The 60,604-nt window shown below is 41.2% G+C and overlaps 4 protein-coding genes across 7 annotated transcripts; 2 read left to right on the top strand and 2 right to left on the bottom strand.

The window, feature by feature from the left end:
- Positions 1 to 12,723: 12,723 nt before the first annotated feature.
- On the bottom strand, positions 12,724 to 17,007 carry LOC115043212 (keratin, type II cytoskeletal 8-like). 2 transcript variants are annotated; one of them, XM_029501477.1, is made up of 9 exons: positions 16,547 to 17,007; positions 14,981 to 15,189; positions 14,823 to 14,883; positions 14,626 to 14,721; positions 14,360 to 14,524; positions 14,127 to 14,252; positions 13,808 to 14,028; positions 13,665 to 13,724; positions 12,724 to 13,578 (listed from the first exon to the last, which is right to left on the bottom strand). In XM_029501477.1, the coding sequence occupies exons 1-9, from the start codon at positions 16,910 to 16,912 to the stop codon at positions 13,419 to 13,421; spliced, it is 1,464 nt and encodes a 487-aa protein (XP_029357337.1). In that variant the 5' UTR covers positions 16,913 to 17,007; the 3' UTR covers positions 12,724 to 13,418. The 2 variants fall into 2 exon arrangements, with proteins under 2 accessions (XP_029357337.1, XP_029357336.1); XM_029501476.1 differs by having other exon boundaries at positions 12,724 to 13,573; positions 13,672 to 13,724; positions 16,547 to 17,006.
- Positions 17,008 to 31,254: 14,247 nt separating this feature from the next.
- On the bottom strand, positions 31,255 to 36,262 carry LOC115043136 (keratin, type II cytoskeletal 8-like). The gene is made up of 9 exons (XM_029501326.1): positions 35,697 to 36,262; positions 33,998 to 34,206; positions 33,502 to 33,562; positions 33,259 to 33,354; positions 32,951 to 33,115; positions 32,695 to 32,820; positions 32,355 to 32,575; positions 32,189 to 32,229; positions 31,255 to 32,023 (listed from the first exon to the last, which is right to left on the bottom strand). Exons 1-9 carry the CDS (start codon positions 36,147 to 36,149, stop codon positions 31,713 to 31,715), a joined length of 1,683 nt encoding a protein of 560 aa, XP_029357186.1. The 5' UTR covers positions 36,150 to 36,262; the 3' UTR covers positions 31,255 to 31,712.
- A 4,992-nt stretch (positions 36,263 to 41,254) lies between these two features.
- On the top strand, positions 41,255 to 45,080 carry LOC115043237 (keratin, type I cytoskeletal 18-like). 2 transcript variants are annotated; one of them, XR_003840727.1, is made up of 7 exons: positions 41,255 to 41,798; positions 43,143 to 43,225; positions 43,504 to 43,660; positions 43,773 to 43,937; positions 44,018 to 44,143; positions 44,335 to 44,621; positions 44,768 to 45,080. XR_003840727.1 is itself a non-coding variant. In XM_029501517.1 (7 exons), the coding sequence occupies exons 1-7, from the start codon at positions 41,346 to 41,348 to the stop codon at positions 44,805 to 44,807; spliced, it is 1,245 nt and encodes a 414-aa protein (XP_029357377.1). In that variant the 5' UTR covers positions 41,255 to 41,345; the 3' UTR covers positions 44,808 to 45,080. The 2 variants fall into 2 exon arrangements, 1 of the variants encoding a protein (XP_029357377.1); XM_029501517.1 differs by having other exon boundaries at positions 44,335 to 44,555.
- Positions 45,081 to 46,679: 1,599 nt separating this feature from the next.
- On the top strand, positions 46,680 to 57,448 carry eif4ba (eukaryotic translation initiation factor 4Ba). 2 transcript variants are annotated; one of them, XM_029501515.1, is made up of 15 exons: positions 46,680 to 46,692; positions 48,470 to 48,610; positions 49,626 to 49,831; positions 50,410 to 50,526; positions 50,730 to 50,784; positions 50,907 to 51,053; positions 52,022 to 52,153; positions 52,241 to 52,402; positions 52,653 to 52,956; positions 53,109 to 53,197; positions 53,306 to 53,567; positions 53,717 to 53,754; positions 55,505 to 55,634; positions 56,097 to 56,169; positions 56,390 to 57,448. In XM_029501515.1, exons 1-15 carry the CDS (start codon positions 46,680 to 46,682, stop codon positions 56,465 to 56,467), a joined length of 1,947 nt encoding a protein of 648 aa, XP_029357375.1. In that variant the 3' UTR covers positions 56,468 to 57,448. The 2 variants fall into 2 exon arrangements, with proteins under 2 accessions (XP_029357375.1, XP_029357376.1); XM_029501516.1 differs by lacking the exon at positions 55,505 to 55,634.
- The last annotated feature ends 3,156 nt before the right edge of the window (positions 57,449 to 60,604 follow it).

The following is a 60,604-nucleotide window of genomic DNA, read 5'->3' as shown; positions in this document are numbered from 1 at the left end:
GTTTTCATCAGAGCATTTCCCTAAGTACAATCTATAAACCAATCACCACAGCAGCCTTCACGATAAGGACATAGTAGGTTTCATTATTTGTGTGCCTGTCATTCAATCATGTCAAACGTGAAAATGCCATGTGTTGCACTGACATTTTTGGCTAAAGTAGCCATGCTGTCAGCCAGTCTGTCAGTTTAGTCCACCACAGTGGTCCAGACATATCTGGAAAGATACAGCCTAAAGGATACATCGAGCACCAGAGCTGTTGCTTTTCTTGAGCACTCTTATGAATGGCATTCTTGAGTTTGCAATCAAACAAAAAATTTCCAGAGAGCTACATGAGAAAGGAAGACTAAGCTGAAGATTTAATTTAATATCAATTTTAATTATGTCATATCAAGTTGCCATCAAAGCAACAATTTCCCTTTGCCCACAGCACAAGGACTCCACTCTGTGTTTCGAAAATGAACTTCTGCCTCCTTCTAACTGCAAAGGCAGTGAATCTGCACCATCCAAACTATATCTAATTGTCAGGCTGGTCAATGCCTAGGTGAAAATCCAATACCAAATCTCATTCACCTCCTTTCTTGTAGATCTTCGGTTCAATCAGCAAATGAAGTAGTCTCAATAAGACGTGATAAGCCTCATACATTTTAACAAGTCCTCTCCGGATACCTTTGTCTCCTCAACTGGCTGGTTCTCACACCCTTCGTCGGTCTAGCCACATCAAACAGTGAACAGCCAGATACCATGGGGTTAATCAGTGTCACTAATAGAGGCAGCATTGCCTGGAGACATAGCCATTACTAGACCATTGGAAGAAGGGATCATGGGAATGGAATAATTTAAATCCGGTATCCTTCACGGTTCAAAGAAGTGGGAACACTAAAAGAATTAAAATTATACACTGAATAACTTTCACTGGAGATGTTGAGATAGTTATTTTAAAATATCTGCCTCATGTGACAGTGATGGGAATTTTATATTGATTGTGGATAAAGGAAATTACTTTTCATACTGTGAAATGTATGTTCTTGTACATATTTCTGTGTGAATGAAATATTTTGGTTTAGTGAATCTAACAGCATGGGTGGAGAAAACACACAGGCCTTTTCTATGCTGTCTTGCAATATATGTGAAAAGAGTTCGGTGCTTAGTGCATTTAGTCTGTTGCCTCTGTTGCCCTCATCACTCCTCGGTGAGCCCGATTCCTCAGATACACTGGTCAGCTTATCTGGAGACTCTTCAATTGTCTATGCTGTACATGTTGTTGTCTACCACGTCTTCCACAGCAGGGCACAGTGGATGTATTTACATGGAACCATTTATTACGCCAATGACAAATATAATAGCTTAATCAGAACAAATCACAACACCTTGTCAATAATCATAATGACTCGAATTGCTTTGTGAGTGTCAGACCATTCCTGGAAGTCTGTTTTTAAATGGGCATACAGAAACTCATCTCCCTTTCAACAGATCCAGTAATAACTGTGGCATCTGTAAAAAGCTTTAGCACAACATCACAGCAGTAAGACCATGACACTGCTCAGCACTACAGCGCATTAGCATGCTGGAACAGGCCTGTACAGGAACTAAGGACACGCATCCTCCAGCAATTAAAATATTGTCTTTTTCAGTTAAAGGTTATTCATAAGACATACTGTATGCCTTGGGCACTCTGTGTGGCCCCTGCTAATAAGCCACAGAGATGAGTTCCCATGAGCTGCAGCACTCAGGCTGCCATTTGTTGAATAGTGAGTGAACTCCCTGGTTGTCATTGAGATGCAAAGTGGAAGGGAGTGGAACCAGTACAGCAGCGGTTCTCTGCGTGCAGCTGTTCTGCTGAATATGCAGCATTAATCCAAATCAGTCGAGGCCAAATCACCCTTTCTCTGGCTCGCTGGGCTGATTCTGGTTGAGAGTGGACACGGATTTGTGACTGGAGTGTGCGCAGCATTATATTGAAGTTTGCTAACATTGGATCTTTGGCTCATCTCAGTCAACATAGACCTCAGGCGTTAAAGAATGGCATTGTTAATATTAATTAAATTGATACTAAATGTGTACATGCTTCATATTTTGTCACCTCAAACACAATCTGAGCTTTGAGTCTATTCAAACACATTAGAATTGTTATCTTATTAATTGGAATTCCTCTAACCTGTCAGATGCAACTTCTCCTGCCAGTGATATTGGCATGTCGGCTAATTAAAATGAATTGACCCATGAAATTGACGTGTCCTTCAGCAGATTGTGGGAAGACATATTATGTGGAGAGGGAGCTGATGAGATTGCTTTACTAGCAAGGTTACACACTGGGGATAAAATCCTTTGTGGTTATTTGTCAATACATGTCAGCATATAGCAAAGGAACCGATAACTACACAACTTGCTTCTTGCTTTTTGTGCGTATGTGTGTGTGTGTGTGTGTGTGTGTGTGTGTGTGTGTGTGTGTGTGTTATAAGTGTTGAAGGCACCTTACACCTAAACAACCACATAGGTCATTTTCAGCCGTCTAATCCTCACCACAGGAGTGTCTCCTAAAATAGGCCCCTACTGGGACTGGACATTAGTTGTCATGGTTACAATAATAAACATGCCAACTGTATTGAGAACACCTACCATCATTGCCATGGTAACTGTAATGAAAGCCATGGCGTGGTTAGGTTTAGAAAAAGATTGTGAAGTGGAATAAAAGTACTTCTTCTAGATTTGACTTGTGTTATTATCATAATGGCACAGTTCTAGTTTTCATCATCACAAATGGTTTGGTCACTCCAGGGAATTAAACCAAAATGATGCCAACCAAAATGATTTGTGGATGGTTTGTTTTGATATGTGGAACAGCTCTGGACATTATAATGAGGCACTAGGTCAGCTATTTTAAGTGTTTTAATGGCTTTTGGAAATCAGAGTGCCATCGTTGGAAGGTTTAATGGAAAAGAAAACCGAGCTGCTCCTACTCAGCTGAGGTTAATTTTGTCATTGAACATCAATTTATGTTTTCAATTTTCTTACACAGTCAAAGTACCAGTGGGCAGATTGTGCAATAATTTTTGCAGCTTTCGTGAAGCAGAGACTTCCATGAAAGGGGCAGTGGACTCCCAGTGGACTGACATTGTCTGTGTGACTGATGTTATGTGGTTGGAACAAATGAAATCTCTATATTTGTAGCTGATCACAAAGCAGCATTCGGTCCCTGTAGGAACAACAGTTCAATGCAGCTCAGCGGATCTGGGCAGACTGTGTGGAGAACAATGTGCTGACAGAAAGGCTGTCCAGCTAAATGACCTTTAAGGCTGTCACATTTTCTCTTATTGTAAATGTTTTATACTACATGAGTGGCTAGCAATAGGGTTGTAATGAGAAGTAAATCGACTTGCTTATGTGATGAGTTTGTTATAGAGTTTGAATGACGCAGCTTGAATTGTGTCCTTATTGTTTGAACATTACACCACATTATCTCTGCAGACAGAGCTGCTAAAGCCCTCTGATGGATACTGCTCTGCAGCCATGACGAAGGAAGGGAAACATATCTGACATTACTGTTTGCTCAGGTTTTATCCTCTTCTTCAAAACTATTAAGTGAAATGTAGAGAGTCAACAAACAAGACAAGCAAAAATTAATTACAATAAAGTTAATTGTGGTATTTTTAAGTGCAGTTTAATTGAGCTTATGCATTTTCCTCTTGGTATACAATAGTAGACTGTGTTTTTTGTGATGACAGTATTTTGTGCATGCGGATTCAGGTTGTTCATATCCACTTGTTTGCACCTTACCTGTCCACTAGGTGTCCTTGGTGATTTTCCAAACTGTCAATCACCTGACTGTCCTTGTGGTCCTTCTGCCTCACAGCTGCTGCTCATGCTGCTTCTGAGCATTATTACTGTGTGAGTGCTACTTTCTCCCTTGCTCATGCCATTCAGCTGCCATTTCACTGTTCATGATGATCTTCCGTCCCCCTGATTTTGTCCATGCCCTGTATTGACCGCCTTTAATCTACCGTGTGTGCATCACAGGATTATTTTTTATGGAAGTAGCGGGAATGTTTTGATTTATTCCATATATTTTTATCACAAGAAAATGGTCCAGCGTGAATAGTCTGGTTTTAAGCTACATATGTCAATCTCCTACTCCTCTGCCGTACCTCCCTCTCTCTTCGCTGTTTTCTCCTAACTGAAGTAATCATTTCTCCCTGATGGGTGCCAACACGCCAGTCTGTCGCAGACTCTTTATAGTCCCTTCCGCTGCTGGCACCTCCCTGCCTGTGACACACTATCATTTTCCCCTCCAGCAGTTTTCAATTTAGATTGTTAAAACCAGCATGTTCTTTATAGACAGCAAGACAGTAAATCTTAAAAGCTGCTGTGAAAGCACAGTCAGTGTTTCCTGTAAAGCTTCTTGTTTTGACCCAGGGTCATAAGCCAGGCTGATCTGATCAAAACTGACATCCTATTAGTGTTGCATAACCTCACTAACACCACCCAATGTGATTTAGTTTCCCCTGGCGAGATATGCCCTCTGCTGTAACATAAGCTTTTTCAAATACATCAATTCAGCGGTAGCCTACATTTTATTTTAGGCACAGTTAAGTGGTTGAAAAAGTTGTAAAGGTTTTCACTGACTCAATACACTCCAAAGCAGAATCTTTTTGGGTTTCAGAAAGGGAATCTAATGGAGATCGGGAGGGAGCAGAGTTTATTTGAGAAGCTTATTCACCAGCTAGTGATGCTGCACATATAATGTAGAGGGCACAAATGTGTCAGCTTCAAATGAAAAAGAAGCCCAGTGAAATTCCCTCTCTGTGTGTCAGTGGGGTTGGCCTGTATGAAGCAATGACCAGAGGAGCTTTTTCCCTTCGGTTGCCACAAAAAAAAAAAAAAAAAAGAAAAGAAAAGAAAGAAAGCAAGAAAAAGGAAAACGCTTGGCAAGAATGAGGGGAAAATGAAAACCTTGAACAATTACACATCCCTCCACTATGGTATCTATTACCTGATAACTTTAGAGCTCATTCATCTCCCTTAAACACCCCATCAGCTGGTGGCGAGCAGGCGAACATGGAGGTTGTGCTGTGATGATCAGACACACGGAGGAACTGGGCATAGTACAATCACCGGGGCGCTCTAATGAACAGTGGGACTGTTTTTATCAGCGCACGCCAGGAGAAATCCTCCATCACCATGACAGAATGCACTCACCAGGGGCTTGATTGTGAAGCAGCGTCTTCCAATTGAGCTTGCAAGTGCACAGGGCAGATCCTTCACGAGCTGTCGTTCAATAGTTTTCTTGTCATTATACCTGGTGGGAGAATTCATTATTTGAATATGGGCCAAGGCTTTGAAATGTATCTTTTCTGACAAATTTTTCAGGAAAAGTATCAGGAGAGTACAACTTTGAGACTGTGTCTGGCTTACATGTTACTAGAAAGACAGATTTTGCAGAATGATCCTACTTGATCCCACTTGGATGGCTTGGGAACAAAAATCAGTGTGTATTTCCTATTCATAAGATTTAAAAATGTTAGTGTTGTCTACTGTCATAGTTATTCTCAAGCCGTCGGTGGCTCCAGAGCTGATTTTTTTGGGGGGGATTTTTACAAAGGCCTTAATCTCGTAATGAGGAGCATGTGACTTGTCCCACTTTGGCCATTTCAATACATTTCAAGACATATGAATTGCGACACAAAAAACTAAATGCTGAATGAAAATAAAAGCGAGAAGAAAAATAAATAAAAAGAAGTCCTCAGTTAACAATGTTGAGTTTACTTTGCTAATGCTTTCAACTCACTCGGATTCTCATGCATGGTCCGTTACCACTGTTGCTCCAGGTGTCGATAGAGTTGATAGATTTTCATGCAATAGATTGGAAAGTCAAAGACCCCAATCAACATCAGCAAGCCCATTGATTTGTCTGATAATGAGTCTAGATAGCCACTTTACACAGAGTCCCAAGGCATATCACATCAATACACACTGCACTTAAAAACTTTTCCTCACACGAGTTTGTGTTCGAGAAATCCATGGTGGTTGTCAAATCTAATGCTGGTAGTAATAGGTTGCAGATGGCCAAACTTTAAAAGTTCTAAAAAAAAGTGCCCAAATTGTGTAGCTTTGAGTTTACGATTTTATTATGTTCAGGTTAACATCGTTAAATATGGGCTGATATTCATTCATTCGTCTTCTACGGCTTATCCCATTCCAGGTGCTGGAGCCAATCCCAGCTCACTCTGGGTGAGGGCGGGGTCACCCTGGACAGGTCAGCAGTCCATCACAGGGCCAACACACAGTGACAGACAGAGACCAACAACCACTCACACAATTTAACCCAAACATGATGTCTTTGGACGGTGGAAGGTGTGGAGTTTCCATGTTCTCACCCACACAGGCACGGGTGAGAACATGGAAACTCCACACAGAAAGGCCCCAGGCCTGGAACCAAATCCACCCCACTGTGAGGCAACAGCCTTAACCACTATGCTATACCACTATATCATTTTCCCTCATTCACTGTTATTTGAAAGCAGTGGTGGTCTTGAGATGACTGGCAAACTAGTGTTGCTAGCTGTAGTGATGCTGTTGGAGGTGCACACTGAAAAGTAATAAAAATTGAAGTTTAAAATGAACAATTATAGTTTTCCCCCAATAAAATCCCTCTTTGATTAAAAAAAACTCTCCAACCTGACAGCATGTAAATTATTATAACAATAAAAAAAAGAAAAAAGAAGACGTGTTTTTACAAGTGCTATAAAAATACACTTGACTTAACTTGACAAATAATGAAGTTAGGTTCACTATTTACTACAAGTAAAAGTTCTATTGGGCCCGTGGGATGACTGATGCTTTGCAGCATCATTAGTTAGGAGATAAGGTCCAGGAAATGGCCAAAATACAGTGTCAGCACAACACAATGTCTTTGACTGATGTCCACTACAGGGGTGGCAACAACAAGGCAGTTTTATCCCTTCCGACATAAGCAAATTAGCCTGGAGACCTTGAGAACACAGTGTGCAGAGGTAGAGTCTCTGTGCATGGTGCAGAGAGTAAAGGGTAAATACTAGACTGTAGCAGCAAGACTCATTTCACACACTGTGCTAGACTCATTTTCTGTGGCTTTAAATCTGCATTACTCAGCTTTTTTTTTTTTTCCTTTTTGCTGTTAACATTGAATCACCTCATCAGCTGATGAAAGAGTTGGAGCCTATGGATATGTTTTGTTTGCCCACACTTCAGTTCTGTGCCTCACCACTGATAGAAAATGAAGAGCTACACTGTCGCATATGGAAAATAAAATCTATCTGTTGTGTCACTTAGATGCTGAAACCTGAAAGGTAGCATACTCTGCTGTGGAAGACACTTTCTACACATTCTCCGCCTTTTTGAAAGTCTGCAGCCAGACTCTACTGATCCAGAGGTATGCCTTGAACTAAACCCAAATGTCAGCATGCCAACATGTTAGTAAAATTGTTCTGTCCGGCAGTTGGCCGTGACATCTGGCAAACCTCAGTGATATTTGGACCACCACCCATCTGCAACATCACACGCACCTATACCCCCAACTCTTCACTCAGCTTGATCAATCATTAACACCCCATCATTATTTAACACTTTGTAGTGTATGGCAGTTGAAAGGGCATGGAAGGCGTAGAGACACAGGTGGGTGCAGGTCTTATCTAGACCCTCCAGCTGTGTCCCAGTTACCCATCACTGCCTCCAGTAACAGGGATTTAGTTCACAGGGTTTAAAATTAGCCCGGGCATCTATCATTTCCCACCGGCTGAATAGGGTGGTGTCGGGACCCTGGCATCGGCAATTTGTCTCCTCCCGTCTGTCTGTCCTGCCTCAAAGCACCATCACTCAAACACGCCGACTTGTCACCAAAGACAGAGTCAGCACCCGCAGAGCAGAAAATATTGCTATAAGACACATAGGCAAACACTCAAACGTGGTAGTGCATGCTCAGTGGTGAATCAACAATGCCAAAGAAGGCTCTCACTCTGCATACAACAATGCTGAATCGGAAGGACAAGCATTGTCAGTTTGTTCAATATGTCTGTTTGGGAGAAACTCAATTACCTACTACATGTTTTAGTATGTTCAAATCCCATTTCATTCCACCAGACCTGGAAGAGGATGGAGAAGCACCTTTAGAACAACATCTAAAACAAAGAGCTTGTTACAAATGTCTGTCCGAATGGCCAAAGCTGCAGGAACACATTAGACATTGCGATAAATCTCACCATGTTTAAGAGTGGAAGTGCCTGAACACTGGAAAAGAGCTACAACACATCAGCTGGAGGGCACATGACTGCAGCACACAGCGCCAGGCAGCCCATCACTCAGCCTCTGTCCACAGTGTGCTTTAATATACTGTGACATTACACACAAACCTCATTTAGCAGCGCCGACACCAATGACGCACCTGAGGTCCAAGATTTGCAAATGATGCCAAAAAGCTATTTCCTTTGACTATTTTGTAAAATTAGGACTTAACTCAATTTTAAATGTGAAAATGTTAGGGTTTCCTTTTGTGGCTATAATAATGTTAGATATATTTGGTTCCTTTGACAAACACACATTTATTTGCTTCTGGATGGAGACGGCTATGCACATTCACAGCTACTCATATTCTTATTCTCTCTGTTATTGTTTATGGAACTCATAATTGACATTTTTGCATCCTTTACACACTCTAAGGTCAAAACAATCAGGCCCTTCCTCATAATTTAGCACTGAGCAAATGCACTGACAGAGCAATGATGCAAATCACTAAAATTTCATAACATTTGCATCATTAGCATTTGCATTTTGAAGGTCGCAACTGTCCATCATTGCTGAATTCATTCATTCCTTCATCTTCTACCACTTATCTGTTTCAGGGTCGTCGGGGCTGCTGGAGCCAATCCCAGCTCACACTGGGTGAGGGCGGGGTCACCCTGGACAGGTCAGCAGTCCATCACAGGGCCAACACACAGAGACAGACAGAGACCAACAACCACTCACACTCAGACCTACAGACAATTTAGAGTCACCAGTTAACCCAAACATGATGTCTTTGGACGGTGGGAGGAAACCGGAGGAAACCCACACAGGCACGGGGAGAACATGCAGACTCCACACAGAAAGGCTCCAGGTTGGGAACCCAACCCACAACCTTATTGTGTGGCATTTAGAAAAATATAACAATTATAAAAGCTTACTGAAGATGGTGGCAGCTTTGCAGAAAAAAATTACCTGACCAAATCTCTGTGCACCCACAACAATGTAACAGCTCAGTCAAACCAACATTTACAACACCAGATTTTAGGCTTAAATCAATTTATTTCAAAAGAACCACAGTGCAACAGTGCACAGTGTTCAGCACAGTGGAGGTGGTGCATTGTGCTCACACTTACATTTCTTTGTGGTGCTGCCTCATGTGTCTTTATCATTTATCAGTGGCTTTTATATTTTTTTTGACCAATTGATAATCAGTTGGAATAAACAGGCTCATTCAGGAAAAGATTTCATTACAATGGTAAGCTTGTATATCATCAAATGATTAATTCAAAAGCATGAAAACTGATGTCCAGCAAGTTTCTATTATCACATAAGAGGTCCATCAACTTTATGGACATCCATGAAGGAATAAGGGATAATGCTATACTAGTTAGTTTTATTGACAACACCCATGTCCATGCAGCTCATTACCATCTGACAAAGACACCAGGTGATTAGACCCTTACACGCTCCACATGCAGCACACTGCTCATCAGTGCTCCCAGTTGGGAGGGCTAATATTCCCCACTATTGATTGAGCAGTTAGAGTTTGTGGAAGGTGCAATGTTCATTGATTGTGGTGCTGGACTCAGGTTAAGGCGAAGGTCAATCTTTTCCATCACTCCAGAGGATTTCTTCCAGTCCTGTGGAAGAGCCCCCCTCAGTCAATAAGACATTATTGTGCCTGTTCACGTAGCAGTTAAGGACAAAGACAACAAAGGTCATTTTATATGGAAAGCTCAGCCTCCTAATGAACTTTGCCCTGCTGTGCAGTGATTGAGATCACATGCTCTGTCTGTTTTCTGAACTGTTTTCCTCGAAGATGACAAAAGCTCTGTAACCTGACTGATCACTCTCTGATTTGTGGTATAAACATAATGTATTTATCATCACCTAAGAATACTCTCCATCTCCAGCCTGAAGCAACGATAGTCAATTTCAGTTCCCAGATGTGAAAAGCACAGAATTGAAACCAGTTAAATAGTCAATTTTTGATTTCTATAGTTAACCCTTAGTTGTTTTTTTTTTTTAATTGTAACATTAAGTTATTATGATGAGCTCAAAGTTGTTATTATTGTGTTCATGTTATTTTACCTCTACTTTTATGTTGATTACGTGTCCTGGGGTTATGCGCTCAATAACAATTTGTCTGAACACTAACATGACAAATTACTATCTCTGAATAAAGGAGAGAGAAATTAGCAATTAAAATGCTTTTTGTGAGCTTTACTATTATTATATAGCCAAAGTTAACATTCACAGCTGTTTACTTACCAGTGTTCACTCTTATTTGTACCAGTTCTTTTCCTCCACTGAAGCCAGCAGCCGCTAACATCTCAATCCAGTCTGATACTAAATCACTGTAACCTTCAATCTAACGTGAACACGCAGCACTCCTCTGAGGGCACATAATAACGTCTTGACTCATAAACACAGTGATGGCCGTGGGGTTTTGTCGAGCAACAATCTGCACAACCTTACAAATAGCCCCTTTAAATGTAATAAGAGCGCAACAGATTACCAAAAAAGTAATGTAAACAATAGTGAGCAGTAGCTTTTATGACAAATGGAAATGAAATACTGTATCATGACATGCTGTTGTTGTTCTCTGAGCAAGGTCAATATTATACTACTGCTGAGGAATGGCCCCTGTTGCTAACCAGCTTTAATGGTTTATCTGCTGTGTACTTGACCTGTATAGCAAAGCATTGTTTATGGTGGGCTAATACAGTAAAATGTGATATGTGTGATTGTCTCCCTATGGCATTGTAGATACTTTCCACAGATCATTTCCTTCCTCTCCGCTTTGTCTTTCATATTGCGCTCTAAATCACAGTCTGCAGGTTTATGTCCTTCTGCAGTGTTCTGCGATTACAGGACAGCAGACACCCAACTGCCGGTATTGTAGCCAGGCTTTCTTGTTGTTTTTCTTCTTCCTTCATTTAAAAAAAAAAAAAAGAAAAGAAAAGAAATTTGATGATCCGCACGAGATTGCTTAACAGAAACAGAAAAATCCAGTCTGTTAACACAAGTCTAAACTCAGGTTTTAAATGTCTGTCATTTCTTTGTCCCTTTCAAAGGCTCTGGCTCTATTCAAAAGGGGAACTTGACCTGCTCTCTGAGATATATACTTAATTGTACGCTGGTGCTGGCAGAGAAAGGGTTAAGCGCAGCACAATAAGACCAGTGATCCTCTAAAAGGACAAAATGCTTATGGGCCATTCTGTATCAGCTCCTCTGAGGTAATGGCCTGTGCTTTTCTATTCTTCTGCTCCCTCGACTCTGTGCTGTCAAGCGCAACATTACAGATGTAACCTTAGCCAATTACAGATACATGTTCATTACTGCCTTTTATTCTGCATTAGGGTTGTTTAAATTACTCACATCATCAGGAACACTGACAGCTAATGATAGCTACACCGGTGCAAAGCAGGGAACAGCAGTATCACTCGGGATATGAAGAGCACAAGTGATACATGCGATGATATGTTCATTTGAGCTGAGACTGCTTGTTTGTTTGCAGGGTAAACACAAGATTTGTCACAGCAGCAGAATAGCTTTTTTCATGTCTTTCTCAGGGAAAAAAGAAGCATCACCTGTAATTGTTTTTTGCTGCAGGTGTAACTGGTTCAGTGGAGGAAAAAAAGAAGAAAAAAGTGAGCTCCAGTTTTAACATTTGACAGTTATAATGAGTATGAGTCAGCCTCACCAATAATTCCTTTGGGACCAAATTCAAATAAAAGAGCTGCGTGATCAGCGCCAGCACTTATGCCTCTCAGGGGAAGTTACTGAAACTAAATTCCTGGTCAACCTGCCAATACTGTCGAGACCGTAAGAGCTTCAGGCGCATTTAAAATGCACCATTGTCTGATGTTTTTTTTACTCCACAGTATGACTGGCAGTGTGTGTGGGTGGTGGTGCTAAAGCTGCACGTCTTCCACGTTTTGTTTGCTCTCCTCTGAGTTGTATTCAACACGCACAATTGGCAAGAACATTTGGAGAGATTGCTTCTCACTGTCACAGTGGTGTGATAAATGTTTTCTGACGAGGTAGGTCCAAGGAGGCACGTCAGTTTGGTTGCATTAAATAAGACAACCAAGACTGGGGAGCATCAGCTACCACAGAAGACTCCTATCAGTGGACACAGGCTCACCAAGGGCAAAAATCATTTGACCAAACCTTCTTTGTATCAACAGTTCAGGCTGCTGGTGGTGTAATGTATCTGAGTCATGTGAAGTCTTTCAGAGTGTTAACATGGTGCTCATTGTAAAGTGCTCAGTGACAATGCATGCATTTCAAAGGTGGTTGCAAAACCAAGTAGGGAGAGTATGTGGCACAGCACTGCCACCATGTGAAATCTCACAGAGGATGTATCATCTTGCTACTGCTGTGCAAACCTCTCACTTGAAGCCCGCTGTGTTTTACTTCATACTGATGTCAACAACAATAAGACGCAGAGAGAGAAGCTGTACATGTGGTCCTCAGATTTATTTTATTCAGATTGCTTTTGATGACATTCATCAGTCAGTTGCTGATGAGGTTTTTACAAAATAAATCTGGTTTCAACTTTGTTTTGGCTTGAAGGCAAGGACAGGCAAAAGTAAGCAAGGAAACATTTGACACATAGTAAAAAGGAACAAGCCAGAAACCAGTCAGTTCATAGTTCAACTGTAAACATGTAATGTTACATACATTTATATTTTTTGAACTCTCTTGTGATCAGATGTGGTTAAGAACTTGTTCTTTTTACCAATGTTATGGAGTACAGGCTTTCAAATATTTGCCTTGCTTAGTTTTAACAGTCCATTAAACCCTGTGTGGGGGTTTTATTTTGTTTTTTTTTTTTGTTTTGGTTTTTTTCGGCCTCTTTTATTTCTTGGATGGAAATACAGAAAGAAAAAAAATTTTGGCCCTTCAGTGTTTAAGGCCACGTTCACCTTCAGAAACTCTTGTTAAATGATGCTGAGGTAAGTAAAGTAAAAAAAGCAGCCAGTGATCCTTGAGAGACAAATAATGGCAGTGTAACACAATCCAATGCATTTCTTTCAATTATGGAATCACTGATCTTGTCTTATTCAATGTTACAGTATTGTGTACCACCATGAAAAGGCACAGATATAGGCGAGTTTCAAAAGTTTCTGAAGGGGAATAGGGACAGCTCTCCTATCTTAATACACTCTCCTGGAACTGGTTGTTGTGACTGAGGACTTGGTGACGGTACCACCCAGGCCACCATAACCACCAGACAAGCTGCTGCCGCCATAACCACCAGACAAGCTGCTGCCGCTGCCAAAGCCAAACCCGCTGCTGGCGTTGGAGAAACCTGGAGTAAGAATGAATACAAGAGGTGTTATCATTAGTTCAGTCAATGTGTGGTCTGTTCATTTGAGTGTTACTTATGACAACAATGTAATGTCTTACCTCCAGAGGTCTGCTGGACATGGATGGTTGCATTTGCGCCTCCGCTGGCCAGTCTAATGGGTAAATTACGCATAGTCAGTGCCTAATTCAGATGTTTCAGCCATGAACCAACATTAAATGTTCAGGTTTATCCCACCTGGTCTCCTCTCCTTCCAGCAGTTTTCTGTAGGTGGCGATTTCGATGTCCAGGGCGAGCTTGACATTCATCAGTTCCTGGTATTCGCGCACCTGGCGGGCCATGTCCTGCTTGGCTCTCTGCAGAGCGTCCTCCAGATCCTTGATGCGGAGCTTGGCGTCCTTCACTGCCAGCTCACCACGCTCCTCAGCCTCTGCAATCTGGGCCTCAAGGCTTGCCCTCTGTAGAAAATTATGTCACAAATCATTTAAAAACGGCAAATCCTCCTTAGAGTGTATTAATAATGAGGTGTCATCATTGAGAAAGTCCTGAAATATACCTGTCCCTTGACAGCCTCAATCTCATTCTGGAGACGGGCAATCATGCGGTTCAGCTCAGAAATCTCAGCCTTGGTTGTGCGCAAGTCATCACCATACTGTCCGGCGGAAGTCTGCATCTCCTCATACTGTTATGAAAAATTCACTAGTATCATCAACATGACTCAGCAGTTTTTTGGAGAAGTGTTGCTATAAAAGAGGCAAGTAATATAGTTTGGCTTTGCTTTTCACTCACCTTCTGTTTGTACCAGGTCTCTGCCTCAGCCTTGCTGCGGTTGGCGATGTCCTCATACTGAGCACGCACTTCAGCCACAATGGCGTCCATGTCAAGGTTGCGGCTGTTGTCCATCTCCACAATGACGGAGGTGTCCTTGATCTGGCCCTGCAGCTCACGGAGCTCCTACAGAACCAAACGTTGATGCTCATCAGCTTTGAATCAAATACTTGTTATGCTAATAAGAAATAAGTTTGGCTGCATTGGAAGTTGTAGGCAGCACATACAGCCTCATAGACAGCCCTGAGGAAGTTGATCTCATCCTGAAGAGCATCAGCCTTGGCTTCCAGCTCCACCTTGTTCATGTAGGCAGCATCAACATCCTGGAAAGATTATGCAAACAGGAAGTGTTATAACAAGCCTGCTTAGACATCCTGGATAATAAAAAAAACAAACTTAAAGAGCTAGCTTGGTGCATTCCCACCTTCTTCAGGAGCACAAACTCATTCTCTGCAGCTGCACGTTTGTTGATTTCATCCTCATACCTGGTAGAACACGAAGCAACATATGATGAGTCCATTCTATCTATTCATATCATCTTTCATCATATCAGGCATGTGTTGCAGTATTGTGACTACTCACTTCCTCTTGAAGTCCTCAACCAGGCCCTGCATGTTCTTCAGTTCTCCCTCCAGCTTGACCTTCTCGTTGCCCAGTCCATCGAGCTGCCTGCGCAGATTGGCAATGTAGGCCTCGAACATGCTGTCAATGTTGGAGCGGGTGGTGGTCTGGTCCTGCAGGAGGCTCCATTTTGTCTCCAGCATCTTGTTCTGCTGTTCCAAGAAACGGACCTGTGCAAAAACATAACCAGAACAGATGTCTTATATATATTCTTTCAATAATTGAATGCGTTTTCTGTAGTAAATTGTATTCAAATAGGGATTGCTGTTTGATACTAGCGCCTTGAATGTCATTGACTGTTTTCAGCCTTAGATGACTAAAAAAAAAAATAAGCTCCTATCTTTGTTAAAGGTCTGGCCAAACAAAAAGTATTTGCAAGGTGTGTCATTTGCGGTATCAAGTTTTGAAATGCCTCACCCTTATCTGCAAGAATGAAAAGATACCAGCATATCTTTATTGCCACACCCTCGTCACAACAATTGTGACTCACGAAGGAATATCTTTGTGTGCACTCAAACAGGTTTACTTATAAAATGTGCAAAAAAGGACCTTTACGTTTTAGTGGGAATAGAATACATATTTTTAGTATGTTGTACTGACATATGGCTTTAACATGTGGTTTGAAAAGTTTGTATAGTATCTTTGTTTGCCTATGACTCATCCTACATGGTTGGTTGAGCCCCAGAAGCCTCATAGTGTTGCAGGCTGTAAAAAAAAATCTAGGTGTGGCAGATGAACTGCACAAGACAAAGCAGCTTGATATCATCAAAGGAGGGTTTTTGTCTGAATGCAAATTCCTGGAGTCAATCTGCATAAAGATAAACAGCATTTAGCTCAATGCAGCAAAGACTGTGAGACAGCTGCATTAACAACAACTGAACATTGAGTTACAGCTCTGTTCTGTATTTAGAAGTTGCGTTGCCTATGACAACCAGGTGATAGGTGAAATGTGCAAATAATTGACTTTGGACTCTGTGGACATAGTGAAGTTTGGTCCCTTCTCTTCCTACCAGCTGGCCATGTAAAACATGGGCGAGTCACTGTAATTGTACAATACCCACCCTTGTTTGGTTAATGGGCAGAGAGGCTCAGTTGGAGCAACAGGCCGTACCTTTATGCAGATTTCAAAGGGAGTAGCCTCGATCTGACAGAGTCACGATCCCCAACAGACTTTGAGATTTTTATAAGCTTTCCTAATCCTACGGGCTGTAACTTATTGATGGACACAACAGCACAAAGATAAAGCTCTCAGCTCTCTTGCTGTGTTAGCTGTGACAGTGAAAGATAACGTTTCATCAAGCGAACAATGCTCAGCATTTTCATCAAAAAAGCAAGGCTCTGTTGCTGTAGTTGGTTTGAAAAGTTTTCACATTTTTTCCAAAGAGATCCAAGAGGATAAATAAGACATCTACAAAGAAACAAATGTAGCCTGGGTAAGATGCAGGTTCCCAGCACTAAGATAATGAGGCCTAGTGGAAATTGGATAGCAAATATAAGGAAGTCAAACAAAGCTCATAAAAAACCAACCTTATCAATGAAGGAGGCGAAGCGGTTGTTGAGGGACTTGATCTGCTCCTTCTCCTGGGTGCGAACAGCCTGGATGGTGGGGTCGATCTCCAGGTTCAGCGGGGCCAGCAGGCTCTGGTTGACTTGGACAGCTGTGATCGGTGGTGGAATGAAACAGCCGGCTGCCTGGCCGCTAGAAAAGCCACCAGAAAAGCCAGTAGAAATGGCGCTAGAAAGGCCCAAGCCACCAGAGCTGGTCATACCAAAGCCAGGACTACTGCCAACAGAACTATAGCTGGTTCTTTTGATGTAGCTGCCAGAACCAGGTGTTGCATAGGACCTCCTGGAGCTGGTGGTGGAGCCTGCAATTGACATTGACTTCCTCATCTTTGCTGTGGTTTAGATTGGCAGCACTAGAGCAGGAGAAAACTGAAGATGTGCAGGCTTCAAAAGGAGAGTCAAGTCCCTCTGAGTGTCTAGCTGCAGACCCTGCCTGCTTTTATGGCTGCACTGAGTCAGGGGGAGGATCCTACTCAGCCACTTCAACCTGTACTCTCACTTTTTCTGTCCAGCCTCCCCCTCCACCTCAGCATACACGCCTCTGGCTCTGAATGACAGGAGTGGCCGAGCCTGTAGAACAGGTAGGGAAAGACTTCCAAAAGATAAGCAGTGACACACCCTGCACCGGGACAGGCTGAGAGGAGGATGGCGAAAGGGGCTTCAGGGGTGGTATGAAAAATGTTATTATGTAAGGAAAATGAGCCTCATTTGGTGGTCTGAAGTGAATATTCATTAATTTTACTACATTTCAAATCTAATGCAGTAAGAGACATTAATGAAATATATAGGAATGTACCACATCATTTGTATAATGTACAAAACACACACACACACACACAAAACTTTCACACATACTCACACGGGGAGAGAGAGTGACAGAAAGAGGCTTACTTACGCCCCTGCACCAAATCAACTGATCTCTCATGTAAAGCATGGAAACCTTTGTCAGAATAACCAGAGCATTAATTATTTTTGTTTGTAATTTTAGTCAGATTACATCTGAGCTATACAACTCATCTTGCACAAACACAGAGAACAGTGAAACCAGTGGTAACAACCAGGGTTCAGATTTATTTACTTTAATTGTTTAGTTTAATTTATTTACTTTAACATTAAACTTCTGGTGGCTTCTGGTTGCTTTGGCAAAGGCTTCAAAAAGTAAAACCTGAGAAATAGTTAGTTTTATTTCTGTATATCATGATCTCTTGTCCTAGTCCTGGTGGTAGAGCACATTCTATAAAACAATAGCTGCAGACATTGCAAGTTACTTACTTCTTTCACCCTGACCTCCTCTCTCATTCATTTTATTACGAAGATGTTTGCTAGAAGGGAGACAATTCATTCTTATAACTCAATTATATATAACATATAAATCAATTTTCAAACAACAAAACACACTGGTGGTCAATGCAGAGCACTCACAGGTTTTGTTATTGTCTTTTAGTGATCTTATTGAGATTTGGATAAATCTTTCTAAAACTGAGTTAACTGACTTCATGGCTTTTCCTCACTTCCACCGCTGTTGCAATAGTTTTTGATCTAATCTAAAAGCTAAATAGTGGTCCTTTGCAACTGCAGTATCCACTGCTCAGCTAAAGATAAAACTAGTTGATTAAACCAACTACAAGGGCAGCTGTTTTTCAGGGTCTCTTCTTTCTAAAACCAAAGTAGTTTGCTTCTCTCCGAACAAGTTCATCCTGACTCAGTGACAACATCTTAACAACCAGAAATTATTCCCATTCTCCCATTGGACCGTTGGTGGTGTGGTGTGGCTCCAAGCCAGGAACATCACGCTGCCAAGTGGGGTTGCTCACTGGTCAGCCAACCCCAAAGACAACTAAATGTATGCACAGACCTGAAAGTCTGCCCCACACAGTTCTCTGTTAGGCTGAGCCAAAGACCACACATTTGTGATGAAATACCACCAAAAGGACTCACCAGAGTTCCTTTGTGCTGAAAAAAAAAAAAGATTTTTTGTGACCAACGTCAAAAAAAATTAAATAAAAAGATGATCCTCCATGTAAGTGAATGAAACAGAATTTGACTAACTGGATTATTTATTTTGTTTTCGTCTGCAACAACATCCTTGTTCAAGTAAAAAATAGCTTTTCCAGTGAATCACTGATTTACTTCATAGATTTCATTTTAAGATCTAGATCTTTCAGTGTTTATTTAGCTGCAGCCAGCTGTCTCATAATCAAACACTATCCCTCTTGTTCCTTTTCTCTGCACCTCCGACGTGTGTGAGGCCTGCATTCTTTTTCGTTCTTCCCCAACTTTTCACATGCTCATGCCTTCAATTTCTACCATGGTGTGGAACTTTACTCTAAAGCTCAAATCTCTGCTGTCCAGCAGCCATTTGAAAATTTATGTGCTAGTTTTGCTTCTTACTTAGATTTAAACGGATGCACACAAGTGAGAATGTGAGGATTATGCAACCTTTACTTATCAATAACTACTCAGACACATATGCAGACACCTATATATCTTTCTCAGTTTGCTCATGCCGCAGTTACTCCATGCACACAATAAAGTGCCACAGGATAATAAATCAAAACCATACAATAGAGCAGTGGGAGGTGTCCACAACAAGATTTAATAGTTGCATTACTCAAGATCTTGATAAACACAGCTTAAGAGTGAGGAGGCTGAATATATGATAGGAAAAAAAGGTTTTGGAAGAAAAAATGGACACAAATAACAATCGTGGGCTTGTCTGTGCTTGTTTAAAATGCAATCGGTCACGGCTGTCATAAGTGAAAAGCTCAAGTCCAGTCAAGTCTGGATCAGATGAGTTCAGCCCTATACATGAAGTAAAAGTTCATGCAACCAGATGGGTCCAATGAAGGTATACAAGTTTTTGCATCGGCCCATTATTACTTGAGTCACATTGTGGCCATGTGTGTCAGTAGGTGGGGCAGGGCGAGGGTGTAACAATGCTGCAACTGTCTGTTAATGTGTTTGCATTATTTCTTATGGGACTGCGAATTCTCTTAATGCAGTTGTCCAGCATGTAAAAATACTCTGCAAGGGAAGGTATCTGCGTCATCATGACTTTATTTGTTGCAATACTCGTGAATAAATATAAATGGGTCTAACCAAATGCAGAAATACTCATATGTGAACAAATGTGCACAAGTGCCACTGTCACACTCATAACTAAACAAACTCGTAAAAATCTGAACTCTGAACTCTGAACTCTGAAATCTGAAATCTGAACACATCCTGCCTTCCCTTTTCTACCTCATTTTGTCATTTTGTTCTACTTTGGTTTCGCTGATACTTAATCAGGCTTTTTGATATTTTCTGTCAATTGAAGTTGTGCGTGCAAAAGCAAACAATGTGCAGCAAATTGCATAATATTTCTCCTTCAAGACTGCCTTCAGACAGAGTGCCATTGAACGGGTCCCCCTTTTGTGACGTGACATACCCCAGTCCATGCAGTCTGACTCATGCTGGTAGTGCATCCACACAGATAGGCTTTGGCTTTCCCGCACCTGATTTACGAATAATGTGAAGTATGAAGTTGCACTAGATCATAGATTCAAATACCAATAGATTATGTGCAAACTGGGTGTGGGCCATTTGTCATTTGTCAGTGTCTTTATTCTAAATATTTCTACAGAGGAGCCATTCAGACAACTGGCAGCGCAGAGTTTACAGTGTGAATGAAAGCTTCTTTCAGTGTGTAAATACCTCAGGAATTTGTGCACCCCCAAGACTGTCATACAGACATTACAAATCCACAAACCCAAATCCTGTCAAATAAGAAATACCTTACAAATATATTGTATCTGCAAGCTCGCTTTGTAATTAGAGGAACACATTATATTTAGATTAAAATTAATCCGCACAAATAGCTGCTGCTCTCATATACTTAATAATCCAGTGAAAGACAGACTTGTAGACATCGATATTAACTGAAAGTTTTATGATTGTCAGGGGTTAATAAAGGTTTGTGCTCCTGGCATTAGATGCTGCGCTTTTTATTTTTACGTTTGAACAGCTTTGCCTCTGGGTACTTAAACCTGACGAACAGCTCAAGCTTTCTATGTCTCAGGGTACTTTACTTCTTTTTCCTGTTTGTTGAAATAGATTTTTTTTTTTTTAGCTAACAGAACAAAACATCTTCGGTATTTGTCAATGCATCAGGAGTGGCCAGTGATCGTTATCCAGCTATTAGTATCTAATCTAATGAAAAGAAGCCCACTGCTACAAGTATTTTTTTCCACTGCAGCAAACTGCAAGTGGAATTTTCCTTGAACTGTAGTTGTTGCAAATCCTTCTATGCTGTTGTTCAGTCACCCCCATATCTAATGGGCATCGCCTTTGGGTGGAGCACATTTTTGTCAAAGCAAGTAGGACTCATCTTTGCAGACATTACAAGACAGTGACTCTCAACCATTCTACTGATTACATAAAAAAAAGTCATAAACTTGTAGAGCCAATCAAAATAATAACACGAGCCAAACCTTTGACATTAAGCTGATAGATCAAAACTAAGGTCTTTACAAGTGATTGAAATCCATTGGTCTTTTAGTTGATGTGTTATCCAGTCATCACTCCAATCTAGATCGCATTACGTTTTTTTGTGATTTTGTGCCATCTAGAAATTACGCATAGCCTTTAAATGGCTGAGTGAATAAATATTACTTTGCTTTCACGCCTATAAGTAAAAAAGTTAAGTATCAGAGAATGGCAAGAGTTAAAGTAATCTCGCAGTAGCTATAGTGACCAGAGACTGTTCTTGAGGGTTTTTATTTTGGACAGATCTCTTTTAAAACTCTTCTGTTCATCTTTTATTAAGTCAATTTTAACCTTCTCAGTGGTATGTTTGCTTGGCAACCTCAGCAAAGCCACCAAAAACAGACTAGAAAATATTGCAAGGCTTTGTCAAAAGCCTTGCAATATTTCCCTTACCCTTACAGACCCCCTACAACTATTTCAGACATAGTCCTTCCCTCCGTTGGTATACTTTTGCTCAAAGGACCAGATTAAATATGTATCTGAGCTCCTTTGTTCATTCAGCTGTGGGGTTTTTAAACTCATTATGAGCTACATGCCTATGTATTTATTTATTATTATTTCAACTTTCTAACTCAGTGCACTAATAATCATATAATGGTATGGTGAACGTTCTAATTTCCTTGCTTGCGTATTTATTGTGTGATTTATAGTGTGTTTATTACTGCTGCCACACAAATTGCCCCACAGGGACGCTAAAGATTGTCCAATCCATTCCAACATCTTACAATCGCAAGAACATCTTGTCTTTATAATTGCCAGAAGGTAAAATATTCAGTCGATCAACAAGTGTGACTGGTAAAGTGTTATCAATCTGGTGCTGAGCTTTGCCAGTGAGAAAATATTTACTGCAGAGCTGCTGTAAAGAAGTCACTCTATGCACACGTATCTATCAGAACCTTTATCGTCCCAGTGACTGCGTTACTTTATTCTGTGTCCCTCAAGCACAAGCAAACCATCGTTGTTACCAAAACTCAGCAGCAACACCTCTGAGTCAAGTTTCTGCATGTCTTTGTTGAACTTCCTAGCATTGTATTTCAGTCCAGAGTATGTTGCATGCACACATTTTTCCATGGTGCAGTATCGCGTAGAATTCACCGTCTGCCTTGCAGTGTTTGTCTTCGTTTTCACTGCAACATCACAGAAGTGTGTTTTAATACTGTGCTCGCTGGAGCTTCATTACAGAAAAGATCAGAAGAACGAAAATGGCAAAGGTCTCCTTATAGCTCAACTAACCTACTCACTCATGACATGAAGAGTATAACAAAGAAAAGGGAGAAAATGCAAAGCCTTTGCATACACAAACACACCCCTTCGTGCTTGCTTTGGCATCCCATCAGCTTGTGGGTGTGTTCATCATGAGGTGTTGCTGGATTGGATTTGAATCTGGGCCACATAGTAACACCACCTGCAAGATGGACACACCTTCACAATAAAGTGGCATCAAGTCATGTACAGAAATACCTTGTGGAGGCCAAGTGAAGAGAACTTGGCTCACAAGCAATGGATTTGTAAAAATAATTTAGTCGGTTCACTCAACAACAATAAGCACTTCGAGGGACGCTCTGTTTCAAAATCAAACACATCTCAGAGTTGGCTGTATTTATTGATCTTACAACATTTCCACTATGTTGTCATGTAAACACAAATCCAAACTCATCCACACTGTTTTCATAAGAGTCATCAGGATATATCACTTTACAAGTTGGACTTGAGCACCTTGCTAATAGCCCATACACTACACACATAGACTCACACACACAGCCTCATTATAGAAGTGTGGGAACGCTGGCACAAACTGGATGACTCACTGTGCCTCAGACAAGGAAGATCATGATCAAATGAAAATAAAAACCTAGCAACCGAGTTGTTTGTTTGTGTGAACATGGGTTTAAAAGCAGCAATTTTTATATGATGTCATATACAGTGTCTGTGACAGCAGAGTTTTCCTAATTAGGTGTGCTTCATTGACTGTGCTGACAAAGGATTACAAAATAGTTACAGTCGTTTTCCCTGACAATGAAAAGATGCTTACTCTGCTTGTTGTGATGAAGGCAGCAGATTAGTGCTGCTAACGCCTCATGGCAGTGCTGGTTTGTTAGACCGTTCTCGTAGATAAAGAGCAACTTACCTACTACATTACAACTCCGGCAAATCCTTTACTTTTCACCGAACACAGTTTAATTAGTATACTTTGGTTGATCAAATACCCAAACTAAAACCATTATGAGCAACATTAATAATGTATTGTGTATAGTGCTAGTTTGCAAATTTTAGCCAGGCTAAACTAGGGTGGTAAACCTGCCGGACTTGACACACACGAGCATTTTGCTAATATACATGATAAAGCACCCATGTGTGATAAAGCGTTCTCTTTTATTTGAAAAAGACAAAACTAACAGTTGACAGTGTTGAGCTACACAGATCCTTTCAGGTCAGGTCAATAAAATTGCTTTACAACAGCTGAAAGGATCTGTCTGGCAATTTCTGGCAATCTGTCCATTACAGAAATTGCACTTGCTAGTTTGGCCATAAGTCGTTGTCCATTCTCTGGGTAAACCAAAGAAATAACCTATATCTTAGTCATACCATTTCTGACACTAGTAGTAGAAAGTGTTCCGCCTGAAGTCAACACATTCCTGGGACTCCACCCAACCAATCAGTCAGAGTCTCACCACTATAACAGTGACAACAATGTGGTAAACCATAAAAGTCATGCACTTGTTTCACCCTTTTCATTCACCAATTGTCCCCTTGGAAATTTGTCAAATGTATACCTATGCACCCTTTACAGACATCTGGATCTCAAGAATCTGTCAGTGAATAAAGTCATAATGGGTGTGGTTGTTCAGTAGCTGCTCAGCTATCAGGGTGAAAGGCCCTTATACAAGGTGAAAAAGGTTTGCTGGTACAACTGGGCCTCCCACACATACTTTACTTCTTTTACTTCTTTTACTTCATCTTTTACTTCACAATTTGGTTTAATACAAGAGTAACAAAAATATTCAACACTGACAAAAATAAGTGGTGAATCCATTTCCTGGTTTCAGGGGGATTAGGTTGTGTTCACACAGTTCACACCTGCTGCTGGGTGTACGCCTTCTGTTTTTTTTCCTGCACTGTCTACCAACCACGGTCTTTTCATTATATAGTCCTCACTTCCATAAGTCCCTTTTTGTGTATGTTTTGTGTATGATGGTTAAATGAATGGAGGCTTAGCTTGAGTAATTACATATAATTGCTAAGTATTGCTATGTGAAAAATCTGTGAGGAGTTGCACAATAAAGATTTGCAAATATGATCTTATTGTCATTAATACAATAGCCCATAAAAACAAAAAACTGTAGAAATTGTAACCTCTAAGCAGAATTCTGGGTGCACAGTGCATGCTTGCATGTTTGAACAGGTACAAGAATAATGAGAACATGACATCAAACCACTCCACCCTTTTACACCTCCACATTTGATAGTAGGAAATAATTAACTTGCGCTCGTAAACTGCGTTTATACCAACAGGAGGCCAGAACTTAACAACTTATCAGCTCTCATGACACTCGACTGCAGCACTTTATTCATGCAATCAAATAGAGTAAAGTGAGATAGGACAAAGTTTGATATATAAAGTTCTATAACATGAGTGAGCATGAACCATGAAGAGTAAGGTTCATCTAATAGCCCAATGAAGACTACTTTAATGTCTCTGTCCCAAAAAAAAGAGAATTAACTCGTGATATCTGCATGAAGAAATTTTTGTTTTCAGGTAGTTAGTTTGAATATGTTGTTTTTTAAAGGTTTTGCAATTCCCCTTCAGGATAAGAACGTTAAAGTAGGAACAACAAGAAAGTATAAAAAATTCACATTCCAATTTACAGAGACACCATTTTAAAAGAGATGCAATAAACATCTAGGTTTGGATTAAATATTTCTTTCAAAGTGTATTTGTGCTTAGTGGAATGTTTATATAAACCATGCTCTGCTATTAATCATATTATTTATACCTTGATATTAACCTTAAAACACTTTAAGTAAATCATGTGAAGAAATTCAATATTTCACTAGTTTAGGTTTGTTTTTTTCCAGTAAAGTGAGAATTTAGTGTGATCCACCCCGGTCTGGATTCTTTCAAGTGAAAGTAACATGTGAAACACTGATACTAATAAACCTTTGTTTGCACACACCCACATGCATTTCTATAAGACTTGTAGAGAGCAGCGATTGTACATCAGTGATAAAGTCAGCAGGAGGTGAGTGATTTACAGATAGCCCGGAAACAAAGGCTGAGCAATGTAGCTCTGCCCAAGAGTCAGGTCCTTTTTAAAGCGATTATAATAAGCAACTGTAACAAAGTAAGAACAAATTCTTTGAATGCCACCATTTGTCATTTTTACCAGCCTTTTTTAAGGGCTTTTGTTTTGGGCATGTTTTCATTTGAGACAAAACTGAAACTGAAAAATCTGAGAAAAAATTTTAACGATCCTCGTACAGAAATTCTTACTAAGTCATTAACCATCAGCAAAAAACATACCAATCAAGCATTATCAGTGAAATTCAGAAAAAAAAAAACAAATGTGTATCAGTATTAGATTACTTGATAGTTTTTTTTTTTTTTGTGAAAAAGAGCTTTACGTCTTTACATAGAACATAGAACAGAACAAAGAAAGTTACGTAACATCACCACAATGTTATCATGAGGAAAAAAATGGCTGTTGGTCTAAGCATTTGTGACTGACATGTTGTTAAATTTTGATTGTAACTCGGGTACTGTTTCATGATGTTGAATGCCTTCCACTGCACCGCCCTAAGAGGAGACCAGTTTAGTTACCCATGTGGAACCAAACTGGTCCAGCTGACAGGTTTGTCCAGCTGTTAAGTGCAGTGTTTTAACCAAAAGTGTCTTTTCACTCTCATCATTAAGTGACACCCTGTGGGACCGAATGATTTGTCTATAGGTGTCAGGAGCAAAAGACGGATGAATGGCTTGTTAAAAGAAAAAGCTTCTCTGACAAGTGAGATAATCACCTATGACATGTTTAGTATGGTTGATGGAGGTGCAGCAGTAAAGGCCTGAAAAACAAGATAGAAAGGTTTGAACTCTGTTTGTCTGAATAATTTCTTTTCATAATGAGCCATGGCCGAACATTTGCCTAAAGGCCTAAAGTTTTCAGCTTGTTAGCAAGTTTATGGTAATGTGCCTGATGCCTGAGGTGAATTTTGAAGGCAAGTTGCAGCAGATAGTGAGTTGCACTGCTGCATTAACATGTAGGAAGCCTTTGAGAATACCATGCATATTTGCAACTTAAACTTTTAAAAATGCCTCGGCATAGTGCCATTGTGTGATTGCTCTGCAGATACCGCCGCAAGAATGACTGTTCTTGCTGCATCAGGTAAAGAAATTAAGCGTTAACAGTGCTTTTACTTTTTTTGTAATAAAAATCCTTACATACGTAAAGTACGGGCTCCCCTTTCAGATCAACACACATGAGGTACTTCATTAGTGCTGATGAATATTTACAGTGGCTCAGTGGCTCATACACATTCATACACCGGTGTCTGTGTGTCAAGAAATTGAATTAAAAGCACTGTATCATGACCACAGCCATTTAAATGTCTGATGTTTGTTTTTTCCCACAGTTTGGAGTGCATTCAAGGGGTGCAGCTAGAAAGCATTTGGTAATTAGTGTGGACCCCCCCACGCACTTCCAATTCTTTTATTAATCAGCAGGCTTTTACCATTTTTGAAATAAACTGTACTTGGTCTTTTATCTGCCTCTGCATCTGGTTTTTGGCGCAATTTGGTTTCTGACTGGTCCAGTTTTAAGAACTATCTTATTACATATCTAATTGGTGTGTTGTGATGTATATACATATATAGTGTATTCAGCATTTCAGCTTTTACTTTATAACAAATATACAGACTCCTAATATTCTCTTTACATATGATATGACATAAAGTTAAAAAGTTTGAAAGTTGTAGTCCACTTAAATATAACTAATACGACCATATTAGTCCAGTGCTCAGGCCTCTGCACTGGCTTCCTGTCGCTCAGAGAATAGAGTTTAAAACAGCTCTGCAGTCTCTTCATAGTCTAGCACCAAAGTACATCTCTGACATGACACCAGAGACACGAATAAACATGGTGAGGCTGCGTTCCAGTTTTATGCTGCTAAAATCTGGAACAGTGTTTCAGGAGATGTGAGACAGGCCTCAACTCTGACAATGTTTAAATCCAGGCTGTTCTATTTATGTTATGTTCTACGTAATGATTTATGTTCCTTCTTGTAATTTTTTGTAAATCACCTTGAATTACCCTGGGTACGAATTGTGCTCTATAAATAAACTTCCCTCGTGAAAGAACAAGTGGATGAGCTGCAAAATGCTAGTGCATGATCAAAACAAAACAAACACGGTTTTCGTTGGGACAAATCTGAGTGGAAGTCAACTCTCAAGCTCTCTACGACATATTTTAGACTTCGGATTTCCCCTCAGCTCTCGACTGCATAAACTTGTCCAGTTCAGACAGTGTTGCATGATGTAGGGATTAAAAGCAGAGCTCTGCTAGGAACTGGGGATTATCTTTCACAGCAAGTGCACACAACCGGTGTCAGCAGAACTATGTCTGTTTAGATTCCACTATAATTGCACCAAGACCCCTTAGGTTTGAGTTTCCCCTTCAATGTACCTCTGAACTTGTGACAACCCTGATTAACCTCGGACAAATATTATGATCAAATGGCTCCAGTTGGTTTTCCTCTTAAACCTGTCAGATAGATCCATACAAAGATTTGTTGATCTCTGCTGACAAACAGCCACCTGTGATGATAATCCTCACCAGAAAAACCTGTTGAATTTGTTAATTTGGATGCACACTCAGTGAGTTATGGGGCAACACATGCATATGGACAACTTGCGTTTTTGGTTTTTTGGTTTGCAAAGGCATTTTTGGAAGTTGCAGCCTACTTTGTATAGATAGTTTTTCTGCATTGCTTATTGGATTTGTTCTTAATGATTGTCTGCTGTCAACTTGATGTTACATGTTCGCTTTGATGACAAGTAAATGGGCACACCTCTACCACTTATTTAGAATGCTTGATACATTTCCTTTCTGCTGAATGAAACTTTCCACCTGACCCCTGTTCCTTCAAAGTCAGCCAAAGAATCCCGACCTGTTTGTCAAACAAACAGTGTAAATACACTTGACAGACTTGTAAGTTTTACGTAGAGATATGTATGAACACGTCGTGGAAGATTGAAATGAATATGTTACTGCCGCTGGTGTAATTTTTATGTTGGCCAATTAAATCTGACAGTTTACACTACTAAATCATGTAGTCAACTTGGAAACACATCAGAGCCTTAAAAGAAAGTTGTAGTATTTCCTTTGCGCATATAGTCTGGGTGATGTATTCTTTACCTCACCATAAATGTCTCTTCCTGAGCACAAGAATAAAAGTTAAACTGTGCCAAAGTTTGTGTCAGACATTCGAATGTGTCTCATCGAGACGAAAAGTTTCGTTTTGATGAGCTCATAGGCTGAGTCCACGCCAAAACAGGTGTTCAGCATGTCCCTGTTCGGTGTATCTGTGATCCAACCATTGCACTGGGGTGTTGTTGGCTCTCTCCTCGATACTACAATGAAACCTTAAAAAGGCATTACCATGATAATAACTGGTATGGAAGAAAGGTTAGTGCTCTTGCATTTCCTCACCAGTGAAATTATCCAACATTTATCTGCAAGCGGTTTCCTGCAGCACAGTGAGAAACACATCCATTTGATTTTTGTTTCTCACTGAGGTGAGGACATATTTACACTGCAGGCAGCCTTGCGGCATTCAGACATACTGTATCAGACAGAGGCATACTGTACAGATTGCTTAACATCAGGGTGAAAATGGCTCCTGTGACTACATGTACATGACATGCTGTTCATGTTGGGTCTGGAGACGGAATGGGAGAATATGCGAGCTCTACATCAATCACAGTAATGCAGCTGAGCCTCTTGTCATCATGGCATCACTCCATCTTGTGCATGTAATTACCTGGATTTTTTTTTTTCCTTTGGAAGTGTTTTTTGTGGGTGTGTGACTTCATTTTGATTCAGATTCTTGTTAATCGAAGAAGAGTTTTATTTATAGATATACTTTAGCAAGGGTGCAGCATCATTTACCACATCAATTTGGACCCATGTCAGATCAGACTTCCTTGAGCATGTTAAGCTTGTAACAACAACCGGCAGCACAGCTCTCCAATGTGTCACAGTAAATCTGAGTAGCAGCATCTGCCCATCTGATAAATTATTGTTCTGGATCATAATAAAATGCTTTAACATTTTTTCAGGGCCAACTGCAATTAATATGTTGTTTGTTTTTTTTTTAACTTACCAAAACGTAACTAGAATAAATTTATGTGGGCACCAATTGCTGCTTCACACTTGAAGAAAGCTATATTAAATGAAAGTGTCTGGACTGACAGTGAGCTGCTGACAGAGTGAAGTAGGCTGCAGTCTAAATAAGACTGTGCAAATGTATCCTTTTACACGAAAGGATCCTGAATTGTCATGACAACCAGAGTTATAGAGTAGGCTTTGCTTGAGTCGCCCGTGCTTCTGTTGCATGTTATGGTACCCTTATATTTCGATTAGCATTTCTAATTTGACTTTATCTAAAGAGAATAAATCTGCTAGTTTCAGTATTTTTACAGACATAGGATTATAAAACATGACGCAGTGTAAATGTGCCATCCATAGGTGACAAAACAAACCAAAAATATTGACGCTACAGCATTAAAACATTAGAATCACATTCATTTCACAAGTAACACTGCAGAGTTGGCTTTGTTTTGTTTTATTTGAACTTTCATTTCAACCAGATTCTGAAATGTATCTAAACTAAAGGTCAGGGAACTCAGAGTCATAAATGATTAAAATGATAGTTTGTGTTGTTTGATGAAGAGATTTATATTATTAGTTCTTGCTGATTGTTGTGTCCACAGTGGCACATCCTTCACCTTCAGAGTAAGAGAGCTTGCAGCTACTGCTCCTTTTCACAACTGGCAGCGCAATGATGCAAATATACTGCAGGTGACACACTGACTGTAGATAAGTACCTCACTTGACGAGACAGCACCTGTTTCCGCCTTTCGGCTAAGCTAAGTTAACTGTGTTCTAGCTGCAGTCTGACAGATAGTATAGTGCGCACAAAAGCTATAGTTTGGGTTGCCATTGTCATTTCAGTTCACCCGTGACAAACATTACCATCAAAGTATTTGTGGTCTGACTGTATGCTGTTCAGTTGAATATTACATTTCATCATCAAGCAATCCGATTTTTTAGAAGATCTTCTCTGGTTTGGATGTCATTAGCCCCAGATCAGTCCACAACATTGAACACTGGGTGGGATTGTGGGGCCTGTACAGTTATCTGTCTTTGTCTTCATGAGAGCTTGTGTATAGCCTTGGGTGTGGCACCACCACCCATAATTCAAGTTCAGACCTGTTCCTCTGGGGTGGGAAAAGCTTCTTAAGCCACTATTTACTGGAAGAGAAAAATACCTTTTTGCCACTGAGTCACACATTCAGCTTTTTTATGTGTGTTGCTTCTTGCTACAGTTCCTGTCACTTTTGATTTTGATTATATTTTGGATGAGTTTGCTTGTGATTTTTGTGTGTGACCTTTGAATAAATGCTGTGACTCAAGGTTTTGGATATATGACATTTCCCAATGGAATGCATGAGCCTGAATTGTTATTTAAGAGAAACTCCTGGAGCAGCGTAACTGGACTAAGGCAGGCTGAGACTTGTGGGGTGTTCCAGAAATAAGGTTGACTGAGTGGACCATCACTTCACACATTGCAAGTTTTCTCTGCTGTGTGCATCTACAGGCACACCTTTTTTCTGTGTATCTGGGTGTTGACATAATAGAGTTTTGCAAATCCCTTGAAGCAGATTAGAGATGTGTTGCTGTTGTCTCCCATTTTATTCCAAAACATTTTCTTTAGTATTTTTCACTAGACATAAAGTATTATTGTGAACTTTCCCAATGAAATGTAAAACATCATTGAATTGTAAAGTTTTTCACTTGAGAGAAGTGAATGTCTATGGAAAATCAGAGTTCAACACCTCACAAAACAATGCAACGCATGAATTACTGTTTGAGGACGCTTTATTGTTGAGAAAACAGGTTTGCAGGTGTTGACATTTGTAGCAAGCTGAAAACAAAAGGTTATTCTAAGTACAAGTCGCAAGGACTATTGTGAGTCCTTTACATTGTAATGTTTAGCTGCATCACAGAGTGTTTGGCTTTGTCTGTTTTCATTCATCAATCATTACATTATGTTGGTCCAAGGACAAGATGGAAACACACATACAACACTACCACCTGCTGGCTAAACAACTGGGGTGCAGTGATCACCGAACCAGTGGCAGTGACTCACAGAGTTGTCAGGATCAATCAACACTTTTTCATTAAGGCTCTCTGACAGAGCGGGGAGTGTTTCCACCTCATACCCATTATTTGGTGAAGGCACTTGGGGAATGAATCACGAACAAACTGATTGGTAAGCTAGAGTCGATATGTTCCAAGACCAACAATTACGAATCTGTAAACTATTATTCTGTGGCCACAGCTTCAGCTTCAGCCTCCACCTGCTCCTGCTCCCGCTCCTTCTTCTCCTCAGCAATTGGCTCCTCGACTGCCACCTGCTCCTCCTCCTTCTTATCCTTCTTCTCCTCCGCATCTTTCTCCTCCTTCTTCTCCTCGGTGTCGACCACCGCAGTTTCTGTCTTGGTGACTGTGGTGCTCTTCACTGTTGCACCCTCGATGGCTGTGACTGAACCGCTGCCTGCCTTGACTCCACCAAAAGAGCAGCTGACGTAGGCCGGAGTGCGGGAGCTCTCCAGGCCGTAGGCGTAGTTCACAGCTGCACATTCAGAAATAAAAGGCAGCGTTCATATTTGCATGTAAAATAGACACAAAAAGATGGCGAGCATCTCTTTTCTCCATGGGCTTATACTGCCATGTGGAAAATATCAACCACAGCATGACTGACTTATAATATTTGCAATGAGATAGAGCGCAGACTTACTGGTCTGCTTGGATATATTGGTCTTGATTCCAGTTGCTAGCCTGTAGAGACAAAAGGGAAAAATACAAAAATAAACATTCGATACAGTACACCATTAGATATACAGACTAATATGATTGTAAATGATCAAGTTCTCGTCACTTCACATCACATGGTAACATCATACCTGTCCTCCTCTCCCTCTAGCAGTTTCCTGTAGGTGGCGATCTCAATGTCCAGGGCCAGCTTTACGTTCATCAGCTCCTGGTACTGGCGGACTTGCAAGGCCATGTCCTGCTTGGCTCTCTGGAGAGCCTCCTCCAGATCTTTGACGCGGAGTTTAGCATCCTTCACTGCCAGCTCACCACGCTCCTCTGCCTCCGCAATCTGAGTTTCCAAACTGTTTCTCTAAAAGTGAGAAGTACAAGTGAAGTAAATACAGCAAACTCTTGATGCGTGCCCCACCGCAGTGCATTCAGAAAAATATCTATAACAATAAAATATGCCTTTGTGTTCTGAAAGCTCACCTGTGCTTTAACCATATCAATTTCAGACTGGAGCCTCATTATCCTTCGGTTCATGTCAGCTATCTCAGCCTTGGTTGACTTCAGGTCATCCCCATATCTGCCTGCGCACTGCTGCATCTCTTCATACTGTCATAGACGGGGTCAAGTCAGGCTTACACATCAACAGGCAATATGACAGTCTAGGTCAAAGTCATCTTGAAAGTCTGGTGTCAATCCAGGTGTGTGTTTTAGCATCACATTAGGTGCAGTAACATACCTTAGTCTGGTACCATGACTCAGCTTCTGCTCTGCTGCGGTTGGCGATGTCCTCGTACTGGGCACGCACTTCAGCAACAATGGCGTCCATGTCAAGGTTACGGCTGTTGTCCATCTCCACCACAACAGATGTGTCCTTGATCTGGGCCTGGAGCTCACTGATTTCCTATGTGGGAAACACATTGGCATTGACAGTTGACAACTGGACAAATGACTTTTGGATTAATTTTTTTTTAACACGCTGCACAGCTAAAATGAACCATTGGCAAGTGGGCAACTCTGTGTGTAAATAAAGTTTTTGAGTATTACGGCATCATAGAGCTGCCTCAAGAATTCAATCTCATCGGAGAGTCCGTCCAGTTTGGCCTCCAGCTCCACTTTCATCATATAGGCAGCATCTGTGTCCTGCAACGCAAAAGGCAGCGCTGTGAGAAAATGTTTGTTGCGTATAGGCCTGACCCCAAGGGACATGAGGCCAGTTTGTTGGCTCATCGAGCACAGACGCTAATTATAGTTTCATGATCAACAACATGTGAGAAAAGCCAAACTGACCTTCTTAATGAGGACAAAGTTGTTCTCACACTCATTCCGTTTGTTGATTTCATCTTCATATCTTGAAAAGAGAACATTTAAATTTGGTTTTAATCCTTAAGCCTGTCTTTTGAACTCCATCTGACCATGATGCTAAATATTATTACAATGATCAACTACTTTGATAAAACAGATTAACAAAACATGTGATGTGTATGTTTCGACTATTAAATTGCAGAACAGAAAGCTAAACTGGGACTGTGCTCATTCAGAAACAGTGTCATAGTTTGTCCACCAGAGAGCACTTATGTGTTAGCTTTTACACGGAAAAACATCCCGCTGAGCGTGTAACTTCATCACATTTCCAGACAAATCATTGGGATTTGTATTAGTACTGTACAATGGACCAACACTGCACACACAACGACCTCCTCACTATTAAAAATTAGCTCAGACAACACTTGTTCTGAAAAAATGAACGACTAACAGGCATCTCAGGTCAAAGTTGAAAACTCACTTGGTTTTGAAGTCTTCAACAAGGCCCGCCATGTGATGCAGGTCAGATTCTAGTTTGACTTTTTCGTGACCCAAGTTGTCGAGCTGCTTGCGCAGGTTGGCAATGTAGGCTTCAAACATGGTATCTATGTTGGAGTGGGATGTGGTCTGTTCCTGCAGGAGTTTCCACTTCGTCTCGAGCATTTTGTTCTGCTGTTCTAGGAAGCGAACCTGTAGTGAGAAAATAAATGATCACTACATAAAGGGGGGAACTCATTTACTTCATTTTTAGATAGCCAGGTGGCTGCAAGTGTCAAATTTGTAGAATGAATATAGGAGTCTGAGGGATAAAATTTGGGATGCCTGATAAATGGTGAAACAAAACACATAGCTGCATCAGGCGGATAGGAGATGGTCGGTGGCACATATGACAGGTTGACTGAGTGAGCCTGCATGTAAACAGAGGGTGGGAATCATTCAGAAAGCATGAGTGGCTTCACTTTGTGCGTTGATGGATGTGGACAAAGAAAGACTGGAACATCAACCAAGAGAAAAATGAGTGACCTGAACATTGTCCTCCGCAGCAACCTCTAAATGTCACATCAGTTACTGGATGCTCAATTCTAATCCATACTGCCACGTTTCAACACAAAGTGACACTGTTTCCCAATTGTGACACAATTCGCCCCTTTACAACTTCTCCATTCATCACCCTGACCCTGGGTAGGGTCCCGCTACCACTCAGCAAACATGACGACAGACACACAGCTCCCTGTGTGTGTGTGTGCGTGTGTGTGTGTGTGTGTGTGTGTGACATAGAGTGCTTTGTTTTGCAAATTGAAGAATCTGCCTCAGTGTGATTTATTAACAGGTTAACTATGACCCATCATTTTCCCTGGTGTCCCTTTAAACAACGGAGTACATCTGTGAGTTACAGTGACGGATAACGTAAGAATCCGATCAATCTCAGGCAGAGAACAGTGCAAGCCCCTTCCTGTTGATTGATGCCATGGCTCTTTCTGTTACTTTTTTATTTGGTAATTACTGCGAGACACAACTACTCTGAAGAAATCGTTTTGGGGTTGTTGTTTTTTTTTCTTTTGTTTTTCTTTTGTTTTTTAAAGGCAAATGAGATGCCATTTTTCAAAACTTGAGTTTAAAGAATAGCTCTATGAAATGACTGTTAGAGTGCAGGAATACACCTTTTATTCGTCCACTTTCAGAAGTGCTTTTTTCGCGGGGTATTGCTCTCGATGGGATGCACCCCTTCAGGGTAAATTCTTCAGCTCCACAACTCACTCGTGTATGCACTCTGTATCCATGCTGATCCTGTTATCTGAGATCTATGATCTCAGTGTTTGAAGAAGCAAAGCCATCACCCAAAACAGCCAGTATCCTTCACAGAATTACTGAGCCTGGATTTTAGCAGATAGCATATTGTTTTCTACACAGTTTGTACAGGTAGAATAATCTCCACTATGAAACCTTTCACTTTGAATTTCCTTGGCTTGCAATTCGTTCATTTCCTCTGAGGCTTCTTGGTGATTTCATATTTTGGGTGGGCTTTACTGGATTTATCCCACCAGCCAACAAACATTACTTGCTGTTTACTGTTATTGACAGAGTTTTCTCCCTCTTGCCATAATATCATGACAGCAATTTTCCTACTGGCACAACGACTTGTACTTTTAATATCTCAAAACAACCTCCAGCTGACTGACCTTATCAATGAAGGAGGCAAAACGGTTGTTCAGGGTCTTGATCTGCTCCTTCTCCTCGGTGCGGATTGCCTGGATGGTGGGGTCGATCTCAAGGTTCAGGGGGGCCAGCAGGCTCTTGTTCACAGTCACAGCAGTGATGGGGGCCACTGCTTCATTGGCCATGCCACCTCCTACACCTCCACCAAAGCCTACATAGCCAAACTCTACTCCACCTGCCCTTTGTCCAGATCCCCCAGCAACATACCCACCAACCACCTTAAACCCCCCAGCACCCACAGCAGCACCGGTGCTGCCAACTCCCCCATAGGAGCTGCGGACAGCGTAGCTCTGCCTGGCACCGCCCACACCTTGGCCTCCATAGCCAGAGAAGGAGCGACTGCTGAAGGCCTGGGGTGGGCACCTGGAGGATGACACAGTGGAGTAGGTGGTGGTCTTCACGGCTCTAACAGACATGGTCACAGGTCTGTATCACTGAGGTGGTGTGACAGGAGACACTCTGCTGAGGGAAGGAGAGTCAGGCAGATAGGACCCTCCCTGGTCCTTGTTGCTATTTATCAGAGCAGGGGAGGGACCCTGCTGAGGTGTGATTGGCTGGTCTCCTCAGCAGAGGAGTGAAGGATGAGGGGGGAGACAAGGAGAGGGGGAGAGATGAGGGAATGTCAGGCAAGAAAATCGCATCATGTTACACATTTACAATACACAAAGTGTGTTGGAGAGAGAACAAGAATTACATAATAGCCCATGTGCCAGTTTCAATAAAACTACTGCAGAAACTCTGGAAAACTGTTTAGAGTTTTGCCCCCCTTTTGAAATGTCACTTTCCACATTTGAATCATTAAATTGCTTTCAATCACAATGCTCTATCCTCCAAACCATAAAAATACACTGCAACAAAGTCTCCATTGTTGAATTCTGTGTAAACAAACAGACATGCATTCACACCACCAGAACATGAAGTCAAACATTGGATATAATGAATAAGTAGATCATTTTATCACATTGGCTTCTCCTTTACAACAATTATCATAGAAGTGACATATTGCAAAGTAAATTGTGGTTTCCCAGTGTGATGGACTTTACGTGTTTGTGGCCAGCCACTGTATCTGTCATAATTGTGTTGGCTTTTTTGTTTTTTTTTTTTTAGAAATGTTGCAACAAATCATGATATCGAACACGTTATGACAAATGTTATAGAAAGCTGATCGAGCTTATCAGACATTTAAGGGTAGAACAGGTAGAAGTTACAAATTGCTGGATGTTGCTACTATGGCCAATGCACACACACACACACACACACACACACACACACACACACACACACACACACACACACACACACACACACACACACACACACACACACACACACACACAAGCAGTTATTGATGAACATTCCTTCCATATCAGCCAAGTGGAGAGCAAACAGAGTTTGTCTTTTTATTTTATAGGACCCCACCTTGGATTTTAACTGCTTTTTCCACCCATCGAAGTAGTGGACTGATAAATACCCATAAAACACTGTTTATAAGTTCAGAGACTGTAAAAGATAGATACATATATATATAAAGATTTAATAATAATTTAAAACATGTACCTCAATGACCGTCTGAATTTGTTGAAAGCAGGATTCTTTTGTTGCTGGGCAGATTCAGATTTTATGACTCACGATCTTTTCTAAGCAGTTTAGCTTGATACCTAATTTGTACCAGGATAACCCCCTCCTTACTCCCACCAACACCACACCCCTAATCCTTTGTTTTCCCCATTTTATATATTTCTGGAAAAAAAGAACTTCATGTGTTTACCAACTAATGAAAAGAAGCAAATCCCAAGGCACAGAAACTAAATGGGATTAGACAGAGAGAGGGGTGTGTGCGATGTGGAAAGTACATCTTAACAAATTGAGACTTTCAGGTTTAGCACCAAAAAAAAAAAAAAAATGCAAAAGTGTTTCACTTGGCTTGCCTGGAACAGTGACGTGACTCCTCACAATGGGCCTGCTATGCTAAACTTGGAGGCAACCATATAAGTATAAATCAGCCAGTTTTTGTTGTTAACTCAGCCTCTCTAGCAAATTTATCATCATAACTGATGAACACAACTTCGTTTATTTTATGTTTTCATGGTTTAAGCTTAGGATTAAGAATTCTTTATGCTGTTTCATCGTTCTTTGTGTGTGAAGACAGTAAGAGCAGAATTGACTAAGCTAACCCTCTGAACTCAGCTCCTTTAGGAGGCCAATGATGTTTTGTTTTGTATGAAGCTGCTATATGACACATCACGTCAGGAATGTGCCAAGAGAGACACATACATGCTAAAGTCGGAGAGCAGGGGTGGAGAAAAGATGAACTGGTGGGGGATATGAGAAGACAATTAGCAAAGATAAGAAACAAACCTCTTTCACTATCTCTGGAATACTGAGACATTCATTGAGGACAGGGTGGGACATATGATTCTAAAGTAGTGTCTCGAAACATTAAAATGTAGTCCACTGAAGTTTCTACTAAAGATTGAGTTCATCAATTGGCTTGCATGTTTAAATAATGTTTATACAAACGTTGATGATTATAGTGCTTTATGATCTGTTTAGGCAATATAAAAATTCAGCTGACGTTATTGGCAACAACATGACTCAAACTTGACAGCACAATATGAAAGGCTCAGCAGCTTATCTGTAAGCACAGGCTATTGTTTCAGAAATGGTTAGTTTCAGCATCGGCTGTGACGTTGTTAAAGTCTATTCCTGCAGGTCGCCATGATGTCTGTTCCAGTTCCTTCTCAACCAACCTATCCCACCCAAGACCAAGACATGGAGCATAGATGGTTTTTCTCAGTGTGCTTTGAGTGCAGATGCATTCAATTTAGACATGGAGATACATTGAAAAGTCAAAGGAGTGGCCACTAGACTTCAGTAGGCTTCCTCCCACTGCCTGCAAGGTTTTTTTGCTTTGTGACAGGCACCCTCTGGTGACTGGATGCTGGTAGTGGATGGACACTGCACAGGAAGACGGGGGAGTGGTATAATAAATTCAGTCTCATTTACACCCACTTGAGTCACACGAGGGGTTTTTAGTCATGAGCAGCATGACTTTAGGGGAAATTCGATTATATTCCTCTTCCTATGGCTTTTCCTTTGGCACTTCCATGTAATTTAAATATTGTAAAAGAGATCAGTTTGACATATTTACCATACAGAGATATAATAAAAATCTATTGTGACTGGAGGACTGAACGGTTAAAATAAGATCTGCTCAACCTCCTTCATTTAATCATTTTATCTTCACTTTATTAGTTCAACCACTGCTCCTTTTATAGCTTCCTGTGAAATGTTGTTGTGCTGAAAATGGACATGACATCCCACAGAGAAAATATCTCTTAGTCGACACATTTCACTAACCTCTGATGAGTCGCCTATGCACTTTGCCGACTGTCCTCGCCATAAAGCTGTCACATAGTGTCACATAAAATATAAGCCAACACCCTCACTGGGAGACTTTAAAAGATCTTAGCTGGGTCAATGTGTGGAAGAGTGATCGAAAGAGGAACGAAGGATCGAAGAAATTTGTGTCAATGAGTGCATCACAGTCACGCTCCCTCTTGTATCCATCAGGATGTGCACAGTCATATGCATAAACACAAATATGCCTCTACACAAACAGATATTTTTGGCTTTGTGTATGAATGCATGAGAGCATGCAGGGAAATGAAAAGGAACTAAAGAGAACAGGGGAGGGAAGTGAAGTTCAGTCAAGGCCATGACAGGCTGGGCACAGACAAACACTGACAGAAATCCAAGATTTTTGGAGCACATAAAGTCCATTATTAGTTTCCAGATTTCTGCCATGCGTTCCTATGAGTCAGAGATTCCAGCTTCTCCTCCTCTCTTCTCTGTCCTATCCGAGGGAAAGGTGTGTAATTCAGATCCAGAAGAGTTTTCATTCATGAAAAAGAAAATGAGTGGAGGAGGTATTTTAAAAATCTCATTTAAAAGAGATTATATTGAATATGCAACATGTGCTAATGAAGTTTATTTCTAGGTTCTATTTGTAAATTTTGTTATTTTTGGACATGTGTTGCCAACACACATTAAAACAAGATGGTGGAGAAACAGTCATGAGATATGACTCAAGCTGATTTAATTCGCTGTTCCTCTTAGTGTGACCAGAATTTTTGATATTTCCTTAACTCTTCTCTTTGCTTTTTTTTGCAGACTTCTAGATGCTGTTTACCTTTTTACTGAGTAGAATGAAACCAATTCTGTAAAGATCTGTAAAGAAACTGTAAGAAATGCATGAGGGGCTGGTGTGAATAGTGAGAAAAAGTGAAACTCGGTCAACCGTGACAGCAAAGCAAGCTCAGGAGAGAAAAGAGCCAGATTCTATTGTGTGAAAATCCTTTCTGACCACAACCTCAGCCTCAGTTAAAATGCCTCAGGGTCTTTTCAGAATAATGTACATCGCTACCGAAGAAAACTTCTTCTTTCTTTTTTTTTTTCATGTGTCTCATTCAGTTTGTGTAATCGTCGAACAGTTGGCTAATTACCAAACAGAAGAAATAAGTAATTACTCCTGATTATGTTGTGCTGGTTCACAAAGGCTTCATGTCAAAAACAGAAATTTTTAATAGGGAGATTAGCTCTGCTAATGTGCTGCTCATATCAGATCGCTAAAACTTCAAAGATATCATTGACAATCCTTAAAAGGTGGTCAGATTCAGTTGGTGAATGAGGACAGCTTATCTTTCCTTTCAATTGTATTCTGTCTGTCTTGTGTTCTGTCTTCCGTATCAGCTAGCCATCTAAACTTCATCTGAAGGCAGGGTGTTTCTTTTAAAACAGCAGGTTTAACTGTTAGTACACCCTATTGACTGTGGTGAAATTTGATTCCAAATCCTTTCATAAAAAGCTTAGTTTCCGTGCTTACAGATAGTGTTTTTCTAAATAATTTTGCACTTTAAAATATAAAACATGACTTACTTATATGGCTAAAAGCAACTGTGCCGTAGCTGCTGTATCAGTTCAGTTCAGATAGGAAGGTTGGACAAATCTATTTATTTTGGAGCCGGGCTGACCATAAACTATGCAGCAAATGGTAGGCATTATGCTGTTTAAGGGCAAACCAAAGGAATTTGGTTGCATTCTTACAAAATAATGCATTCTTGTAAAATAAACCTAATTTTGTGAAGAATATTTTACTTTTACTGTTACTTTTTGCTTTAACCTTTTTCCAGATTCCCTTTTTGTTGAAGCATGTACTTAATTTTGGACAGCATGCCTGCTGCTTTTTTTCATTTGTTGTGAATTGCAGTTCTTGTTATTTCCGTAGTTCATTTGCTTGAACTGATTCACTCTGTTTACCCAAATGCGTGCCATACCTTTCCATGGAGACAGAAAACACACTGTATGTTAGAAAAGGGAACATGTGGGAGTACATTTGAGCATAAGAGAGAAGGGAGGGGGAAGAGGACAGAAAGACTTGAGCGATGTTGAAGGGGGCAGGGTCTGAACTGAATGCAGCTGTGATTGAGAGAGAAGCAGGAGTATAAAGTTCCGTACTTCCCACTGCCAGCGTCACTTTCTTTGCCGGCCAGCAGTGAGCTTCCACGTCCCATTTTTCAATTCATTCTCTGACGTGTTTGACCATCTTCAAAATGAGCTACAGAAGATCTGTCCAGCAGATGCCCTCTACCCACATCTCCATGACCCGTTCTGCACCCCAGTGGCGAGCTGCCAGCATTTACGGTGGTGCTGGTGGACAAGGTGCTCGCATCTCCTCTGTCTCCTCATCTTCCCTGCGTTCTAGTGCCCCAATAACCTCCTCTTCAACTGCTTTCAAGCTGAGCAGTGGAATGGCTGGAGGCTTCAGTGGTGCTAGTGCATCCATGGCAGCTGGTGGTGGTGCCAGTACTGGGATCATGGGCAATGAGAAGGGAGCCATGCAAAATCTCAACGATCGCCTGGCCAACTACCTTGATACAGTGAGGACCCTGGAACAGGCCAACAGGGAACTGGAGATGAAGATCAGGGATGCCCTGGAGAAGGGTGGACCAGAAATGAGAGACTACAACAAGTATGAGCCCATCATTGAAGACCTGCGCAAACAGGTGAGCATGAAAATATGTATTGATCATTGAAATGAACAGGCTGGAATTAAGTGGTTGCTATTGGCAGAAATTGATGCAGTAACAGTGGAGAAAGTTAGGAAGTAGAGTGTTCAATTGCTTAGAAAAGGCTTGATGGAGAGGGTATATGAGGATGAAAGAGAACATTTCTTAGTGCTCATCATCACAGACAAATTTGTATCAGTCATTTCATGATTAATGTAATGCCTACAGTTGAAAACTCATTGTCACTGAAAAGTATACACTGAGACTGGCAGTATTGCTTTTAAAGGTTATCAAATGTCTTGCAGGACAATGAAGGGTGTGGTTGCTAAGCTCTCCCCCTCCCCCCATAAAACTAATTCATGCCACAAGCTGGCCAGAACTTCCTGTGATGAATCACCACCACGAGGGTATCGCTGAGCTCTCACACAGCCTTCAGCAGACAAAAGCCTTTCCAAATGCTCTTACTTGTAAAACGCAATTCAGTTAGCCCCCTCTAGTATAGAGGGGCCTCAATGTGAAACAGATGTGTGGTAATGACACACACACAAGTAATCTCGGTCTGCCAGCTGGAATGTGTGTGTGTGTGTGTGCATGTGCCAATTCACATAAATGCATTTGTGAGTGCACTGATTGTATAACAGTCCTCTCCAGCCAGCAGAGTCGAATGTCACATTCTTCTCTTTTCTTCTTCAACGCCACATAATCATACAGTGATGGTGCCCCTTTGTTTTATTCAGCACATAAAGGGACATGTATATTCCCTTTCCTCTGAGTCAGCAGACCGTGGGCACATAACTACAGCTATAAAACACACTCATGCAGAAAGAATTTTGCAATTGCTGCACACATAAACATATACGGGGGTATATACAAAGGAAAGACAGACAGATGGAAACCGTGCAGCTGCATGAAAATCAGAGAGAAGAAAAATTCTCAGTATGTCAGACAGGAAACCCATTTTTCCACAATGTTAAAACAAACCAGATTCAGTTATGGCACAGGAACATCATCTCTTCCTGTTCTTCAGTTTGTTGTTCCTCTTTTTTGGCTGAACGTTGCTGTGGATTCAATCTTGTTGTGGCCCTTGTGCAATCTGGATCTGGATTCAATATTGCTACATAACCAAAATACTGATTTAAATCATATGTTTAAATCTGTAGCTGTGTGAAACACTGTTATCCCAGATCACATAATGGCTTGAGCAGACCCTCAAGTTTTGCAAGGCTTCTGGTTCGCCACTGCTGTTCTTTCTAACCGGTACAATTTTGCTAGAAGAGAAAACTTTGGTTTGTTATTTTGTTTTCACACACACTGATCATTAATTTTGCTTTTTCTGCCTAGATCTTCGATAAGATGCTGGATAACGCTCGTTTTGTGCTCCAAATTGACAATGCCCGTCTTGCTGCTGATGACTTCAAAGTGAAGTAGGTTGTTTTATATTTGTCTCAGTGTAATTTTGGCATTTTTTCAGCAATATGCATGACAAACATCCAAACACAGCACAACTATGTTTTGTTGTCATAAGTCCATACAGTGATTGGACAGTTCATATTATATCTCTAATTTGTGATAGAATAAGATTTCTGCTGTACCAAGACTGTAGCTTCATTTGGTTTCCCATTTTGTAACTTAACTATGGAACAGAGTATGAGCATGAGTTGGCCATGTCTCTAAGACAGTTTGTGTCTGCTCACTCCGACAGGTTTGACAATGAGATGGCAATCCGTCAGTCAGTGGAGGCTGACATTGCTGGCCTGAAGAAAGTCATCGATGACACCAACATGAGCAGGATGAACATCGAGAGCGAGATCGAAGCCGTTAGGGAGGAGCTCGCCTTCCTGAAGAAAAACCATGAGAATGTAAGTTAACACTATGTCTTCACACTTGACTATTATTTTGTATCATGGATGAATGAGCAAAAACTGAAGTCTGTAAATATTTTTCCTAATTTCTCTCTCTCTCGCTCTTTAGGAGGTGATGGAGCTGAGGAGTCAGATCTCCCAGTCTGGTGTGCAAGTGGACGTGGATGCCCCTAAAGGTCAGGACCTGGCCCAGATCATGCAGGATGTGAGGTCCAACTATGAGAAGATTGCAGTGAAAAATGCTGAGGACCTCAAAAGATGGCACGAAAATCAGGTAATGCAGTGCTAGTAGGGCATTTGCCAAGAAATTGTGAATTATCTTGGTTGTTGACACACATCTGTTTCCTTTCTCAGATTGCAGATGTGCAGGTGCAGGTATCACAGAACACAGAAGCTCTCCAGACAGCCCAAATGGAGAGCAGTGACTTATCCAGACAGATACAGACGCTGGAAATTGAACTTGCATCACAACAGAGCTTAGTAAGCATGGGACTATCCTCACATCATGTATCTTTTTTTAAAATACCCTGACCATTATATAAACAATACTCAGACATATTTTATAATTTTTTGTGTGGAAGAAAATATTTTCCAAATAAAAGGTTGGAACTTTCCCATGTTGCTCCCAAATTAGCCTTCTCCCTCATTCCTTCTTTTGAATCCTTTTACAGAAAGCCTCCCTAGAAGATACACTGCACAACACAGAGCTACGAAACAACATGGAAATGGAGAAGTACAACAATGTTATTATTCGTCTAGAGGAGGAGTTGTCCAACTTGCGTGCAAACATCCAGCAGCAGACCCACGAGTATGAGGCACTGCTAAACATGAAGATGAAACTGGAGGCAGAGATTGCCACTTACAAGACTCTCTTGGATGGTGGAGACTTCAAGTAAGAGTTATAAAGTGGTGCAGGAGAAAAAAAACAGGTCGGGGCAAGGTGATGATGGTGGTGGAGGTGAATACATAAGTTACTTGTTTTGTGTAGTCAAGTATAACTACAGTATAATATGAAACGTTACTTACAATTGTTCAAGTATTACTATGATTAATTTAACATGAATATTTTATGAGCTAAAATGCCCTTATATGTGTTTTTTCCAGGCTCCAGGATGCACTAGATGACCTGGCAGGCACACTCTAATTTGGAACAAAGGATCTGGGAACATCCCAACGATGAGAGCAAAGTAACTCACAACTACCAACTTTGGAAACAAAAATGTCCTGTTCACTCCAATCAATGAGATATTTTTGCACCAAAACCACATGCAGTACTATGCAAACCCATAAATGATTTGAGAATTTCTGAATAAAGGCATTCTTCTACCACACTGTGAAACTGTGGGTTGTTTCAGAAGCGCCCACTGCCTCGACTGCCAGCAAATTAAAAAGGAATAAAACTGCTTGTCAAACCAAAGTCATGACTCTTGTGCATTGTTACATAAAATAAGAATGTCTTCTTGCTTGACAAGTTGCTGTCACATTTATTGCACTGTGTTGCCCTCTCTGACTGAATAACAGAGTTTGAGGAAGGACATGATGCAGACAGGTGTGTCATTAATTTCTGCTGACAGGAATCACAAGAAGGAACAGCTGGCAATTAACATTTTGAAAAATTACTTTTTGACTGCTCCATACAAAATTTAAGTTCCTTACAGCTGCTTTATTGATGGCTGCAAAGGCTGTTGATCGTCCAAGCCATGAGGGAGTGCAAGGTGACATGTGACTTGTAATATGAGTCCTGTTAGTCATTAGGGAAACTGAGGAGGAAAATAATGAATGTGGAACTTGTTTCACCGGTCACAAACATCCTAAACAGTAATCTAGAGTTCTGGGCTGGGAACGTCCATGCTATAGTTTTTCACTCTTATCAATCAGGTTAGCCTACTTGCTCAAGTTTCCCACTGTCCCACAGCCTCTGCCCCCTTCAGAGCTACACTGTAGGGTGGTGAAACATGCACAGGAGGGCGCCAACATCTTTCCACTGCACTCTCCCTGACAGAGCTGCCTGCAAACACGTCTGCAGATGTTTGCGACAAAATTATCTCCAAATCTCAAATCAGCTGAGATCAGCTACGGCTCCTTCAGCTGAATTTTTCCATTTTATGTTATTTCATACTTACATTTCACAGGGATTATGCTGTATATTTTTTCTCTGGTAGAATAGCAGTTAATGCTTTTGCCCCACAATAAGAAGGTCAGGATCAAGGTTCAGTTCCCGGCCTGGGGCCTTTCTGTGCGGAGTTGACGTGTTCTCACCGTGCCTGCATGGATTTCCTCCAGGTACTCCGGTTTCCTCCCACAATCCAAACACATGTTTGGGTTAACAGATCAAAATTGCCCGTAGGTCTGAATGTGAATGTGAGTGGTTGTTGGTCGATGTCTGTCTCTGTGTGTTGGCCCTGTGATGGACTGGTGACCTATCCAGGGTGTACCCCGCCCTCAGCCAGTGTGAACTGGGATTGGCTCCATCAACCCTGCGACCCCGAAACAGATAAGTGGCAGAAGATACTAGACTGTATGATTAAAAAAACATATGATTCTTTCTTATAAATAAAATATACAGCACTGCTATTATGAGAGATAATACTGTCTTTAACGACTACACATCACAATTTTAGTTAACAAGATAATGTTTCTGTCCAATTATGAAACTTACATCCAGGATTTCAAATAAAAAAAAAAACCAACAACAAAAAAAGGGCAAATGTCATAGTATTTGTAAAAACCAATACATTACATTCAATAGTTTTGATTAAATTTGCAGCCACAAATATTTTGATTGTTCCTTGATGTGGGATAGGGATGTGTCCACGGAGCCGTGTGCGGTTTTCTGTCCAAGCATTTGGAGAAATGAAGCACAGAGAGGACGCAGTGAGGGGACATCGGTGCTCAGCAGATGTGGCTGTAAGCAAACAAGGGAGGAGACAGGCGGGCCCGTGGACGGCGATGCGCGCTCCCGATAATAAACCTCTGACGCCTTCATCCGGGAACTTTTACGAACTCGCTCTCCAACATGGCGGCGTCAGGTGAGGTTTATGTGGGTGAACGATCTTGGTCGGTTGTGGGGAATTTCAGAGATTTAGATATCGATACAATCAAACACATGACGTTTTGGTTTCGTTTATGTGTCGCCGTAGCAATCGGCGTCGGTGTCCCGCGCGTGTGAAGCGGTTTGTCGGTTGTTTTGGCCTCCTAAAGACGTAACTGCTGGAGGGAGGCGAATGAACGAAGCGACTAGCACAGTCGGCGCATTTCAATCTACAGATTAGCTTCGGTCTCTTCCTGAGAAACTGTTGCCTGTCGTGATAATGGGGTCCGCTTTTTACTTTATGTTGTGTTGAGCGGACTGGTTAGTTTGTGACACGTCGTGAGAGCCTTCAAACTGCGTGCGGAGCTGCCACATTGTGTCCGTAGAGGAGCTTGCCGTGGCGCTCAGAGTGGCTAAGCACCGGGCGCAAGCGCGTTTGGTGGAGGAGGGGTTGGGCCGAGGAGTCCGGGCAGCCCGGGGAGTCTCCCCACGTGTGTTGCCTGGCTCCTCGGCGACGGTGTTTGACTGAAATCGGGCGGCTGGGCCTGTTAAGTCGCGTCCTAAACACTTCCCCGGCAGCGTCACAACTTTGAGCCGGCCCGTCCGGCCGACCCAGTCCTTTTCTGATGATGGCGCACTTGGGTCCTGGCGCTGCGATGTGCACTAGGCCCTAAAACATAGCCAGCTAAGCAGGGAGACCCCCCCTCCGTCAGCTGTCCTTTGCTGACAAAGCCAGAATAAAGACAATAGCGACCTACGTTGATAGCGAGTAAACAACCTGTGTGTCCTCACGGCTAAGTGTTGGTCCAGCAGCTGTTATCTGAACATTACGCAGCTCCCAACGTGCTAATGTTACACACGAGCGGAGCGGCAAGGAAGCTGCTGCACACTGACACACTTGGCTGAGGTAAGACCACAAGCAGCCGGGGCCAGGTAGTTTGGCCTGTAAATTTTGACACGATGACTTAGCATTGTGTATTTGGAGGGGCTTCTGACCGTCCGTGGCGCTCTCAGTTTGGCGTAAGGTCCGTTAGCAACGATTTCTGTAAAGAATGTACTGACGCCTGGGATTTTCACAATAAAGCTCACAGCCAGCGTTGTTGCTCCTCTTATTTTGCCTCTGACCAAAACAAACCGGTTCTGCTGTATGGGCTGCGTGTCAAACCTCTCTCTCCCCTCCCCCCTCAAGGCCATCTCCCCCACCTCCATGGTTCGCTGACATGCTCGAGATTCAAAGAGAAACTGAGAAATGTTCTGCTGTGGATACAGGAAACGTTTATTTAGCCTTCATTTAAGCCTGCTCCTTTCAGCCTTGTGCATATTGCATCTGACACTTGGAGCCAAACAATTAAAGTGCAGCCTTTTCTGGCCTCCTGTGACAGTTGGGCCAGCAGACCACTCCCTGTGTTTTTACTTTCTAATAGAAAATAACTCACACGTTGTAGACTCCTTATCTGGTTAGGCTGGATAACATGTCACCACTCACCCTTACACATTGTTTGTCTATGCAAAGAAATGGCTCTCACAAGTTTGAGAGAGGCACATAACAGTCTTTTGAAACTCAAACTCTCACTTTGCGCTCGTTGTTGGGTTTCATCAATGGTGGATCTAACGTTTTTGTGGGTTTTTTTGTTTGTTTGTTTGTTTTTTGTTTTTTTTTTTTCCTCTCCCCCTCAGCGATTTGCTTCAAATCACATGCAGACGTCTTTGTGGGTCACCGAAGACCCAGCATGTTTCTTCTCTGGCTTACTATGAACTGTGTATATTTTCTCTAGGTAAGAAGAAGAATAAGAAGGGAAAGACCCTCACTCTGACTGACTTCTTGGCAGAGGACAGCGGAGGAAGCGGCATAGCCCCCAGTTACCCAACTAAGTCCACAAGTTGGGCAGATGAGACAGATGACCTGGATGGAGATGGTACAAAAAGTGAAATATATAAATAATAATAATAATAAAAATATTAGCTACTCATATATATATATATATATATATATATTAATGTTTCTTTTTCACATATGCACCGACCTTAAATCACAAGTTTTGTGATTTTTGCTAATTCTGTCTTCAATTGATCTTACCACATCACTGCTATGAGAAGAATTCAAGTTTGTGTAGACTTAATGTAAGCTGTAAACTGTAATGTTTGTTGTGTGAGTAACCAGTGGTGGTTAGATAGTGTAGATTTGGGCTTAGATAATTTAATCATTATAACGTCATACTGTCAACTACGAAGTTTCTCACATGCCTCAGTTGCATCAGTCAGTGGTGTTTTTTTTTTTTTTTTTTTTTTTTTTTTTTGTTTTTTTTTAACCCTTCCTGGCTTTATTTTATTTTTTTACTTTAATATTTTTTTTTTGCTGTTTGCAGAATCTCATCATCAGCACATTACCACAGAACAATAAGACACAATACGTGTGTGTGTATATATGTATGTATGTATGTATGTATATATATATATATATATATATATATATATATATAAATTTTTTTTTTTTTTTAGATCACTTGAAACATCTGGTGAACACAATGACATTTAAGTTTTAGACATTGACTTTTCTAATATGTGACTGGATGTGAGTTCATTGTGTCAATCATTGTTGCCAATTGCTATTATTTAAGCCACAGAATACAAGAATGCCAGTAACTATGAGTGAGTACTATGTATAAAAATAAGTGAGAAATGAGAAAAATAACTGGTTATTTAAACAGATAATTTTTTAGTTGTTAAAAAACTGCTTTGGTCTTGTCACAAATGATATTATCTTTATAATTTTGGGCTATATTGACAAAATATTTGAACTTTGTCACCTTAGGATATTGCATGTAATTATTCACTTTCTTCAGACAATTTATAGACTTACAAACTTTGATCTGCTCATAAAAATGAAGGTAACTTGTACTCTGTTTGATGTAACTCTGCTCATATTTCTAGTCTCAACTTCGTGGCACACGGAGGAGGATACGTACCGAGCGCCGCCCATTGACCGCTCCATCCTACCAACTGCACCTCGCTCAGCCCGTGAACCCAATATTGATCGGTCCCGACTGCCCCGCAGCCCGCCATACACGGCCTTCCTGGGGAACTTACCCTATGAAGTCACTGAAGAATCAATCAAAGACTTCTTCCGCGGCTTGGCAGTATGTGTAGCAAGCATATGCAATATGGGATATATAAGACGTAGTACTATGTGTTTGCAATAACTACAGCTCTTTGTTTTGCAAAGCAGCACAGCCAGTGATAGTCATTTGACAGTTTCACTTGCAGTCTTCATTCTCTTTATAGGTCTGGTCCACACAACAATCAGTTTTTGTAACCTTGTAACTATGGACAGATCATCACATAACTTTCAGTATTCCTCTACCTAAAAGAGCCTTAAAAACCAAGCTGCTTACATTGTGGTGATAAAACATAAAATTTTCAGTTAACATACCGCTTGATTACCTTCGTGTCGTGTGGTAATGTTTGCCTCTGAGACAATTTGTCTCCATCGAACTGTTTACTGTGCCTGTGAGTCTTGTTGAAGTTTTTTGTTTAAGGTTAGGGCTGAAATTATTGTCATCAAACCAGTATTGACCCATTTCTTCCATACGTTTCATTTGCACAACGTTATTCATATTTTTCTTCCTGGCTTAAATTAGGTGAGCAGAACAGTGCAGAGTCCAGCTCAGTAAACTTTGTGATTCTTATGTTATTCTGTCATTATCTTTACCTTAAGATCAGTGCAGTGCGTCTGCCTCGAGAGCCCAGTAACCCAGAGAGGCTGAAGGGCTTTGGATATGCTGAATTTGATGATGTGGACTCACTCCTGAGGGCCCTCAGTCTCAATGAAGAGGTAAAAGAAAGCAGAAAGTATTAACATTTGATATTTCAAAATCTTTACCTGGAATTGAAACAAATCACTTTGTATTGCATAATAAATTTTAGATCACTAATTATTGTTTAATTACATAAATTATGTTGATAATTTTAGCAGTTTTCCTCTCATGCCAACGTGTGCATGAGAATCACCAACCCCCCTTCTGTTCATGTCTCTAGAACTTGGGTAACCGAAGGATCCGTGTGGATATTGCTGACCAGTCTAATGATAAAGGTACAGAGCTAACTATTTCTGACTTTAGTGGCATGTAGAGAAAATGAACCAAAGGAGGTACACCCCCTCCTCCATCACAGTTTAATGATTGAACGTAATATTTTGTCCTCTTTGCACCTCAGAGAGAGACAGTGGGCCTATGGGAGGAAGAGATAGGGGTGGACGAATGGCAGATATGGGCCCTGACAAGACAGATAGTGACTGGAGAGCTCGGCCAAGTGCAGACAACGATGATGGACCTCCCAGGAGAGATGATGCCTTTGGAGAGAGTGAGTTGCAAATTGTTTTGTTTGTGCTTGAACTTCTGCACAAACCTCATTGTATTAATAGTCCTGGATACTATTTCTTAGTAACACTGGTGTCAGTCACAGTCAAACTTCTTCTTAAAGTCCATTTTATGGCAACTGTTTGTTAAACAATAATTTAAATATAAAGCAGTCATATTTTCTTAAAAAAAAAAAAAAAAAAAAAAGAAAGAAAAGTAAAGGGGGAGAGAGAACTTAAATCGATCATAATAGAAAAATGCATCTATGGGTGAACATAGGCACTGCCCTTGTGTGGCTAACATAAACAGCATTAGCACCAGCAGCCCTCTTCCTGTGCAACTCAATTCCCATTTTCTTCCTGCTGAAAGTGGCTACACCGTGGTGCTGTGAATTGATTATACACTTGATTATTTTGTCGCAGCCTACATGTCTTTTTTCGTTTTAGCTGCAATTACTGCCAAAGTAACACAATTATTTTTAGCTCTTAATCCAGTCAGTGAAAAATAACTCTGGCACTAAGTGGGTTCTCTCTTTTTGCGATCAGTGCACTCTACACATTCAGCAATTTATTTAGAGTGAGTTAACAAATTCCAAGTTACCTTTGGGGTCTATCTATGTTGCATTTGCCACAGTCTCGTAGTAAAAATATAATCGAGAGGCAGTTTGATATCTGTGTAATTATTTTGCAGAAGTCTTCATTACTCATCCAGGCTGCAATACCACCACAGAAGTTCTCAGCAACATTTCTAAAAGTTGCCTAAAAGCAAGTCTGGGGTAGTGAGGATTCTAGACAAAAAAGTGACAAAAGTGATTTTGCTCCTGATGCAACTAGCATGTAATTCTGTGGACATAAATTATTAATGATTACTTATACTATTTAGTATATGTGCTCATGATTAGTGAGTGAAGCAAAATTGAATTATTCACTCAACCAATCGCAAAAATCTCAAATTCTGTCATATTCCTTTCAGGATCACGGGACCGTTATGAGTCTGATCGTTACAGAGAGGGATCTCGCCGCGACAATGATCGTTACGATGGTGGAAGAGATCGCTACCGGGAACGCTATGATGAGAGGGACCGCAGAGACTATGACAGGGGAGGTGTGCAGTTTTTCTTGTTAAATTCCTATATGTCCCCATCCTAGAGAGGTTCTCATTTGTCAACCTAACTAACTCCCTTTCTCCTAGGTTATGACTCTCGTGGTGGAGGAGGTCGCCGTGCCTTTGGGAGTGGCTTCCGTCGTGATTATGATGATAGTCGGGGTAGCAATGATCGTTATGGCGACAGGGATCGTTACAGCGACCGTGATGACCGGTATGACAGACGGGATGACAGACGTGAGGAGAGAGGTGAGTTTGTCAGAATTACTTAGAAACTGAACACCCCCCTGAGCATTAGTCAGTCATTTTGCCGGCCTATGTTTTGTACCAGTCAAATCAGTTTATGAAAACAAATGTTAAAATTAGGAAACGTCTAACACATTTCCACACTTATCTTAACGTCTGTAACTCCTGTCAAGAGTGGGGTTTGACTGTGGTTACTGCTACTCACAGCCACTCTACCCTGTATTAATATTACTCTTTCATTTGCTCACTCCAGCTCCTCAGCAGAGACCCAAGCTCAACCTAAAACCTCGTAGTGTGCCCAAGGAGGATGAAGGTAGCAGTGGTGGTGGTGGTGGTGGTGGCGGCGGCGGCGGCGGCGGCGGTGGTGGTGGTACATCCCCTGCTGCAGCTCCAAGTGCCAGCAGTAGGGCCTCATCCATCTTTGGTGGGGCCAAGCCTGTTGACACAGCAGCCAAGGAAAGGGAAGTAGAGGAGAGGCTGAAGAAAGAAGAAGAGAGACTGCAAAGGCAGCTGGAGGAGGACAAAGGCAGAGGACCTGACAGAAAGATGCGAGACAGGTCAGGGATAGACATCGGCCATTAACTAATTTCGAATGAGTGCTGTCTGCTTATTTTAATCTTGATTATGAATGAAAGTTATTAAATGCTTAATATTTCACAAGAATTTCAAGTTAGTAATGTTTTTTTTTTTTTTTCTTCTTCTTCTCCAGGGATCCAAGCTGGCGCAATGAGGAATCTCATACTGAGCGATCTCGCACGGGAAGTGAGTCTTCACAGCAAGGAAGCACTTCTGGAAGGGGTGAGACGCTTTCATTTAATTTTTACATAGCTGTAGTTAAGAATGCAGTTGCTCCTTTTCTTTATTAAAATTATTATATAACATTGCGCCCCTCTTGTCCTCTACTAGGGTCCCGGTGTCGAGATAGCGAGCGCTCAGGGGAGAATGAGGTTTTCAGCGGGAGGGAAGGTGACCCTTCCTCCCCCGGGCCAGCCTCACGCCCCCCCTCTACCAGCTCCTCTAAGGAGCCACTGAAGGTGATGCCTGCACCTCCTCCGAAGGAGAATGCATGGGCCAAGAGAAGTGCAGTCAGCACAGGCTCTAGTGAGGGTGATGGAAGAGTTCCAGTCTCTCCGGTCTCCCCAAGTGGTTCAACTCCTCCCAAGTTCAGGTGAGAATAGACTTCAGGGCACATGTCAAAGCTTTTCCGCAATGTGTGTGCATGTTCACACCCAGCAATAGGTTGGACAGGCTTGCATGAAAGCTAAACTTATCAATTTTTCGTTCACCTCTCCCCGTCTTTTCTTACTTTCTCTTTAGCTCCTCAAGTTCTGCAGATGAAAGAGGATCTGGAAAGGGTAAGGCATTCTGATGAGTGCTAGACACAAACCCCACAATAGACCACGATTAAATTTGAACAACCAAGAAATGGTGTGACTTGCGTGCACACAACTGTAAAAGGACTCAACAAAAACAAAGGAAACTGAAGAAGGAAGACGCTTATATACACAAAAACACTTGCATACATCTGCAAAAATATGCGATAATGGAGACTTTGGATACGAACAAGACTCAAGTCGTCAGCCACATTAGCAATCCTGTGATATTGTAAAGATCAACACGTAACTTTGCTGTTCTTAGATCCTTACCACTAGTTAAGCAATAATGCAGAGTTTGGCACCAGTGGAAAGGCCATGTTGATTGTTTATCACAACCATTTATTCTCTGTACATTGACCATTCTAGGACATCTCAGACTTGCATTCAGGCTCTACTCTACACCCTGATCAGTCCTGGCTATTCTGTGGCTCATCTCTGCTTTGAGCTTAAAGTTAACGTGAGCATGTTAATATGCACGTCCACAGCTATTGGATGTTCTTTTCATGCTACCAATGTGTAGTACGGTGACACCGTAATGTGAGAATATGAAACCATAGCCTAAATCTCAAATTACAGACAGTGAGAATTCAGTCTTTAGTTTGAGGGGTGTCCTGTCATGAACTGAAGTCTTGGATGAGTGCAAATTTTGAGAAAGTGGAAAGGTCATTTGGGCTCACTCCCGGAAACCACAGAGTGTATTTCTTGGCAGCCCATCCAATAGTTTTAACTCTGGATCAAACTATTTTGACGCATGGACCAACTGGCACTGCGATTTCTAGTGCTACAATGCTGGCCTGTCTAAAGTTCTCTATTCAACCTTTGTAGACTGTATCTGAAAGTGTATTTTTTTTTTTAAACATATGACTGCCCATATAAAATTGCATTTGGGACTGTTGTCCACAATCTATGCAGTGTCCTTGTTTCTTTTTCTTGATGACTGTGGACTTGCTTGCCAGCTTCATTTAAGTGTGGCTGCACCTGCTTGAATTTGCTGTCTAAGGACATTTGCATTCTTTTTAAAATGTTCTCTTTTTTTGGGGGGGTGGGGGGGATTTTTGATTATCCATAATGTTGATATGAGGATGGTTTCAAATTTCCTGTCCTGCAAACAGGGAGTTGAATATTTAACAGCCTCATTCCTTATCATGCATTTATTACAGAAGGTATATCAGAATTCAAGTGTTTCTTCTTTGAGACCAGCTCAACCACACAATGAGGCGTAAGAGCAGATGTTGTGCTTACTTTCAACCTGTTCGGTAACTTTATCATAATAAACATTTTGAGTAAAAAGAACATGTCTGGAAAGAGTTGGTTTTGACCTCATCTTCCTAATAAGTGTATTCATTACAAGGGTGTTTGGGGGGGGGGGGGGCACAAACCAATATCGTGCATTAGTCTGTGGTAAACATAGTGAAAGTAAAGTACAATAGGGTCCAAAAATCTGAGACCACTTCCCCATTCAGTGAAATCCTTTGCTGTGTCAGAACTGGCATTATGTTTCTGATTGTTTTGGAAACATAACTTCCAAGCTCGTACTAAATTTAAAAGCAATGGGTGATGGTGCAGAGTCACTTTACATTTGACCACTTCTCGTTTGGCCCTACATCAGTGACTAACACTGTTTGAATCCAACCCAGTGGCTTTTGATGCTGCAGTGTGTTGTGAGTGTAGTCTACTGTGCAAAGTACGACGACCTCCCTTCACTCAACTGTCTGGCTTCTCCTTTAAGATGAGAACAAGGCTGACGGTGTGCGTCGGGACCGGGGGCCCCCACGTGCACGAGGGGGGCCTGCAGGGCCTGGAGCAGGGCGGGGCCGAGGAGAAGGGCCTAACAGAGACCGAAGAAAGGAGGGAGACAGGTCAGCCACCAAGCTAGCACCTCCAAAGTACTCAAGACAGGAAGGGACATTTACTGGGCATCTGTAAAGATTGGCCTGTGCTCAGTTATATAACTGATGATGCATACAGAGTTCTGCTGTCACGGACAGTAGGAATACAAGGATACCAGAACTTCTGGTATGCACATTTAATAGTTGAGCTAGAATCCCCAACAGTGCAGGGAACCTCAACAGTACAACAAAAATCTGAATGTTTGGGACAATTCAGATGCTCAGGTTTTTTTTTTTTTTTTTTTTTTTTTTTTTTTTAAGGGGGGGTCACAGTATGATTTAGGTGCCAAGTAGAAGGCAGATGAAAATGAACATAATTTGTGCTCCTTTAGTTTCTTTTTGTCTGTGTGGTTTAAGGTTTACGGCAAGGTACAACTTTCCAGTGCTCAGCCATCCACGAAATCTTAACCTCAGTATTCATTCTGATTCTAGAAAGGACAACAGAAGAGACCGAGACTATAGACCACCTCCAGAGCCAAAGAAATATGAAGAAACCCCAACCCCCGTGAGTTTTTAACTGGGTGACATAAAAATCTGTGGAAAAAAGCCCTGTATCTTGAGGTTACATTGTATTTTTCTTTCAAAAAAAAAAACAAAAAACCTCTGGTAAGCCATTGTTAGTACCATTGTTTCATATTTTTTCAGAAGCTTGGCTTGCATGCTTTATTTGATCAGCATTCAAAGCAGGTTTTTACTGATCAAGGTTTGCATTTTGTCTCTTTCAGAAATTCAGCTCAGCCAGTAAGTATGCCGCTTTGCTAATGGATGGAGACCAAGGAGACGATACCGAAGACATCGAATAGAGAGCAAAATAATGAGACAAAGCCAGGAAGCGCAAGAGAAATAAATGAATGCAGGAAAAAAAAGTAATCTCACATAGTTTATGAAAAATCTTCTCACACGGAAGAGGTTCCTGGTAGGAAACCATTCCCTCCCTCCTTTCCCCTACAACCCTGTCCTTTACGTTCAAACGTCCCTCCCACCTGTCCTCCCTTCCCACCTCCAGGACTTTTCCGGCTTGAAAGAATACTCACATACTGGACTTGTTTTAAATGGGGGAAAAAGGCGTAGTTGACACATGGAAAAATGATGGTAATGTTGAATTAATTGTAATAAATAAATGGAAAAATTGGGGAAAAATGAATTTGTATATTTTGTGGATCACAGATAGGTTAATGCCAGAATTTATAACAAAAGATTAAGCTCATAAGGTGTTGGTTTTATTTTCTTTCAATTTTTGACTTAGACTTGCATAACCCATAGATTAAATTCATATCGCCTTTTTATTGACTTCAGTAATTTGTCAGAATAAAATCGATATTTTAGCAATTTCTAATTTAAAAGGCATTTTAGTCAAGCAAATCTTGTCTTCCATTACTAACAGTCATGAGTATTGTGACAATTTTAAATCTTTTTTTCATCTTCTGAAATTCTGAAGGTAACTGGTTGACTGCATTTTAAATAGAGCACTATGTAATTCATAGACTGTAGTATTACGGGAATGATTTTTCTGTGGGGGCTAAAGGAAAGCAGCTGTATGATCCTCACTGAGAATCAAATCAAGTGCCATTACTATTATCCCCAATCAGTGTACAGATGTGTCAGTTTCTACACCGTCTGGTAAAATACTGGCCTTCATTAAAGGCTCATAATGGACTAATGTCCGGCCATCTTACCGATTCTTTGCAGCTGTCTTAAGTCATTCACCCTTCCTGATGTGAGGATTTTCATGAGATTATGTGAGCTTGTCATCCAGTTTGCAATAAATTGGGAGTCATTATGTACATTCAAATCGTATGTGGTCATTATACGTTTTGATCCAATGATTCAAAAATAAAATAATTCCCATACAGTCCAAAGAAGGTTTGGACTGTATGGGCTTCTCTTAGGAACCTGTGTTCCCCTGATAAGGCCCTACGTGGTGTTGCAACAGCGGGGTATCTGAAATTAACCATAAACCCCTGAGGGTCAAATGGTAAATTGTGTCATCAGATGCATCCAAGTTATCACTTTTATTGGCAACAATCAGAAGGTATTCCTCCTTTGCTGACTGTTCTCCTAGTGTGGTCATAGCAGCAGAGCATTTTCACAGTGTTTCTTCAGTCTAAGCCCCCTGCAGAGGGCCAGTCTCCTGGTGGCAGCTGGTTAGGCTCCTGCTGAGCCCTACATCCCACACACACACACAGAAGGCATACATGTTTTACTGTAGGATCAGTCTCCTGCAGACCCCACACAGCAGGCAACGCTACACACTGTCAGTAAGAATACAGATTGGGAGCATGTGTGTATTCAAGCCATACTTTAGTAAGAGTCACCAATTAGACTACTACTTGAGTAAATGAGTATCTGATATGTACAATACTTGAGTAGCAAGTCATATTCAAGGTACTTTAAATTTAATTAAAGTAATTAAGTCGTATTTTTAAGTAAACAAAATGCATTTTTTCAAAATATGTTCATTGACATTCACATTGCATAGATAGAAACAGCCCATACAGGCAGGTACAGTTCCAGGCAAAAAACAGAAGGCTACCATTTATTTTGGGCTCGTTGCCTGCAGGACTGAGTATGGGGGACTACTCAGTGCAGCACTGCTGAGGGGCAACCATTTTGCCCTCAGTTTGCACATACACACACACCCCCAGGCTGTATGAGTTAATTAATTTCAAAATGTTTATAAGACTCTTTAAAGGTCTTTTCAAAAATATTTTTAAGCTGTAATCACCAACACATTTTTAACTTGACAGTTCTAGTTTGCAAGTAAATCTTAAGAGCACAACCAACAAGAGAATTCAGATCAGCAGGGAACAAAGCTGAAAAGAATAAATTAAACCAAAGGCAAAGTTTATTAAAATATATACCACTGACTCTCAACTATTCCCAAGACAGCCTGGTGAATAATATAAAAACTGATGTAAACTCATGACATCTGTCTGGGTTGTTTGCATGTGGGCCCTGCCAGCCTTGGTGCCCATCGAGGCTCCGCTCATCTTCTTACAGTGTGTACATTAAGCCCACAGCCATGTTTAACCTCAGCCATCTCCAGCCAGGAGTCCACAGACTGAGGAGGAGGTCACATCAACTGACCTCTGTGCTACTGTAACGTTACTGCTTCCGGTGTAAAAAATTCACTGTCGCGACATTATGCGTAATGTCATCTGCATGCGGGACATCTTTGTTTTTTAAGATTATTCCCATAGGATCCTTGAGAACACGTTGGACTCAACATGATCAACAAATGACATTCCCCTGACCTTCAACCAGACCACCCGGATTGAACACACCTGCTTTTTCTTCTTCTGTTTTTTTTTTTGTTTTTTTTTTTTTGGGTGTGTGTGTGTGTTCATTTTTGGTTTTTTTTGTTTGTTTGTTTTTTTTTTTGCAATAACGAGTAACAAAGATGTTTATGGGAGATGTTGTAATGTAACAGTAGACGTTTTATTTAAAAGTCAAACTCAAGTAAGCCACAGATTCTCCCAAAAACTACTTAAGTGCTGTACTACGTTACAGTACACTGCACATATGTAAATGTCTGTTTAATTAAAACACCCAGTAATATGCATTCAAAGTGTGTAACATTTCATCTGATAATGTCCCTCATTAAGGAGTTTCTGCATGCTGGGACTGAAAAATAGAGAATAATTCCCATGTGTTTGTTCACAGTGGATTGAAGTATAAAGAATGAGACCACACATCACAATTAGATGACAAACTTCATTACTGGGACCAGAAATGGGAGTGTCAGGGACAAAATAAGACCTAGTAGTGGTGCCAGGTGAAAATTCATTCTGCGGGGGACAAAGGTCAACCACAGATGTCAGTCTGCTATCTACACGAGAGGAATGCGTCATCTGGTGGTCACAAATGCCTCAGAAGAACTAGTTGTTGTGATATTCAACCAAAAAGACGCAACTGAAATAAGCCACACAGCTCTTATGGATACTGGGAAATGTACTTATCATTTTAGGTCGAGTGTATAATGCAGTCCTATATTGCAGCAGATGTTCTGATGTTGGGAACATGACCGTTAAAAATGGACAGCCTTTTGGTAGCTTTATTGTATACATCACCACCCTGCCTCAGCTGCTCTACACAGGAGGGTCCTTCCTCAAATCACCACCTGACATGCCTCTACAATTACGTAAATGGTGAAATTAGCATTAACCATGGACTAATTTTATATGAAGTGGTCACTGAGACTAAACCCTTTACTGCAGGCATCTCTGAAACGGCTGTAAATCTTCACTCAAATCCGTGTTGATAGTTTGTCGCCTAATTTAGCTCGCAGCCACAGATTTGTCTCACTTTTTAGACCAAGGATTGCTTTGTGTAGTCTAACTGGGAGCTAAAAACATGGCTTCAGAAAGAGCTTATTGTAGGAGATTTTCCCTTCACAACCCTAAAACCACCCAGCTTAAAGCGGTGTTTTGTCTGGAGAACCAAGTTTGAGGAAATACAGTTATGTGTGTGTGTGTTACAGAAAGAGAGAGCTGTAGTCTGAAGGAATTGAACAAGGGCAGCACAGATCTAAGATTTAAGCACAGAGCCTATCATTGTTTTTATTCCGGTGGAGAGAGAGAGAGCAGTGTGCAGCCAAGGGAATAAAGAGGACGTTAATGTCGGTGTCATGTGTCATGTGTCAATCAGGGCTGTGGAGTTCATTATCGCCTTCGTTTTTAAAATGAAATCAGCTAGAGAGGGAGATAAATGCAGATCCTGACTGACAGAGGTTAGTCGACTCTCATCCTTAGGCCCATTTGTTGCAGCTGTTTACTCAAACCAAGGCAGGCAAAGTCTTCATTTCCTCACAACAAGCTGAAAGGAGGGAAAAGCTGGATCAGTGCTACGAAGCCTGCAGTGTGTTCTCATGTGCAAAGTTAGTCTAGAGGGATGACGTCTGTGAAAGAAGCTCTATCTGTTCACTCCCCCATGAGGGAGAA

This window comes from Echeneis naucrates, chromosome 5, assembly GCF_900963305.1.
Source record: "Echeneis naucrates chromosome 5, fEcheNa1.1, whole genome shotgun sequence".
NCBI lineage: Eukaryota > Metazoa > Chordata > Actinopteri > Carangiformes > Echeneidae > Echeneis > Echeneis naucrates.
This window is presented reverse-complemented; position numbering and strand designations above follow the sequence as displayed.

What these genes read in the sequence shown, in the direction of transcription:
- LOC115043212 (XM_029501477.1), bottom strand. Translation starts at nt 16,912, where the DNA reads ATGAGGAAGTCAATGTCAATTGCAGGCTCCACCACCAGCTCCAGGAGG. An exon ending in CTGGAAGGAGAGGAGACCAG is followed by an intron (nt 13,725 to 13,807) that starts GTGGGATAAACC and finishes TTTACCCATTAG; the next exon opens with ACTGGCCAGCGGAGGCGCAA. An exon ending in CAGACCTCTGGAGGTAAGAC is followed by an intron (nt 13,579 to 13,664) that starts ATTACATTGTTG and finishes ATTCATTCTTAC; the next exon opens with TCCAGGTTTCTCCAACGCCA.
- LOC115043136 (XM_029501326.1), bottom strand. Translation starts at nt 36,149, where the DNA reads ATGTCTGTTAGAGCCGTGAAGACCACCACCTACTCCACTGTGTCATCC. An exon ending in TGAGGCAGCTCTATGATGCC is followed by an intron (nt 33,116 to 33,258) that starts GTAATACTCAAA and finishes TTTCCCACATAG; the next exon opens with GAAATCAGTGAGCTCCAGGC. An exon ending in AGTCATGGTACCAGACTAAG is followed by an intron (nt 32,821 to 32,950) that starts GTATGTTACTGC and finishes CGTCTATGACAG; the next exon opens with TATGAAGAGATGCAGCAGTG.
- LOC115043237 (XM_029501517.1), top strand. Translation starts at nt 41,346, where the DNA reads ATGAGCTACAGAAGATCTGTCCAGCAGATGCCCTCTACCCACATCTCC. An exon ending in TTGAAGACCTGCGCAAACAG is followed by an intron (nt 41,799 to 43,142) that starts GTGAGCATGAAA and finishes TTTTCTGCCTAG; the next exon opens with ATCTTCGATAAGATGCTGGA. An exon ending in TTGGATGGTGGAGACTTCAA is followed by an intron (nt 44,556 to 44,767) that starts GTAAGAGTTATA and finishes TGTTTTTTCCAG; the next exon opens with GCTCCAGGATGCACTAGATG.
- eif4ba (XM_029501515.1), top strand. An exon ending in GACAGAAAGATGCGAGACAG is followed by an intron (nt 52,957 to 53,108) that starts GTCAGGGATAGA and finishes CTTCTTCTCCAG; the next exon opens with GGATCCAAGCTGGCGCAATG. An exon ending in AGGAAGCACTTCTGGAAGGG is followed by an intron (nt 53,198 to 53,305) that starts GTGAGACGCTTT and finishes GTCCTCTACTAG; the next exon opens with GGTCCCGGTGTCGAGATAGC.